The sequence below is a fragment of the Marmota flaviventris genome, chromosome 11 (assembly GCF_047511675.1).
Source record: "Marmota flaviventris isolate mMarFla1 chromosome 11, mMarFla1.hap1, whole genome shotgun sequence".
NCBI classification, from domain to species: Eukaryota; Metazoa; Chordata; class Mammalia; order Rodentia; family Sciuridae; genus Marmota; species Marmota flaviventris.
In genome coordinates, this window is record NC_092508.1 from 113,541,785 (window position 1) to 113,613,873 (window position 72,089).

A 72,089-nucleotide genomic window follows, 5' to 3' on the forward strand; every position below is an offset into this window, starting at 1 on the left:
TTTAGAGATAGTGATAATGTCAGGTTTAGGGTTACAGCTATGGATAGTTATATGGTTAGATTAATGGCTAGGTCTAATATTAGGTTTAGGGTAAGGGCCAGGTTAAGGGTAAGGTGTATTTTTAGGGTCAGGGACAGGATTCAGTTTTGTGTTAGGTTAATAATTAGGATTACACCTCAAATTAGCATTAGGGTTAAAATTAGCCATAGTAATGGATAGGTTTAGGTTTAGGATTTAGGTTAAGATAGGGTAATTTGTAGGGTTAGGGTTAGTGATAGGGTTAGGGTTAGGCCTAGGGTTTGCATTTGGGTTAGGGTTATATACTAATGTATGAACTAGGGTTTTGATTATTTAGGGTAATGAATAGCATTAGAGCTAGAGTTAGGCCTAGGGTTTTGGATAGAAATAGGGCTAGAGTTAGGGTTAGGGTTAGGGCTAGGGCTATGTTTAGGTTTAGGGTACAGGATATGTTTTGAAGTAGGGTTAGAGCTAGGGTGAGTGTTAGGTTTAGGATTATGTCTAGGGTTAGATTTATGGTTAAGTTTAGGGTTAGTGTTAGGGTTAGGGCTAAGGTTATCTTTAGAGTTAGGTTAATGGATAGGGTTAGATATCAGGTTAGGATTAGGCATAGTTTTAGGTTTAGGGTTAGTGTTATGGTTAGGGCTAAGATTATCATTAGAATTAGGGTAATGGATAAGTTAGATTTCAGGTTAGGGTTGGGGTAATTTTAGGTTTAGGGTTAGTGTTAGGGTTTGGGCTAGGGTTAGTGTCAGAGTAAGCATTAGCTTTTTATCTAGGGTTAAGGCTACAATGAGGGTTAGGTTTAGGGTTATGTGTAGTATTATTTTTAAAATTAGGATTAGAGCTAGGTTTATCATTAGGGTTAAGGTTCGGTTTAGGGTAATGGATAATTGTAGAATAGTATTAGGGCTAGTGTTAACATTATGATTAGGGCTAGGATTAGGTTTAGGTTTATGGAAAGGGCTAGGGTTATGTTTAGTGTTTGATTTTGGTTTTACCTAGTGTTAAGATTAAGGCGAGTTTTAAGGTTAGCATGAGGGTTAGGCTTAGGATAAGGAATAGGTTTAGGTTAGGATTAGGGTTACACTCTGGGCTAGATTTAGGCCTAGGATTAGGGCTAGGTTTTTTGTTAGGTTTAGAGCTAGTTTTCGTGCTATGGTAAAGTAATTGTTATGTTTACCAGTATGGCTAGACCTAATGGTAGGTTTAGGTTTCGGTTAGCGTCAGTTTTATAGCTAGGATTAGTGTTAGTGTCTGGGTCTGTCTTGGATAAGGGTTAGGGTTAGGGCAAGAGCCAGAATTAGGATTGGTTAGGTCTAGAGGCAAGGTTGGTGTTTTTCTTAGGTTAAGGGTTATCATTAGAGCTAGGGCTATGTTTTTGTTTTGGTCTTTGCTAAAGATATGTCTTTATTGAGGATTAGATTTAATCTAGGTCTAGTATTAGGGTTACATTTAGATATGTGGTTATGGGTAGGGCTAGTGTTAGGGTTTGGTTTAGATTGAGGGTCAGAATAAGGGTCAGGGATAGGGTTAGAATTTGGGTTATGGTTATAACAAGAATGAGTGCTAGGGTTAGGACTAGTAATAGGGTTAAATTTTGGGTTAGACTGAGGATTAGTTTTAGGACTAGGGTTAGCTTTAGGGTTGGGGTTTGGCTAGGGTAAAGATAAGGTTAGAGCTAAATTAGAGCTAGGGTTCGGGTTAGGTTTAGGGCTAGTGTTATGGTTAGGGTTTGGGTGAAAGCTAGGATTAGGTCTCAGATTTGGGCTAGGTTTTGGTTAGCATTAGTTTTAAGATTATCATTAGTGTATGATCTAGGGGTTTGATTAGAACTAATTTTAGAATTAGGGTCAGGACTAGGTCGCGTGTTAGAGTAATTTTTAGGTTTAGGGTGATGTTTAGAGGTAGGGTTAGTGTTAATGTCAGAGACAGGTTCAAAAGTAGTTTTAGGGTTAAGATTATGAGTAGAATTAGGGCTAGTCTTAGGGCTAGAGGTAAAGTTAGGCTTTGGTTTAGGTAAAAGTTTAGGGTTAGTGTTATTGTTCAGTTTTGTTTTAGGGCTAACCCTTTGATTAGGGCTAGTTTTAGGATTAGCGTTAGGGTAAGGACTAGTGTTAGGGTGAGGTTTAGGTGTAGAATTAGGGTTAGATTTAGTGTTAGGTTTAGGTCTAGGGTTAGGGCAATGTTTAGGGTCAGGGCTAGTGTTATTCTAGACTATGGCTAGGAATAAGGTTACAGTAAGTGATAGGGTTAGAATTAGGGCTAGAGCTAGGGCGGAGTAGTCTTGAAGCTAGGATTAGGATTAGGTTTAGAATTCGTGGGAGTGTTATTGTTGGGGTTAGTCCTAGAGTTAAGGTTAGGGCTAGCGTTAGTGTTAGGGTTAGGGTTTGGGTTAGGTTTACGGTAAGCAATGGGGTTATAACTAGGTTTAGGGATAGGGAATATGTTAGAATTAGGGTTAGGGTTAGGATTAAGGCTAGGTTTTGGTCTAGGATGAGAGCTAGTGTTCGTGTTAGGGTTAGGGCTACGATTAGGGCTAGGGCTAATGTCAGGTCTAGGGTTACAGATAGGAATATATTTTGAGTTATGTTTATGGTTAGGTCTAGTGTAAAGGTTAGATTTAGAGTAAGGGTCAAGTTTAGTGCTATGTGTATTATTAAGGTCAGTGTACAGCTTATTGTTTGGTTTAGGTTAAGGTTTAGGTTTATGATCCGAATTAGCATTAGTGTTAGTGTTAGGGTTAGGATAATGAATAGGCTTAGGTTTAGGGTTCAGGTTAGTTTTAGGGCAATGGACAGGTTTAGGGATTGTGATAGGCTTAGGGTTAAGCCTAGGCTTAATATTATGGTTAGGATTATAGTTAGGGTAATGGATAGAATTAGAACTAGGATTAGGGCTAGGGTTATGGTTAGGATTAGGGCTAGGGTTAGGGTAGTGGATATAATTAGAGCTATGGTTAGGTCTATGGTTAAGGTTAAGATTAGGGCTAGTGTTAGGTTAGGGTTTGGGATGGGACTTGGGTTATGTTAAGGGTAAAGTTTAGTCTTTGAGCTAGGGTTAGGTCTAAAGCAATGCTTAGGGTTAGGGTTAGGGTAGAGTTAGATTTAGGGTTATGCTTAGGGCTATGTTCAGGCCAAGGATTAGGGCTAGATTTTGTGCTAGTTTAGGCCTAGGGTTAGGGCTATGGGTACTGTAAGACATAGGGTTATGATTAGGGCTATTTTTAGGGTTAGGGTTATGGCTAGGTGTAGTTTAGGTCTAGGTTTTGGGTGAGTGTCAGGTTTAAAGCTAGGTTCAGTGTTAGAATCAGGGTCAGTTTTTGGGATACGGTTAGGGTTAGTGTTAGAGCCAGAATTAGCACTAGGTGTAGGTGTAGGAGTAGGGTAAGTATTCGTTTTATATTAAAAGTTATTGTAGGGCTAGTGCTAGGTTTTTGTTTAAGTCTAGGGCTAGAGTTAGGTTTAGCTTTGTGTCTAGTTCTTGTGTTAGACTTAGGTATAGGTATAGGGTTACCAGTAGGGCTAGTGTTATGATTTGGTTTAGGTTTACGGTCAGGTTTAGTCCTAGGGTTACTCTTAGGGTCAGATGAGGGTCAGGGTTAGGTTTATTGGTAGAATGAGGGCTAGGGTTAAGACTAGTAATATAGTTAGTGTTTAAGTTAGGCTAAGGATTAGGATTGGAACTCACATTAGCCTTTGGGTTAGGGTTTGGCTTAGTGTAAGTAATGGGGTTAGAGTTAGAGATAGGGCTAGTGTTAGGGTTAGAGTTAGGGCTAGTATTAGCGTTAAACCTAGGGTTAGGGCTCCGATTAGGGGTAGAATTTGTGTTAGGGTTAGGGCTATGGATAGGACAATGACTAATGTATGAACTAGGGTTTTGATTAAGGCTAGTTTTAGGATTAGGTTAAGTCTAGATGTAGTGTTATTAATGTTATTAATGTAAGGGTGATTTTAGAGCTAGGATTAGTGTTTTGGTCAGTGTCAGAGTCAGGGTGAGTTTTAGACTTAGTTTTAGGGCTATTTGTAGGGTTAGCGTTTGATTTAGGTTAAGGGTTAGGATTAGGGCTATGGCTTGGTTTTGGTTTATGGCTAGTGCTATGGATAGGGCCAGTTTTATGATTAGCATTATGGATATGGGTAGTGTTAGGGTTTGGTTTAGGCTTATTGTTAAAGTTAAATTTTAGAGTTATGTTTAGATTCAGAGTTAGGCTTAGATCTAGGGTTAGGAATAAGGCTAAGGTTAGAACTAGGACTATGGCTAGGGCAAGAGTTAGAGTTAGTCTTATGGCTAGGTTTAGCGTTAGGATAGGATTAAATAAAGGGTAGAATTAGCATTAGGCTTTGGGTTAGGCCTAGGTTTAGGGCAAGGGTTAGAGTTAGGTTCTGTGTTAGGGTTAGGACTAGGTTTAGGGCAATGGTTAATGTAAGAACTAGGGTTGCCATTAGTGAGAGTTTTTGTGTTAGGATATGTGTTAGATTTAGTTTTAGGGTTAGGTTTAAGGTTAGGGTGATATGATTAGCTAGGTTTTATATTAGGATAGGAGTCAAGGTCAGGTGGAGTGTTAGGGTTATTGTTAGGACTTGAATTAGGGCTAGGGTTACTTTTAGGGTTCAGTTTAAGGTGAGGGTGGTGTTTAGAGCTAGGGTGAGTGTTAGGATATGAGTCAAGGTCAGGGTTGGTGTTAAAGTTAGGGTTAGGACTCAAATTAGGGCTAGGGTTAGGTCTAGTTGTAGTGTTAGGGTTTGGTTTAAGTTATGATTAAGGGTTAAGGCTAAAACTTGGTTTTGTTTCAGTCCTAGGGTTAGATTAGGGCTAGTGTTAGTGTTAGGCTTAGGCTTAGTGATTGGGTTAGGGTTAAATTTGGATATAGAGTTAGATCTCGAGCTAGGGACAGAACTAAAGATAGGGCAAGTGTTATGGCTAGGTTTAGGGTTATGGTAAAGAATAGGGTTAGAACTAGTGATAGGGCTAGGGTGAGAGTTAGTCTTAGGTCTAGGGTTAGGTTTCGGTTTAGAGATAGGGCTCATTTAGGGCTAGGATTAGGGCTTGATTTAGTGTTTAGTTTAAGCCTAGGGTTAGGGTTAGGGTTAGGGTTTAGAGTTTAGGTTTAAAATTAGGCCAAATTTGGGGTAAGGGATGGCTTTTTAGATATGTTTAGAGGTAGGGTGAAGATTATAATTAGGATTAGGACTATGATTATTGTTAGCATTATGATAAAGGCTAGGTTTATGGCTAGGATGAGGGCTAGGATACTTTTTTTTAGGGTTAGGGCTACGATTAGTGCTAGGGCTAATTTCAGGTCCAGAATTATAGTTAATGATAGTTTTAGGGTTAGGATTATGAGTACGAATATTTGAAGGGTTAAGTTTAGGGTTAGTGTCAGGTTTAGAGCTAGGGGTATTATTAGGGTCAGGTTCTGAGTTAGGGTTTGGGATAGGTTAAGGTTTAAATTTAGGGCTCGAATTAGCATTAGGGTTTTGGTTATGGTTATGGTTATGGTAATGGATACAGTTAGAAATCAATTCAGGGCTAGGGTCATGGTTATGATTATGGCTAGGTTTGGGGTAATTTAGTGCTAGGGTTAGGGTTATGGCTAATGTAAGTACTAGGGTCATGATTATGGCTAATTTTAGTGTTTTAGGGCTAGGTTTAGTGTTAAGTTTATGGTTAGGATTAGGGTGATGTTTAGACCACGGGTTAGTGTTATAGTCAGAGTAAGGGTCAGGGTTAGCTAAAGGGTTTGGCTTAAAACTCGAATTAAGGAAGGGGTTAGGGCTAGGTGTAGGTTTAGGGTTTGGTCTAGGTTAAGGGTTAGGGTTAGAACTTTGGCTCAGTTTAGTTTTAGGGCTAGGGTTAGGGTTAGGGCCAATTTTAGGATTAGTATTAGGGTTAGGGCTAGTCTTAGAATTAGGCTTAGGCTTCGGTTTAGGGTTAAATTAAGAGTTAGGTTTTTATCTAAGGTTAGTGCTAGGGCTAAGGATTGGGCAAGGGTTAGGACTAGGATTTGGCATAGGGTTAGTTTTATGGGAAGGGAGAGGATTAGAATGAGTGATAGGGCCATTTTGAGAGTTAGAGTTATTCTTAGGGCTAGGATAAAGGTTAGGGTTAGGAATAGGGCTAAATTACGGCTAAGGTTATAGTTACGGCTAGGGTTAGAGCTAGTTTTAGAATTAGTATCAGTATTTGGGTTAGTTTTAGGCTTAGGCATCGAGTAAGGGTTAGATTTAAAGTTAGTTTTCAATCTAGTGTTAAAGCTAAAGGTAAGTATAGGGCAATTGTGACAACAAGGGTTAGGGTTAGGATTAAGGTTACGTTTAGGGTAAGGGATGTGATTTTGGCTCGGTTTAGGGCTAGGGCAAGGGTTAGTATTAGGGTTAGGGCAGAGTTAGTGTTAGGGTTATGATTAAGTCTAAGTTTATGGATAGGATAAGGTTTAGGCTTTGTGTTATCATTAGGGATATTATTAGGGCTAGAGCTATTGTCAGTTCTAGGGTTATAGTTAGGGCTAGATTTAGTGTTAGGTTTATGGCTTGGTCCAGTATAAGGTTTAGGTTTAGGGTAAGATTCAGGTTTATATCAAGGGTTATATTTAGGATCAGGGTCAGGTTTAGAGTTTGGGTTTTGTTAGGGTTTCATTTTAAGGTAATGGCAGGGTTAGTTTTAGGGTTTAGGTTTGGTTTAGTGTAATGGATAGGATTAAGATTAGGCCTAGGCTTACCTTAAGATTAGGGTTACTGATAGGGTAATGGATAGATTTAGACCTAAGTTTAGAGCTAGGGTTATGTATAGGATTAAGGCTAGTTTGGGGTTAGGCTTAGGTTTAAATTTAGTGTTAAAGCTAGGTTTAGGACTTGGATTAAGGCTAGGTTTTGGGTTAGGTTAGGGCTATTGTTAAGACTATGGCTAATCTATGAAGTAGGGTTATGATTAGCACTAGTTATATGGTTAGGGATAGGGCTAGGTGTAGTGTTAGGTTGAAGTTTACGGTGATGATGATGTTTAGAGCCAGGGTTAGTGTTAGGGTCAGGGTTATTTTTCGTGTTAGGGTTAGGACTAGAATTAGAATATGGTTAGGGCTAGGTGTAGGGTTAGAGTTTTGTTTAGGTTAAGGGTTAGGGTTATGGCTATGACTCAGTTTGTTTTAGGGCTAGAGCTAGGATTAGAGCTAGTTTTATGATTAGATTTAGCATTATTGCTAGTTTTAGGTTTAGGTTTAGGCATAGGGTTCAGGTTAGATTTAGAGTTAGGGTTAAATTTAGGATTATGACCAGGGCTATGGATAGGGCTAGGGTCACACCAAGGATTAGGGCTAGGATTATGGTTCTAATAAGTGATAGATATAGATTTAGAACTAGGGTTAGGTTTAGGGTGAGAATTAGAGTTAGTCTTTGGGCTAGAGTTAGGGTTAGGATTAGAGATAGGGCTAAATAAAGGCTAAGATTAGGGCTAGAGTTAGTGTTAGGTTTAGGCCTAGGGTGTTGGTTAGGGATAAAATTAAGGCTGTGTTCAGGATCAGATAAGGGTTAGGGTTTGTGTTATGGTTAGGGATAGGATTAAGGCTACGCTTAATATCCAGTCTAGGGTTAAGGTTAGGAATAGTATTAGAGTTAGGTTTATGGCTAGGTATAGTATAAGGGTTAGGTAGGGTAAGAGGTTTATAGCTAAGGGAATTATTAGGGTCACGCTCAGTTTTAGGGTTTGGTTTAGGTTTGAGGTTAGGTTAGGGCTCAAATTAGCATTAGGGTTATGATTACCATAATGATTGGGTTCGGTTTAGGGTTCAGAGTAGCTTTAGGGTAATTGCTAGTTTTGGGGAAAGCAATAGGTTTAGGGTTAAGCCTAGGGGTAGCATTATGGTAAGAGTTATTTTTATGGTAATGGATACAGTTAGAATTAAGGTTAGGGCTAGGGTTATGGTTAGGATTAGGTTTGTGTTAGGGTTAAGGTGACTGTCAGAACTAGGATTAGGTTTAGGATTATGTTTAGTGTAAGGGTTTGGTTCTGAGGTATGATTACTGCGAGGCTGAGAGTTAAGTTCAGAGTTAGGTCTAGGGATAGGAATATGGTAAGTTTTGGGTTAGGGTTGGTGTTAGGTTTAGACCTAGTTTTAGTGTTAGGGTCAGAATAAGTGTCAGGGTTAGGGTTAGTATTTGAGATATTGTTAGAGGTAAAATGAAGGCTAGGGTTAGGACTATTAATAGGGTTAGGATTTGGTTAGTCTGAGGACTATGGATAAGTCTAGGGTTACTCTTAGGTTTAGGATTTCACTTAGGGTAAGGAATTGATTTATTCTAGGATTAGGGCTAAGGTTAGGGTTAGAGTTAGAGTTAAAGCTAGGTTTAGGGCTCGGTTCAAGGCTAGATATGCATTAGGGTTAGGGCTAGGATTAGGGCAACCACTAATGAAAGAACTAGGGTTTCCATTAGGGTTAGTTTTAGGGTTAGGGTTAGGTGTAGTTTGAGTGTTAGTGTTAGGTTTAAGGTTAACGTGATATTTATAGCTACGGTTCTTGTTAGGATAGGAGTCAGGGTCAGGGTTAGTTTTAGGGTTAGCGTTAAGAGTCGAATTAGGGCTATTGTTAATGTCAGTGTTTGGTTTGAGTTTAGGGCAGTGTATATAACTAGGGTGAGTGGATCAAGATTATTTTTAAAGTGAGGCTTAATTCTCGAATTAGGGCTAGGTTTAGATCTAGGTGAAGTGTTAGTGTTTGGTTTAAGTTAATGTTTAGGATAAGGTCTATTGCTAGGTTTTGGTTTACTGCTAGGATTAGGGTTAGGGCTAGTTTTATGATTATCCTTATGGTTAGGGCGAGTGTTAGTGTTTGGCTTAGGCTCAGGTTTAATGTTAGATTTAGAATGAGGGTTAGGCTGGGACTAACTTGAGGGCAAGTATTGGGGCTAGTGTTAGGTTTATGGTAGCAGATAGGGATAGAACAAGGGATAGGGCTAGGGCTACGGCAAGAGTTAGAGTTACTCTTAGGGCTAGCGATAGGATAGGGTTATAGGTAGAGCTAAATTAGGGCTAGGATTAGGGCTAGGTTCTGTGTTTAAGCCTAGGGTTAGGGTTAGGGTTAGGTTAAATTTAGGGTAAGGGATGATGTTATTGGTAGATTTAGAGGTAGGGTGAGGCTTAGAATTAGGGTTAGGTGTAGGGCTAGAGTTAGGGTTATGATTAAGGATAGTTTTAGGACTAGGATGAGGGCTAGGTGTGTTTTTAGAATTAGGGCTAGGATTAGGGCTAGGGATAATTTTAGTTCCGGAATTATGGTTGAAGATAGTTTTAGGATGAGGTTTATGGCTACATCTAGGCTAAGGGTTAGGTGTTGGGTTACAGTCAAGTTTCGATCTAGGGGTATTATTAGGGTCAAGGTCTGGGTTAGGGTTTGGAATAGTTTAAGGTTTCAAGTTTGGGCTTGAATGAATTTTAGGATTAGGATTAGGGTAATGGTAGGGTTATATTTAGGATTCATGTTAGGTTAAGGATAATGAAATGGTTAGAATTCGAAATAGGGTTAGGTTTATGCCTAGGGCTAAATTTATGGTTAGAATTTGATCTAGGGTTAGGCTTAGGGTTATGGTTAGGGCTAGGGTTATTGTTAGGGTTATCATTAAGGTTAAAGGTAAGGTAGGGCTTGGATTAGGACTAGGTTTGTGATAGGTTAGGGCAATGGGTAATGTAAGAACTAGTGTATTGATTAAGACTAGTTTTATGGTGTAGTTTTAGGGTTATTTTTATTGTTAAAGTTAAGTTTATAACTAGGGTTAATGTTAGTGTCACTGACAGTGCTCGGGTAAGATAATGGTTACGGTTAAAGGCAGAATTAGGACCAGGGTTAGGTCTAGAGGTAGGGTTAGAGTTTGGTTTAAGTTAAGGGTCATTGTTAAGGCTAGGTCTATTTTGTCTTTAGGACTAAAGCTATAGTTATGGCTAGATTTAGGAGTAGGTTTAGGTCTATGGCTAGTGTTAGGGTTAGTTTAGATATAAGGTTACCATTAGGGCTAGTGTAAGGTTTTGGTTTAGTTTTAGGTTTAGATTTATACCTAAGATTAGTGTTAGGGTCAGAACAATGGTCAGGGATAGGGTTGGGGTGTGGGATTTGGTTACATCTAGGATGAAGGCTAGGGTTAGGACTAGTTATAGAGTTAGGCTTCAGTATGTCTATGGATTAGTGCTAAGATTACGGTATTAGAGTGAAATTTTGCTTAGGGTAAGAAATAGAGTTAAAGCTAGGGTTAGGACTAGAGTTAGGGTTAGGTTTAGGGTTAAAGCTTGTGTTAAGCCTTGGATTACGGCTAGTTTTGTATTAGGGTTAGGGCTAGTGTTATGGTTACAGCTATTGCAAGAATTAAGGTTACTATTAGGGTTAGTTTTAGGGTTAGGTTTAGGGCTAGGTCTAGTGTTAGGTTTAGGTTTAAGGTTAGGGTGATGTTTAGAGCTAGTTTTAGTGTTTGGATATGAGTCAGGGTGATGGTTATGTATAGATTTAGGATTAGGTGTCAAATTAGGGCTAGGGTTAGTGCTGGTGGAGTGTTAGGGTTTGTTCTAGGGTAAGGGTTAGTGTTAGGGGTATGGCTCCATTTTGTTTTAGGGCTTGGGCTAGGGTTAGGGCTATTTTAGAATTAGCATTAGGGTTAGAACTAGTTTCAGGGTTAGGCTGAGGCATCAGTTTAGTGTTGGTTTTAGACATAGGTTTCGATCTAGCGTTAGTCCTAGGGCTAAGAATAGTGCAAGTGTTACGACTAGGATTAGAGCTTGGGTTAGGGTTACAGTAAGTATAGGGTTAGAAGTAGGGATAGGTATTGTCTGAGAATTATAGTTAGACTTAATTCTAGGGTTTGGGTTAACGTTAGGAATAGGGCTAAATTAGGACTAGGATAAGGGCTAGGTTTAGTGTTAGGGCTAGGGCTAGAGTTAGCGTTATGGTTACGGATTGGGCTAGTGTTAGGTTTAGGGTAAGGGTTAGGGATTAAGCTATGGTTAGGGCTAGTGGAAGTGTTAGGTTTAGTGTTAGGTCTGGGTTAGGGTTATGATTATGGTTATGGTTAGGGTTGGGTTTAGGGCTAGGGTCTTCATTAAGGTTAGGGTTAGTTTTAGAGTAATGTATTGGATTAGATGTTAGATTAGGTTTAGGGTTAAGTTTAGGTTATGGTTAAATATAGTTTTAGGGATAGGATTAGTTTTGAATTATGGTAAGGTTTAGGGTTAAGTTTATGGCAAGGTTTAGGTTTAGGGTTAGGTTGAGGGTTAGGTTTATGATTAGGGTTAGGGATAGGGTTAGGTTTAGGGCTAGGGTTATCATTAGGGTTAGGGTTAGGGTAATGTTAGTGTTAGAACTAGTGTTAGTATTAGGTTTAAGGTTAGGATTAGGGCTAAGATTAGGTTTTAGTTTAGGAATAGGGCTTGGGTTATGTTTAGGATAAGGGTTAGGCTCTGAGCTAGAGTTATGTGTAAGGCGAGGGTTAGGGTTAGGGCTACATTTAGGATCATGGTTATGCTTAGGGTAGGTTAGGCCTCAGATTAGGGCTAGGTTTTGTGTTAGGTTGAGGCCCAGGGTTAAGGCTATGTGTTATGACTGATCTAGGGTTCTGATTAGAGCTAGTTTTAGGGTTAGAGTTATGGCTATGTCTAGTGTTATGTTAAGGTTTTCAGTTAGATTCAGGTTTAGAGCTAGGTTTAGTGTTAGTGTTAGGGTCAGTGTTCAGGCTCAAGTTAGTTTTAAGGTGAAAGCCAGAATTAGGACTAGAGTTAGGTCTAGGGATAGGTTTAGTGTTTGCTTTAGGTTAAGAATTATGTTAGGGCTAGGGCTCAGTTTTTTTTTTTTTTTTTTTTTTTTTTTTTTTTAGTTCTAGGTCTAGAGTTATGGCTACATTAAAGATTAGGCTTAGGTCTAGGGCTAGAGTTAGGGTTAGTTTACTGGTAGGGCTAGTTTTAGAATTTGGTTTATGGTGAAGAAGATTTAGACCAAGGGTTTGTGTTAGGGTAAGATTTGAGTTAGGGTTAGAGCTAGAATGAAGGTTAGATTTAGGACTAGTAAAGGATTAGGGTTTGGATTAGGCTATGGATTAGGATTAGGACTAAGGTTAGCATTATGGATAGTGTTTGGCTTAGGGTAAGTGATAGTGTTAGAGCTAGGGATAGGGCTAGGTTTAGGTTTACTTCTCTTGTTATGGCTCAGATTAGGGCTAGTTTTTCTGTTAGCGTTAGGGCTAGGGTTAGAGCTATGGCTAATATAAGAACTAAGATTATGATTAGAATTAGTATTTGGTCTAGATCTAGTGTTAGCGCTATCTTTAGGGTTAGTGTGATATTTAGAACTAACATTAGTGTTAGAATATAAGTCAGGGTCAGGGTTAATTTTAGGACAAGGACCTGAATTAGAGCTTGAATGTTATGACTAGGTTAAGGGTTAGGGTTTGGTTTAGGTTAACATTTAGGGTTAGGACAGTGTCTCAGTTTTATTTAAGGGATAAGGCTAAGTTTATGGCTGGTTTTAGGATTAGCAATCATGTTAGGTCTAGTTGTAGGTTTAGGATTAGGCTTAGGGTTAGTGTCAAATGTAGAGTTATGGTTAGATCTAGAGTAGGGTCTAGGGCTAGGGTTAGGGCTAAGGTTAGTTCTTGTGTTATGTTTATTGTAATGGATAGGGTTAGAACTAGAAATAGTGCTGGGGGAGAGTTAGAGTTAGCCTTAGGCCAAGGTTAGGGGTAGATGTATGGTTAGGGCTAAATTAGGGCTAGGATTAGGGCTATGGTTACTGTTAGGGTTATGCCTACGGTTAGGGCTAGAGATATGGATAGTGTTGGGGTTAGGTTTAGTGATATGGTTATGGGCAATGATTGGGTTATACCTAAGTTCAGGTCTAGGGTGAGGGTTAAAATTAGAAATAGGACAAGAGTTAGGGTTTGGGTAAGGATTAAGGCTAGTTATCTGCCTAAAATGAGGACTAGTGTTTGTGTTAGTGTTAGGGCTAGGATTAGGACTGGTGCTAATGTCAAGTCTGAGTTTATGGTTATGGTTAATTTTAGGGTTAGCTTATAGCTAGGTCTAGTGTAAGTGTTAAGTTTAGGTTAAGGGTCAGGTTTAAAGCTAGGTGTAATATTAAGGTCAGGGTTTGAGTAGGGTTTGGTTTAGGTTAAGATTTAGGGTTAAGGCTTGAATTAGCTTTAGGGATAGGGTTAGTGTGTGGGTTAGGGTAATTGATAGGGTTAGGTTAACAGTTCTGGTTAGGTTTAGAGTAAGGAATAGGGTTAGTGTTAGCAATAGTGTTAGTGTTAGTCCTAGGACTAGCATTTGTGTTAGGCTTATCTTTAGGGTAATGGATAGGGTTAGAAGTAAGGTTACAGCTAGGGTTAAGGTTAGAATTATTGATAGGGTTAGGTTTAGGCCTTGGGTTAGAGTCCGGATTAGTTTTTGGGTAAGTGTTAGCATTTGAACTAGGATCAGGGCTAGTGTGAGGGTTAGGTTTAAAGTGAGGTCTAATGTTAGGTTTAGTGTTAGGGTAATGTTTAGATTAAAGATAGAGTTTGAGTTAGAATTAGGGTTAGGGCGAGGGTTAGGTTTAGGGTTAGGTCTAGGCTCATGGTTAGGGTTACAATAGAGTTAGTCTTTACATTAAGTTTACGGCTAGGATAAGGGCAATGTTTTGTGTGAGGTTTATGGCCTCATTAGGGCTATGGGAAATGTAAGAGCTAAGGATATGGTTATGGCTAGTTTTAGGGTTAGGGTTATGGATAATTCCAGTGTCCTAGTTAGGTTTTGGGTTAGGATAAGATTTAGAGCTAGGGTTTGATTTGGGGTAACTGTCATTGTCGGGTTACGGTTAGGCTTAGGGTGAGGGCCAGATTTATGGCTAGCGTTTGGTCTAGGGATAGAGTTAGTCTTTACGTTAGGTTAATGGTTATTGTTAGGGCTAGTGCTAGGTTTTTATTTAGGGCTAAGTCTAGATTTATGACTCTATTTAGGGTTAGGTTTGGTCTAGTGCTAGTGTTACTGTTAGATTTAGGTATAGGTCTACCAGTAGAGGTAGGGGTAGTGTTTGCTTTGGGGTTAGTGTCAGGTTTAGACCTAAGCTTAGTGTTATGTTCAGAATAAGGGACATGGTTAGAGTTAGGGTTAGAGCTAGAATGAGGGCTAGGATTAGGACTAGTAATAGAGATATGGTTTGGGATAGGGTTAGTGAAATTTAGGCCTAGGTTTAGGGCTAGGGTTAGGGTTAGCATTAGGGTTAGTGTAAGGTATGATGTTACAGCTATGTTTGGTGCTAGGATAATGGATAAATTTAGGGTAAGGGCTAGGGTTAAAATTAGGGTTAGGATTAAGTCTAGGCTTAGAACTAGGATTAAAGATAGGGATAGGGCTAATGTCAGGTCTAGGTTTAGGTTAGGCTAGGGTTAGGGTTAGGGCCATGGTTTGAAAAACCAGCCTCTATCTCAGAGCAAAGCCTGTCCAAGCAAGGGACATGGCCTTTGTCCTTGGAAAGTCCCACAAAGCACTCCTTGGCCCATTCCCACCCTGCTAAATTGTTTATCTACAAATAACAGGAGAGATCTGCTGCACCAGGTGTCCCTGACTCAGTCAGGCTAGGTGGGGATCCATAGCAGCCCCCTAGCAGCCACCAATCAGCATTAGACAGGGAAATACCTGGGATGTCAGATAACCCTTCCAGGAGTTTATGTTGGTTAATAACAAGTTGGGAAACCATGTAGTTCAGCACGTACACCCCTCTTGGTTTAAACCAATCAGTTCAAATGAATACCCCTTTTGTACTGACCAATCATCCCTACCCAACTTGTTCCCACCAGTGAATGTGCTAATCATGTTTTAGAGTTGTTTAGGGTTAGAGTTAATGTTAGTGTTACCGTTAGGGTTAGGTTTAGGATTAGTGTTAAGGTTAGGGTTAGGTTTAGTGTTAGAGTTAGTTTTAGAGTTAGGGTTAAAGTTAGGTAAGGGTTAGGTTTAGGGTAAGGTTCGGGTTAGGGTTGTGATTTGGTTTAGGATTTGTATTAGGGTTAGAAATAGGGTTAGTGTTTGCGTTAGGTTTAGGGTTAAGGTGTTCGTTTGTGTTAGGGTTACTGTTAGGTTTATGGTTAGGGTTCATGTTAGGGTTAGGCTAGGTATAATGTTAGGGTTAGGTGTAAATTTTTGCTTATGGTTACAGTTAGTGTTACAGCTAGGGTTAGGTTTAGGGTTGGGATTAGTGTTTCACTTAGGGTTACAGTTAAGTTTAGGGTTTGTTTAAGGGTTATGGTTATAGTTAGTTTTAGTGTTAGGGTTAGGTTTAGGGTTAGTGTTAGAGTTAGTGTTAGTTTTAGGGTTAGGGTTAGGGTTACTGTTAGGGTTAGGTTTACTGTTAGACTTAAAGTTAGAGTTAGGTTTAGGGTTAGTGTTAGGGCCAGGCTTACAGTTAAGGTTAGGGTTAGGGTTGGAGATTGCTTTAGTGTTAATATTAGGGTTAGGGTTACGATTAGTGCTGGGGTTAGTTTTAGGGTTTGTGTTAGAGTTAGGTTTATGGTTATGGTTAGGATTAAGATAAGGTTTTGGGTTGTGGTTAGGATTAGTGTTAGTTTTAGGGTTAGGTTTAGGGTTAGTGATGTGGTTAGGGTTAGATTAGGGTTAGTGTTAGGGTTAACATTAGGTTTAGGGTTGGTTAGGGTTAATGTTAGTGTTACGGTTAGGTTAATTTTAGTGTTAATGTTAGGAATAGTGTTAGTGATAGAGTTAGGGTTAGAGTTAGGGTTAGTGTTAGGGTTAGGTTCATATTAGGGTTAAGGTTTGTTGTAGGGTTATGATTAGGTTTAACGTCAATGTTCGGGTTATGTTTAGGGTTAGGGTTAGTGTTAGGTTTAGGTTTAGGGTTAGGGTTAGTGTTAGTGTTTTGGTTATCTTAGATATAGGGTTAATGCTATGTTTTTGATTAGAGTTAGGGTTAGGGATAGTGTTACAGTTAGTGTTAGGGTTCATGTTAGGGTTAGGGTTAGTGTTAGGTTTAGTGTTATGTTTAGGGTTAGTGTTAGGTTATGGGTTAGGTTTAGGGTTAGGTAAGAGTTAGGGTTAGGGTTGTGGTTTGGGTTAGGGTTTGCGTTAAGTTTAAGGTTAGGGTTTGTGTTTAGTATTAGGTAAGAGTTAGGGTTATTGTTAGTGTACTGGTTAGGGTTAGGTTTAGGTTTAGTTTTAGAATTAGGGAGAGGATCAGGGTTAGGGATCGGGTTAGGGTTATGTTTAGGTTTAGTTTTAAAATTAGGATAAGGATCAGGGTTAGTGATAGGGTTACGGTAAGAGTTAGTTTAAGAGTTAGGATTAGGATTAATTTTAGGTTTAGTGTTAGGGTTAATGTTAGGGTTACAGTTATGGATCATGTTAGGTTGAGGGTTAGTGTTATTGTTTGGATTAGAGGTAGGGTTAGGGTTAGGGTTGGATTAGGGTTAGAGTTAGGGTTAGGATTAGTGTTAAAGTTAGGGCTAGTGTTAGGTTTAGGGTTAGGGTTATGGTTAGGGTAATGATAGGCTTGAGTTTAGGTTTAGGTTTAGTATTAGGTAAGAGATAGTGTTATTATTAGTGTATGGATTAGGGTTAAGTTTATGGTTAGTTTTAGAATTAAGGTGAGGATCAAGGTTAGGGACCAGGTTAGGGTTAGCGTTAGTTTACGAGTTAGGTTTAGGGTTAGGGTTAGTGTTAGTGTTAGGGTTAGGGTTACGGTTAGTGTTATGGTTTATGTTAGTTTAGGGTCAGGGTTAGGGTTTAGGTTAGTGTTAGGGTTAGTTTTAGGGTTAGGGTTAGGGTTAGGTTTCCTGTTAGGGTTAAGTTTAGGGTTAGGGTTAGGGTTATGGTTAAATAGAGAGTTAGTTTTAGGGTTAGGGTTAGTGTTAGGGTTAGGGTTAGTGTTATGTATAGTCTTAGGGTTAGTATTAGGGTTTGTGTAAGGGTGAGGGTTAGGGTTAGTGTTAGGGTTAGGGTTTGTGTTATGGTTAGTTTTAGGGTTAGGGTTAGGGATTATGTTAGGGTTAGGATTAGGTTTAGGGTTAGGTTTAGTGTGAGGATTAGGGCTCAAGTTAGCATTAGGGTTAATGTTCCATGTAGGATAATGATATTTTGGGGGTAGGGTTAAGGTTAGTTTTAGGGTAATTGAGAGGAAAGTTTTAGGGATATGGCTAGGGTCAGCCTGAGGATTAGCATTAGGTTTAGTGTTAGGTTTTGAGTAATGGATAGGGTAGAGCTAGGGTTAGGGCTAGGTTCATGGTTAGAGTCAGGGCTAGGGGTAGGGTTAGGTTTAGGTTTAGTGCAAGGATTAAAGTTAGGGTTAGGTTTAGGGTAAGGGTTAGGACTAGGTTTAGGATTCGATTAAGGGTTAAAGCTAGGGTTGGGTCTTGGATTAGGGCTAGGTTTTGGGTTATGTTAGGGCTCTCCTAGAAGGATACATCTAATGCAAGAACTAAGGTTATGATTAGGGCTAGTTTAGGGTTACATTTAAGAATAAGTTTAGTTATAGGATTAGGTTTAGGTGTAGATTGATGTTTTGAACTAGGGTTAGTGTTACGGTCAGAATCAGGGTAACGGATCGTTTTATGGTTAGGGATAGTACTCAAATTAGGGTTAGGCTTAGGGCTAGATGTAGGGTTAGGATTTGGTTTACGTTAAGATTTAGGGTTAGTTAAATGGCTCGGTTTTGTGTTTGGGCTAAAGCTGATGTTAAGTGTAGTTTTATGATTAGCATTAGTGTTATTGTTACTGATAGGGTGAGTTTAGGCTTAGGAGTAGATTTAGAGTTATGGTTAATTCTAGGGTAAGGACGATGGCTAGTGTTGGAGCTAAGATTAGGGCTAGTGTTTGGGTTATGGTAAAGGATAGGGTTAGAACTAGGAATAGGGCTATGGCAAGAGTTAGACTTAGTCTTATGGCTAGAGTTTGGGTTAGGGTTAGGGCTAAATTCGGGCTAGGAATAGGTCTAGGGTTAGTGTTAGCCTTAGTCCTAGGATTAGGGCTATGTTTATGGTTAGGTTTAGGGTTAGGTTTAGGGGAAGGGATGCCTGTTTGATTTCCACCTGCATTTCCATTTACCCATAGGTGTCAAAATGAAGTGAAACCTTAAAATACAAAGTGTGATAGTGAACCATTGAATTGAGAAGAACATACCTTGGGAGCATACTAAGGCTAGATAAAAGATGACTCCTGCCCTGTATCAAAGAAATTTGAGCAAAACTCTTACCCTAACATTACCTCTAACCCTAGCCCTAGACATAACCCTAAACCTAACATTAACCCTAACCTGATTAGAGAACCATTGATCCTAGACTTCCCGCACTTGGGGAGCCTTATGGGGCAAGCTAAGTGATGAATTCTACCCAACATCAAACAAAACTGACCAAATAATTATAGGAGGTATTTCAATACATGCATATTTTCCTGTTTTCTCCTAAAAGGCTCTCAGATTAAGTTGTTTTTGCATGCTTAACCATAGGCCTACTTTTACAAGGAACATACCAGAGTCCCTAGAGACAACTGATGGAGTGTGTGAAGTTTCAATAAGCTAGCACAAACCCTGTTTGATTTTTCAACTCCATTAAGTTTCCCATATAGGTCAAAATGAAGTGTAATTTTAATATACAAAATGTTTCTGACAGTAAACCTGTGAAAGGAGAAGGCCTGAATCCAGGGAACAGAGTAAATCTAGCTAAATGATAAATCCTGCCAAGTATCAAAGAATTTTGAATAAAAATAACTCTAACCCTAACACTAGCTCTAACCCTAGCTCTTCCCCTAACCCTAACATTTTTATGAAACTTTGACCGTAGAATTTCCAAACGTGGGCAGCCTAGTGGGGAAAGCTAAGGAATGAATGCTGTGCAGTATCAAAGAAATCTGTCCAAAAAGTTGTTGGAGTATATCAGTACATGCATATTTCCCTGTTTCCTAAAGGACTCTTGGATAAAGTTGTTTTTACATGCTTCAGCTTAGGGCTACTGTCACAAGAACAAACCAGAGTTTGCTCACAGAGAATTGATGAAGTGTGAAGTTTCAAGCAGCTAGCACCAATGCTGTTTGATTTTAAACTCCATTTCCATTGTCCTGCATAGGACAAAATGAACTAAAACTTTAAAATACAAACTGTTCCTTACAGTGAACCCTTGAACCTACGTGGCCCAAACAGGTGGGGTATAGTAAGAAAATAATGAATCCTGCCCAGTATCAAAGAAATTTTATTAAAAAGTACCTCAAATCCTAATACTAGCTTTAACATTAGCCCTAACACTATCCTTAACATAAACCCTAACCTGATTGAAAAAAATGATGATCCTAGAAATCCCAAACTTGGGAAGCCTAGTGGGCTAAGCTGTCAGATGAATCCTATTCAGTATTAAATAAATATGACCAAATAATTGAGGTGGTATTTCAGTTCATGCATACTTCTCTGTTTTCTGCTAAAGGGCTCTCAGATAAAGTTGTTTGGCCATCTTCCTCATAGGGCTACCTTCATGAAGATCCAGAGAGTTCCCACAGAGAACTGATTCAGTGTTTGAAGTTTCAAGCAGCTAGCACCAATTCGGTTTGATTTCAACCTCCATTTTCATTTACCTATATAGGTCAATATGAAGTAAAACCTTAAAATACAGAGATTCCCTGTTAGCAAACCATTGAAATGGGAAGGCCCAAACCTGAGGAACATATTAAGGCTAGGTAAATGATGACTCCTTCCAAGTATCAAAGTAATTTGTACAAAACTTACTCTCACCCTAACACTACATCTAAACCTAGCCCTAACGCTAAACCTAACAAAACCCCAACCTGATTAGAGAACCATTGATCCTAGAAGTCCCACACTTGGAGAGCTTTGTGGGGAAAGCTAAATAATGTATCCTACTCAGTATCAAACAAATCTGGCAAAATAATTATGGGAATAATTTCAGTGCATGCATATTCCCTGCTTTCTCCTAAAGGGCTCTTGGATAAAGTTGTCTTTGCATGCTTCACCTTAGGCCTACACTCACGAGGAACATACCAGAGTGTCCCCCACAAAGAATTGAGGGTGTGTGTGCAGTTTCAAGCAGCTATCATGAACTCTGTTTGATTTTAAGGTCCATTTACATTTACTCGTATAGGTCAAAATGAAGTAAAATGAAAACATTAACTGTTTCAGACACAATACAGTTGAATCAAAAGGCCTAAGTCTGGGAAACAGAGTAAGGTTATTTAAAGATGAGTACTAGATTTTATCAAAGAAATTTGAATTAAGTAACTCTAACCCTAATTCTTCCTCAAAACTGAGCCCTAATCCCAAATCTAAACATTAACATAGCCCTATCCCTAACCCTAAATTTAACCCGAATTTTAACAGTAATAATTGGCCAAAGCCTTGATCTAACTGTATCCATTAGTGTAACACTAACCCTAACCCTAAAGCTAAACGTATCCCTAACCCTATTATTTACCCTAGACCTGTTCTAACCATAACCCTCTCCCTGGCCCTAAATCTAGCTCCTACAATAACACTTACCCTATGCCTAACCCTAACCCTAGGCCTAAACATAACCCTAACTCGAACACTAGCCCTAATCTTAACCATAAACGTAGCCCTAAACCTAGCTGTAATCCTCTTTTACCCTAAACTTTAGACTAACCAAATGCTAACAATAGGACTAAACCTAACTGTATAGCTATCCCTACGGCTATTTAAAACCTTAAAACTATGCTGAACGCTAAACCTAACCATATCCATTACCCTGAAACTAATGCTAATTAAAGCCTGAACTCTAAACCCTAACCAAAACCAATCCCTAATCCTGACCCTGACCATAATAACACACCTACTTCTAAGCCTGACGTTTAACCTAAACCTAACCCTCACAGTAGACCTATTCATAACCAAACTCTACAACTACCCTTAACTGTAATGCTAGACCTGGCCTTAATCCAAGCCCTAGCCCTAACACAAACCCTCATGTGAGCCATAAACCTCGAATTAATGCTAACCCTCACCCTAACCCTAACCCAAGACCTAATCCTAACCATAACCCTAGACCTAACCTTAATATAACTGTATCCATTACCCTAAACATAACCCTTATCCTAATGCTAACCCTAAGACTAAACCTAACCCTATCACTATCCACAGAAATATCAATTACCCTAAACCTAACCTGAACCCTAAACCTAACCCTATCTTTACCCTAAACCTAACCCTAATCGAGCTGTAACACTAAACTCAAACCTAAAATAAGCCCTAACACTGATCCTGGTCCTAATAATTTCCCTGGCTCTAAAACTGACTCTTACCCTCTACCTAAACGTTACTATAGACCTGGCCATAAACCTTTCTGTAAAACTGTCCCTAACGGTAACCCTAGACTTGACATTAGCCGTAGCCATAACTCTAGCCTTAACCCTAACACAAACCCTCATCCAAGCTGTAAAACTAGCCTTAATCCTAACTCTCACCCTAACCCTAACCAAAGACTTAATCCTAACCATAATGCTAGCCCTAACCTTAACTGTATCCATTACCCTAAACATAACCCTTAGCCTAATGGTAATCCTAGGATTAAACCTAACCCTATCACTATCCCCAAAACTATCAATTTCCCTAAAACTAGCCCGGACCCTAAATCTAACCCTGTTTACCCTAACCTTAAACCTAACTCTAATTCCAGCTGTAACCATAAACTCAAACCTTAATCAAGCCCTAACATTGACCCTTGCCCTAATAAATCCCCTAGCTCAAAACCTGACTCTTACCATATACCTAACCAGTACAATAGACGTAGCCATAGTCATTTGCCTAAAACTATTGCTAACTGTAACCCTAGAACTGATATTAGCACTAGCCATAATTCTAGCACTAACCAAATTAGGCCTAGCCCTAATCCTAGTCCTAAACCTAAAACAAACTCTGGCCCTCATCCTACCCCTACGCCTAGCTTTAATCATGACCCTAACCCTAACCATACTCTTAACCCTAATTCTAACCCTCACCCTACCTCTATACCTAGCTATAATGCCATCTCTTACCCTAATCTTAAACTTAGGCTTATGGCTACATCTAGTGTAAGGGTTAGGTTTAGGGTAAGGGTCATTTTTAGAGCTCAGGGAATTATTAGGATTAGGATTTGACTTAGGTTAGGATTTAGGTTTATGGTTCAAATTAGCATTAGTGTTAGGGTTAGGGTATAGTTACGGTTTGTTTAAAGGTTCAGGTTTGGTTTAGGGTAATTGATACGGTTAGCGTTAGAGATAGGGCTAGGTTTAGGCTTAGGGTTAGCATTAGAGTAAGGGTTATGTTTAGGGTAATTGATAGGGTTAGAACAAGAGTTATGGTTAGGAATATGCCTTGAGTTAGTGTTAGAGTTAGTGTTAGAACTAGGTTTAGAGTTAGGATTAGAGTTATGTTTAGCATAAAGTTTAGGTTTTGAGCTAGGGTTAGGGCTAGGTTTACGGTTAAGTCTAGGGAAAGGATTACAGTAGGATTAGGTTTATGGTGGTGTTTTGAAGTAGATGAGTGTTAGGATATAAGTCAGATAAAGGGTTAATTTTAAGATTATGATTAGTACTTGAATTAGGGCTAGGGTTAGATCTAGGTGTAGTGCTAGGTTTTGGTTTAAGTTAAGGTTAGTTTTAGGCCTGTTGCTCGGTTTTGTTTTAGTGCTATGATTAGGGTTAGGGCTAGTTTTATGATTAGCTTTAGGGTTAGGGCTAGAGTTATAGTTAGGTTTAGGATTAAGGCTAGATTTAAGGCTAGGATTAGGGCTAGGTTTTGTGTTAGATTTAGGGCAACAATTAGGGCTAGGACTAATGATAGGTCTACGTTTTTAGTTAGTGATATTTTTAGGATTAGGTTTATGGCAAGGTCAAATTAAAGTGTTATGTTTAGGGAAAGGGTCAGATTAAGATCTGGGGTAATTTAGGGTCAGGGTCAGGCTTTGGGTTAGGTTAAGTTTTAGTTTTAAGGCTCAAATTAGCATTAAGTTTAGAAATAGTGTTAAGGTAATGGATAGTGTTAGGTTTAGGGTTAGGTTTGGTTTAAGGTAATGGATATGGTAAGGGTTTGTGGTAGGTTTAGGGTTAGGCCTAGGGTTAGCATTAGGGTTATAATTATTGTTAGGGAAATTTATAGGTTTACTCCTACGGTTAGGGCTATGATAAGGGTTAGGATTAGGGCTACAGTTAGCATTAGGCACAGGGTTAGGGCGAGAGTTACACTTAGGATTAAGTTTAGGGTACGGTTTAGGGTTTGAGCTAGGAATTTTGCTATGGCTAAGATTAATTTATGGTTTGGTGTAGGGTTATGGTCATGGTTAGTGTAATGGTTAGGGCTAGCGTAATAGGTTTAGATGTCAGGTTAAAGATAGTTTTAGGTTTAGGTTAGCATTAGGTTTAGGTTTATGATTGGGGTTAGCATTTGAGCTATCTTAGGTTTAGGGTTAGGGTTAGGTTAGTTTCACTGTTAGTTCTAGGGTTAGATTTATGTTTAGGGTTAGGGTAGGTTTTGCTTTAGGGCTAGTGTTATCATTCAGGTTAAGTTTAGGGTTAGAGTAATGGATAGGGTTCAAGCTAGGATTAGGGCTTGGGTTAAGGTTAGGATTAGGGCTTGGTTTAGGTTTAGGGTTTGACCTTGGGTTAGTGTTATGGTTAGATATATGTAAGGGTTAGGGTTTGAGCTAAGTTTATGGCTAGGGTATGGGTTAGCTTTACAGTCTGGGCTAGGGTAGATTTACGTTTAGGTTAAGGGCTAGGGTAGCATTAATTTTAGGGTTATTATTAGCATTATGGATAGAATTAGAGCTAGGTTTTGGGCTATGGTTAGAGTTAGGATTAGGGCTAGAATTCGGGTGAGGTTTAGGGTTTGGGCTAGGGTTATTTTATTGTAAGGTTTAGTGTTTGATCTAGGGTTAGGGCTAGAACGAGAGTTAGGGTTAGGGTTAGGGCTAAGTTTAGGTTTAGAGTTATGCTTCGGGTTAGGTTTAGGGCTGCAATTCAGGTTGGGTTTTGTGTGAGGTTAAGGGCTACTGTTAGGTGTATGGGTAATATAAGAGCTAGAGTAATGGTTATGGCTATATTTAGAGTTCATCTAGTGTTAGGGTTAGTTTTTGGCATAGAATAAGGTTTAGAGCTAGGGTTTTTGTTAGGGTAAATGTCAGGGTTCAGGTTAGGATTAGGTTTAGGCTAAGGTCCAGAATGAGGAATAGGGTTAGGTCTAGGAGTAGAGTTAGTGTTTGGTTTAAGTTAAGGGTTATTGTTAGGGCTAAGGCTAGGGTTATGGCTAAATTTAAGATTAGGTTTAGGTCTGGGGCTAGTGTTATTGTTAGGTTTAGGTTTAGGGTTAATGGTAGGGCTAGTGTTAGTTTTCAGTTAAGGGTTAGGGTCAAGTTTGAACCTAGGTTTAGTGTTAGGGTCAGAATAAGGGTCAGGGTTAGAGTTAGGGTTTGGGTTAAGTTTACAGCTAGAATGAGGTTTAGGATTAGGACTAATAATAGAGTTAGGGTTTGGGGTAGGCATAGAATTAGGGTTAGGACTAGGGTACAATAGGGTGAGGGTTTGACTAAATGTAAGGAATAGAGTTAGAAATAGGATTAGGACTAGGGATAGGGTTAGGTTTAGAGCCATGGTTAGGATTATGGTTAAAACTAGGGTTAGGCCTTGGATTAGGACTAGGTTTTGTGTTAGGTTTAGGACTATGGCTAATTTAAGAACTGGCATTAGGATTAGGGCTAGTTTTAGTGTTAGGTTTAGGGCGAGGTTTAGTGTGAAGATTAGGTTTAGGGATAGGGTGATGTGTAGAGCTAGGGTTAGTGTTAAGGTCAGAGTCAGGGTTAATATTATTTCTAGGGTTAGGGTTAGGACTCTAATTAGGGCTAGCTGTAGGGTTAGCGTTTGCTTTAGGTTAAGGGTTAGGGTCAGTGAAATGGCTCGGTTTTGTCTGATAGCTAGGGCTTGGGTTAAGGGCTAGTTTTCAAATTAGCGGTAAGGTTACAGCTAGTGTTAGTGTGTGGTTTAGGCTTAGGGTTAGTGTTATATTTAGAGTTAGAGTTAGATCTAGGTTTAGGGCTACAGCAAAGGATAGGGCTAGTGTTAAGGCTAGGATTTGAGTTATTATAAGGGATAGGGTTAGAACTAGAGATAGGGCTAGGGCGAGAGTTAGAGTTAGTGTAAGGATTAGATTTACGCTTAAAATTAGGGCTTACTTAGAGCTAGAATTAGAGCTTGGGTGAGTATTAAGGCTGAACCTAGGTTCATGGTTAGAGTTATGGTTATGGATATGGTTAGGTATGATGTTATAGCTAGCTTAGAAATAGAGCGAGGGTTAAAATTAGGTTTAGGTCTATGGTTAGGGTTAGGTTTAAGATTAAGGCTAAAATTAGAGCTAGGATTAGTGCTAGAGTTTGTTTCAGGTTTAGGACTTTATTAGGGCTACGGCTAACGTTAAGTCTAGGGTTATGGTTAGAGATAGTTTTAGGGGTAAGATCATTAGGGTTAGGATTAGGTTAATGGATATAATTAGGTTTAGGGTTCAGGTTAGGTTTAGGGCAATGTATAAGTTTAGGGGTAGAAATAGGTTTAGATTTATCCTAGGGTTAGCACGAGGTTTAGGATTAGGATTGTGGTAATGAATAGGGTTACATCTGGGGTTAGGTCTAGGTTTATGGTTAGGATGAAGGCTAGATTTAGGGTTAGGTTTTGGGTTATGTCAGGGGTTAGGGTTAGGGTTAGGTTTAGGGTAAGGTTTAGGGCTAGATTTAGGGTTATGTTTAGGGTTAAAGGTAGTGTTATGGCTCCAATTACGGATAGGTTATGGGTTAGGTTAGGGTAAGGTTTAGAACTAGAGCCAATGTAAGAAATAGTGTTATGATTAGAACTAGTTTTAGGGTTAGGGTTAGGGCTAGGTTTGGTTTAGGTTTAGGTTTTTAGTGATGTTTAGAGCTAGGGTTAGTGTTAGGGTCAGAGTCAGGGTCAGGGTTTGTTTTAGGGTTAGGCATAGGACTCGAATTAGAGCTAGGTTTAGGGCTAGGTTTAGGCTTAGGGTTTGGTTTATGTTAAAGTTTAGGGTTAGGACTATGGCTAGGTTGTTTTGTAGGGCTAGGGCTAGGTTAGGGCTAGTTTTCAGACTAGCATTAGTGTTACAGCTTGTGTTAGTGAGATGTTTAGCTTAGGGTTAGGGTTAGAGTTAGAGTTAGGGTTTGATATAGGATTAGGTCTAGAGCTAGGGTTAGGGCTAATGTAAAGGCAAGTGATAGGATTATGGTAAGGGATATGGTTAGAAGTAGAAATACGGCTAGGACAAGAGTTAGAGTTAGTTTTAGGGCTAGGGTTAGGTTAGGTTTAGGGCTAAATTAGGGCTAGGATTAGGTCTAGTGTTTGTACTATGGTTAGGCCTAGTTTAGGCGTAGGTTTAGATTTAGGGATAGGGTTAGGATAGGGGAAGGGATGGGGTTAAATTTAGTTTTAGAGCTAGGTCAAAGGTTAGAACTTTGGTTAGAACTAGAGTTATGAATTGATTTAGTAATAAGGCTAGGTTTAGGGCTAGATGAGGGCAAGGATTTGTTTTAGGTTTATGGCAAGAATTAGTGGTAGGGCTAATTTCAGGTCTAGGCTTACATTAGGCATAGATTGAGAGATTTTTGGCTAGGTCTAGTGTAAGTGTTCAGGTTAGGGTAAGGGTCAGGTTTAGAGCTAGGGTTATTATCAGGATTAGAATTAGGTTTCAGGTTTGGTTTAAGTTAGGGTTTACGTTTAGACTTGAATTAGCAATAGGGTTTTGATAGGGTAATGATAGGTTTGTGTTTAGGGTTCATGTTAGGTGGATGGTAATTGATAGGGTTAGAGTTAGCAAATGGGATAGGAGAGCCTAACACTAACACTAGCCCTAACTGTAACCATAGGACTAAAACAAAAAAAAAAATAGTGTTAGCCCTAACTCTAAACCTTAACTTAAACCAAACTCTTAAACTACAATTAGACCTAACCCTAGCCCTAGATCGAGTCCTAACCCAACCCTAATACCAATACTGATGCTGACTCATATCCTAACACTCACCCTAACTCTTAACATTGCCCTCACCTTAAACTAAACCCTAACACTAACCCTAGCCCTAATTCGAGTTTTAACTCTAACCCTAAAACTAAGCCTGACCCTGATTCCTATTCTAACATGAACCCTAGCTAAAAATATCACACTAACCTTAAACCTAACCCTAACACTAAAACTAACCCATACCCTAACACTAAAACTAACCCTAATTTTAACCCTAGTTCTTACATTAGCCATTGCTCTAACCCTAGCCCTAACCCTAACACAAAACCTACGCCTAATCCGAGTCCTATACCTAGTTTTAACCCTAACTCTAACCATAAAGTAGCTCTAAACCAATCCCTTACTTAAGCAAAACCTTAAACCTAAGGGTAACCCTAGAACTATCCCTCATCCTTAGGCTAACCAAAACACTAACCTTATTAATAGCACTTACCCTTGCCTTCATTCTAGATATTACCCTATCCAAAACCCTAACACTAACCCTGACCCTTCTACTGACCTTACCTTTAATCTTAGGTCTAACCCTAACCATAACCCTAAACCAAAACCTACTGTAATCCTATCCCTAGACCTTATCCTGAACCTAACACTGAGCCTAGCACTAACCATAGCTCAGAACCTAACCCTTACACTAAACATAACCTTAACCTAACCCTAGTTCTAACCCTCACCCTAACCCTAAATCAAGACCTAATTCTAACCATAACACTTGCCCTAAACTGAAATCTAACTGTATCATTAACCTGAACATAATCCTTACCCTAATGTTAACCCTAAGCCTAACCCTAAACATATCACTATCCCCAAACTTATCAATTACCCTAAACCTACCCTGAACCCTAGACCAAATGCAATCATTACCCTAACCCTAAATCTAATGATAATTCGAGCCCTAACCCTAAACTCAAACCTTAACCTAACCCTAACACTGACACTGACCCTAATAAATCTCCTAGCTCTAAACCTCACTCTTACCCTATACCTAACCCTTATACTAGACCTAGCCATAAAACTAACCCAAAAACAATCCCTAAGCATAATCCTAGGCATGATATTAGCCCCAGTCATGATACTAGCCCTATCCCTAACACAAACCCTAGCCCTTATCCTAGCCCTAAACATAGCCTTAATTATAATCCTAACCATAACCCTAAGCCTAACTCTAACACTACCCCTAGCCCTAAATTAGATCAAATTTAACCCTATCCCTAAACTTAACCCTAACCCTACCCCAAAGACTAACTCTATCACACTAGTCCTAATCATAGTTCTAACCCTATACTTTACTGGAACCATAATCCTAGCCTAAACCATAGGTCCAACTCCAGCCCTATTCATAGCCCTAGCAGCAACCCTAGATCTAACCCTAACTCTAAATCTAACCATAAACCTTAGCCTAAACCTAAACCTAACACTAGCCCTAACCCTAAGGCTAATCCTGAAACTAGCTCTAACCCTAGCCCTAAAACAAAACCAAGCCATAGACCTAACCCCAACCCTTAATAAAAACCAAGCCCCAACCCTACACTTAGCCATAACTCTATCCATAATTCGAGTTCTAAGCCAAACCCTAAAATGAACCCTGACCCTGACTCTGACCTTAACACTAACCCTAGCTCTAAACATCACCATTACCCTATGCCTAAACATAAAAATAGACCTAGCCATAACCCTAATGCTAAAATTAGCCCTAATCACAACCCAGGTATCAACGTTAGCTGTTACCCTAAACCTAGCCATAATTTAAACCAAAACCTAGCCTTATTTGGAGCACTATCCCTAGATTTACTCCTAACCCTAACCCTATCATTAATCATAAATATAACCCTAGCTGTAACCCTAGATTTAACCCTAACCCTAACTCTATCAATAATCGTAACAATAACCCTGGCTGTACCCCTATCTCTAACCCTATCAATTACCCTAACCATAACCCTATCCCTAATGCTAAACCTGAGCCTAAACCTAACTGTATCACTAATCCTAACCCTATCCATTACCCTAAACCTAACCTGAAACCTAAACCTAACACAATCGTTACCCTAATCCTAACTCTAATGCTAATTTGAGCCCTAATATTAAACCTTAACCTATCCAAAACACTAATAATGACCCTGACCCAAAGTGTACCCTTAGCTCTAAACATGAACCTCACCCTAAACCTAACTCTTACACTAGATGTAGCTATAAACCTAAACCTAAAACAATTTGTAACCATAACACTAGACCTGAAATTATCTCTACCCAAAATCTTAGCATAAAACCTAGGCTTAATCCTAGCCTGAACCATAACCCGAGCCCTAACCTTAGTTCTATTCCTCATCCTAGCCCGAAACCTACATATAACCTCATCCTATACCCCAAAACTAATCATAACCCTAAATCTAACCCTAACCCTCACCCTAAACCTAGGCCTAACACAAAGCCTAGTATTAATCCTAGCCTTTATTTAATCCTAACCTAACCCTAAACCTAGCCATAAGACTAACTCAAACTCTTTCCATAGCCCTAGCCCTAGTTCTATCCTTAGACTAATTCCTAATTCTATATCTAATCCTAAGTCTAAATCTAAACCTAACTCTAAATTTAACTTTAAAATAAGCCTAAACCAAACCCTAACACTACCCCTAACCATAATGCTAATCCTAAAATGTGCCCTATCCCTAGCCCTAGCCATAAACCAAAACCAAGCCATAGCCCTAATCTTAACCCTTCACTTAAATCAAACCCTAACCCTACAACTAACCCTAAAACTAACTCTAAATCTAACCCTGACCCTGAAAATGACCCTAACACTAATCCTAGCTCAAAACACCACCCTAACCTAAAATTAACCTTAACACTATATCTAGCCTTTATGTAACCCTGAAACTAGCCTTAATCACAACCCTAGTTCATACATTAGTCATTGTCCTAACCGTAGCCCTAACCCTAACACAAGTTCTACACCTAATCCAAGCCCAAACATTAGCTTTAACTATAATATTAGGCTTAACCCTAACCTTAACCCTAGCTCTAACCATAACTCTAACCCTATTCCTTACACTAAGCCAAGACCTAACCCAAATGCTAACCCTAAACTTAATTCTAATCCTTAGCCTAACTTAAACTCTAATCATAATACTAGTCTTAACCCTAGCCCTCATTCTACCTCTAAACCTATCCCTGACCCTCATATGATCCTAACAGTAACCCTAGGTCTAAACCTGACCCTAACCCTACACCAAACCCTAACACTAGCCATCCTGGTAACCCTATACCTGTATATACACCTAATACTAGACCTGGACCCAAAGTTAATTCTAAATATAGTTATAACTCTAGACATAGACCTAAACACAAAAACTAGCACTAGCACTAACAATAACCCTTAACCTAAACCGAACACTTATCTTACACCTAGACTTAAACCTAGTCCTAATTCTGGCTCTAATGCTAACCCTAACCCTATCCCCAAAACTGATCCTAATTCTAACACTGAACCTAGCTTTAAACATGAAACTAACTCACAACCTAGACATAACAGTAGACCTAGACATAACCTTAACCCTAAAACTAGCACTAAACATAACCCTAGCTCTATCTTACATTAACTATAATCCTAACCCTAGCCCTAAACATAACATAAAACCTAGCCCTAAACCTATGCCTAAACTTAGCTCTAAGCATAACCCTTAGCCTAAACCTAGCCCTAAACCTAGCCCTAAACTATGTGTTGCCTTAGACCTAACCCTAACCTTTACACTAAACATAACCCTAGCTCTATCCTAAACCCTAACCCTAACCCTAGCTGTAATCCTAACATTAAACCTAGTCTAAACTTTAGCTCTAAACATATACATTACCCTAACCCTAACCCTAATTAAAACCCCATCCCTAAACACTAAACCTAAATCTAAACATAAATGTAAACCTAGATATAAACCTAAACCTAACCCTCGCCCTAGCCCTAATTCTAGTTCAAACACTAACCCTTACCCTAACTTAACTATAACCCTAGACCTAAACTTAACACTTACCCTAACCCTAAAACTTACCATAAATCACACCCTAATTCTACTCCTAAACCTAGCCCTAATCCTAGAGTTGATCCAAACCATAACCTAGCCCTAACCCTAGCTCTACACCTCTCCATTACACTAAAAATAACCCTAACCCTAATGGTAACCCTAACCCAATTGCTAAACGTAACTCATCCTTTACCCTGAACCTTAACTGAAACCTAAACTAAACCTTATCCATTACCCTAATCCTAAAACTAACCCTAATGCTAATTTGAGCCTTATCCCTAAACCATTAGCTAAACCAAATGCTAACTCTGACACTATACCTGGCCCTAATAATAACCCTAGCCCTAAAGCTGACCTATAACCTAAACCTAACTCTTACAATAGACCTAATCATAACCTAACCCTAAAACTATTTTTAACATTAACGCTAGACCTGATATTAGCCCTAGACCTGGTCCTAGCCATAACCCTAACAGAAACCCTAGACCTTAACCTAGCCCTAAACGTAGACTTAATCCTAAACTGAAACATAACCTAGGCCTAATCCTAATTCTAAAGCTCACCCTATACCTAAAGCTAGCTATAACCCCACCCATTGCCCTAAACTTTACATTAACACCAATGCTAACCCTAACACTAGCCCAACCCCTTAGTCTAACCCTAACATTAAACCTAGCCTTAATACTAGCCCTAATGTAGCCTGACCCCAACACTAACCCTAGCCCTAATCCTAAAACCTAATTTAGCTCTAACCCTAAACCTAACCCTATCTCTAGCCCTAATCATAGTACTAACTCTAACACTAACCGTAGTCGTAATCCTAGCCCAAATTTAGCCCTAACCCTAGTCCTAACCCTAGCTCTCATCCTAGCCCTAATTTAGCCCTAACCCTAAACCTAACCCTATGACTACTACTATGACTAAATCTAATTCTCACCCTACCGAATCCCTAGTTCTAACCATATTCATTACCCTAACCCTCACCCTAACCCTAGCCCTAGCCCTACCCTAACCCTAGATCTAACACTAACTCTAAATGTAACCCTCAACATAAGCCTAAACCTCAAACTAACACTAGCCATAACACTGATGCTAATCCATATTCTAGCCATAACCATAGCCTGAGCCCTAAAACAAAACCAATGGATATCCCTAACTCTTAACTTAAACCAAACCCTAACCGTACAAATACTACTAACTTTAGCCATAATTCAAGTGCTAACACTAACCCCGAAAACTAACCCTGAATCTGGCACTAACCCTAACAATCACTCTTGCTCTAAACATCACCCTAACCCTAAACCTAACTGTAACACTAGACCAAGACCTAACCCTAACCCTAAAACTAGCACTAATTGCAACACTAGTTCATACATTATCATAGCCCTAATACTAGCCCTAACCAAACCCAAATCCAAGTCCTAATCTGAGCCTTAACCCTAGCTTTAAACCTAACCCTAAACCTAACCCTAACACTAGCCCTAGACCTAAACCTAATCGTGACTCTAGCCATATCTCTAGCCCTAGACCTAAACAAAAGCTAGCCCTAGCCTTAATGATAAAACTTAACCTAACACAAAAACTAATCCTACCCCTAGACCTAATTCTAGTGATAATTCTGGGATTAATCCTAACCATAACTATAACCCGAACACTGACTCTGACCCTAACACTAAACCTAGCTCTAAACATCACGAAAATGGTAACGCTAACCCTAACACTTGATCTAGCGTAACACCCAAAAAGTAGCCCTAATCATAACCCTGGTTTGTACATTAGTTTTAGGCCAAACACTAGCCCCAAACTAACCCAAAACATGGCCCCAAGCCGAGTGCTAACCCTAGTTTTAACCCTAACCCTAAAACTAGCCCTAATCCATACCCTAACCCTAGATCTAACCCTAGCTTTTACCCTATCCATCACCTTAAGCTAAACCCTAAATCTAATGCTAACCCTAGTCCTAACCCTAATTCTTAGCCTAAACCAAACCCTAACACTATTACTAGGCCTAACCCTAAAATTCGTTCCAGCTCTAACCCTAACCAAAACCCAAACCTCATCCCTGACACTTATTCTGACCCTAATACTAACAGCAGGTATAAATCTGACCCTAACCTGAAACCGAATCCTAACATTAGCCCTACCGGTAATCATATACTTAAACCTAAACCTATCACTAGCCCTAGACTTAAACCTAATCCTAAATCTAGCCATATCTCTAGCCCTAGACCTGAACAACAACCTAGCCCTAGCCTTAACAATAACCCTTAACCTAACCCAAACACTAACCCTACCCCTAGACTTAACCCTAGTCCTAATTCTGGCACTAAACCCAACACTAACTCTAACCTGAACACAGGCCCTGACCCTAACATAATCCTCGCTCCAAAGCTCACTCTAAACCAAACCTAATCCTAACACTAGACCTAGCCATAACCTTAACCCCAAAACTATCCCTAATCATAACCCTAGCTCTTACATTACCGATGGCCCTAACACTAGGCCTAAACTAGCCCAAAACCTAGCTGTAATTTTAGGCCTGAACATAGCCCAAAGTGTAACCCTAAACCTAACCCCAGCCCTAACCCTAACCCTAAGCCTCGCTTTAGACCTAAACCAAGCTCAAGCCTAACCTTTACCCTTAACATAACCCTAGCCATATCCCAAACCCAAACCTAACACTAGCTCTAATCCTAACATTAATCATACCCCTAAACATGGTTCTAATTATATCAACTACCCTAACCCTAACCCTAATCATAACCATAAGCCTAGCCCTAAACCTAGCTCTAATTCTATCCACTACGATAATCACAATCCTAACCCTAATGCTAATCCTAGGCTTAACACAAACCCTATCACAATCCCTAAACCTATCCATTGCCCTAAAACTAACCTGAACCCTAATCCTAAGCCTATTCATTACCCTAACCCTAATTGTAACCCTAATGATATTTCGAGCCCTAAACCTAAACATTAATCTAAACCAAACCTTAAGCCAAATACTGACCCTAATAATACACATAGCTTTAAACTTACCCTTACCCTAAATCTAACCCTTACACTAGACCTAACCATAAACATAAACCGAAACCTATCTCTAACTAAACCCTAAACCTGACAATAGCCCTAGCCCAAATCCTAGCCCTAACCCAAACACAATCACTAGCTCTTATTCTAGCCTAAAACTGACCTTTATTCATAACCCTAACCCTAATTGTAACCCTTTCCCTAGCCCTAAACCTAGTTATAACCACATTGCTTACCCTAAACCTAACCCAGACCTTAACATTAACATTAAACCTAGCACTTACCTTAACCCTAGGACTAATCCTAACACTAACCCTAGCCCTAATCCTAAATCTAACCCTAATACTAACTTTAAGATTAACTATAACTCTCGCCCAAGACCTAGGCCTGATTCTAACTCTATCACTTACCATAATCTTATTCCTAGCCATAGCCTAGAATAACCCTAGCCCTAACCTTACATTTTGCCCTAACCATAGATCTAAACCTAACTCTAAATCTAAAACTAATTCTAAAACTAAACTTCACCCTAAAACTAGCCCTAACCCTAATGCTAATCCTAAAACTAGCTCTAACCATAGGCTTAGACCTAAAACAAACTGAGCAATAACAATAACCCTAAACTTTTACCTAAACCAAACCCTAACCTTATATCTAGCCCTAAGCCTATCCCTAGTTTGAGTCCTAATTTTAACCCTAAATCTACCCGTAAACCTGTCTCTGACATTAACACTAACCCTACCTCTGAACATTACCCTAAACCTAAACTTTAACCTAACACTAGACCTGGCCCTAACCCTAATTCTAAAACTAGTTCTAATCATAAACCTAGATCATACATTAGCCGTAACCTTAAACCTAATACTAACGCAAACCTAGCCCAAATCTGACACCTAACCCTAGATTTCACCCTAACCCTAACCCTAACACTATCCCTAACCCTAACCTTACCCTAGCTCTTACCCTAGCTCTAACCTTATACTTTACCATAGCCAAACCCCAACCCTAATGCTAAAACTATTTTTAACCATAACACTAGACCTGTAATTAGGTTTAGTCATAATCCTAGCACTAAACCTAGGCTTAATCCTAGCCTGAACCCTAAACTGAGCCCTAACCCTAGTTCTATTCCTCATCCTAGCCGTAAACCTACATATAACCTCATCCTATACCCCAAAACTAACCATAACCCTAAATCTAACCCTAACCCTCTCCCTAAACCTAGGCCTAACACAAAGCCTAGTATTAATCCTAGCCTTTATTTAATCCTAACCTAACCCTAAACCTAGCCATAAGACTAACTCAAACTCTTTCCATAGCCCTAGCCCTAGTTCTATCCTTAGCCTTATTCCTAATTCTATATCTAAGCCTAAGTCTAAATCTAAACCTAAATCTAAATTTAACTTTAAAATAAGCCTAAACCAAACCCTAACACTACCCCTAACCATAATGCTAATACTAAAATGTGCCCTATCCCTAGCCCTAGCCATAAACCAAAACCAAGCCATAGCCCTAATCTTAACCCTTCACTTAAATCAAACCCTAACCCTACAACTAACCCTAAAACTAACTCTAAAACTAACCCTGACCCTGACACTGACCCTAACACTAATCCTAGCTCAAAACACCACCCTAACCTTAAATTAACCTTAACACTATATCTAGCCTTAACCTAACCCTGAAACTAGCCTTAATCACAATCCTAGTTCATACATTAGTCATTGTCCTAACCGTAGCCCTAACCCTAACACAAGTTCTACACCAAGCCCAAACATTAGCTTTAACTATAATACTAGGCCTTACCCTAACCTTAAGCTAGTTCTAACCATAACTCTCACCCTATTCCTTAGACTAAGCCAAGATCTAACCCAAATGCTAACCACAATCTTAATTCTAATCCTTACCCTAACTTAAACTCTAATCATAATACTAGTCTTAACCCTAGCCCTCATTTTGCCTCTAAAGCTATCCCTGACCCTCATATGACCCTAACAGTAACCCTAGGTCTAAACCTGACCCTAACCCTACACCAAACCCTAACACTAGCCCTACTGGTAACCCTATACTTATACGTAAGCCTAACACTAGACCTGGACCCAAAGTTAATCATAAATATAGTTATAACTCTAGACCTAGACCCAAACAAAAACCCAGCACTAGCACTAACAATAACCCTTAACCTAAACCGAATACTTACCTTACACCTAGACCTAAACCAAGTCCTAATTCTGGCTCTAATGCTAACCCTAACCCTATCGCAAAAACGGACCCTAATTCTAACACTGAACCTAGCTTTAAACATGACACTAACTCACAACCTAGACATAACACTAGACCTAGACATAACCCTAACATTAAAACTAGCCCTAAACATAACCCTAGCTCTTACATTAACTATAGTCCTAACCCTAGCCCTAAACATAACATAAAACCTAGCCCTAAACCTATGCCTAAACTTAGCTCTAAGCATAACCCTTAGCCTAACCCTAGCCCAAAATCCAGCCCTAAACTATGCCTCACCTTAGACCTAACCCTAACCTTTACACTAAACATAACCCTAGCTCTATCCTAAACCCTAACCCTAACACTAGCCGTAATCCTAACATTAAACCTAGTCTGAACTTTAGCTCTAAATATATCCATTACCCTAACCCTAACCCTAATTAAGACCCCATCCCTAAACACTAAACCTAAATCTAAACATAAATGTAAACCTAGACCTAAACCTAAACCTAACCCTCACCCTAGCCCTAATTCTAGTTCAAACACTAACCCTTACCCTAACTTAACTATAACCCTAGACCTAAACTTAACACTTACCCTAACCCTAAAACTTACCATAAATCACACCCTAATTCTACTCCTAAACCTAGCCCTAATCCTAGAGTTGATCCAAACCATAACCTAGCCCTAACCCTAGCTCTACACCTCTCCGTTACATTAAACATAACCCTAACACTAATGGTAAGCCTAACCCGATTGCTAAACATAACTCATCCTTTACCCTGAACCTTAACTGAAACCTAAACTAAACCTTATCCATTACCCTAATCCTAAACCTAACCCTAATGCTAATTCGAGCGTTATCCCTAAACCTTTAGCTAAACCAAATGCTAACTCTGACACTATTCCTGGCCCTAATAATAACCCTAGCACTAAAGCTGACCTATAACCTAAACCTAACTCTTACAATAGACCTAATCATAACCTAACCCTAAAACTATTTTTAACATTAACCCTAGACCTGATATTAGCCCTAGACCTGGTCCTAGCCATAACCCTAACAGAAACCCTAGACCTTAACCTAGCCTTAGACTTAATCCTAAACTGAAACATAACCCTAGGCCTCATCCTAATTCTAAAGCTCACCCTATACCTAAAGCTAGCAATAACCCCACCCATTTCCGTAAACTTTACCTTAACACCAATGCTAACCTTAACTCTAGCCCAACCCCTTAGTCTAACCCTAACACTAACCCTAGCCTTAATACTAGCCCTAATGTAGCCTGACCCCAACACTAACCCTAGCCCTAATCCTAAAACCTAATTTAGCTCTAACCCTAACCCTATCTCTAGCCCTAATCCTAGCCCTATGTCTAACACTAACCCTAGTCCTAATCCTAGCCCCAATTTAGCCCTAACCCTAGTCCTTACCCTAGATCTAAGTCTAGCCCTAATTTAGCCCTAACCCTAAATCTAACCCTAGGACTACTACTATGACTAACTCTAATCCTCAACCCACCGAATTCCTAGTTCTAACCATATTCATTACCATAACCCTCACCCTTACCCAAGCCCTAGCCCTACCCTAAACCTAGATCTAACACTAACGGTAAATGTAACCCTCAGCCTAAGCCTAAACCTCAAACTAACACTAGCCCTAACCCTGATGCTAATCCACAATCTAGCCATAACCATAGCCCTAGCCCTAAAACAAAACCAATGGTTATCCCTACCTCTTAACTTAAACCAAACCCTAACCGTACAACTACTACTAACTTTAGCCATAATTCGAGTTCTAACACTAACCCCGAAAACTAACCCTGAATCTGGTACTAACCCTAACAATAACCCTTGCTCTAAACATGACCCTAATCCTAAACCTAACCGTAACATTAGACCAAGCCCTAACCCTAACCCTAAAACTAGCACTAATTGCAACACTAGTTCATACATTACCATAGCCCTAATACCAGCCCTAACCAAACCCAAAACCAAGCCCTAATCTGAGCCTTAACCCTAGCTTTAAACCTAATCCTAAACCAAACCCTTACCCAGGACATAGTCCTAAACTTTACCCTAACACTAGCCAGAATTCTAACCATTACCCTAGCTTTATCACTAGCTCTAACCCTATCCATTACCCTAATCATAACCATAACCTAATCATAACCATAACTCATAACCATAACTAACCGTACCATTACCCTAACTCTAAACCTAATGTTAATTCAAGCCTTAACCCTAAACCTTAACCCAACCCAAACCCTAACTCTGCCCCTTCCCATGATAATATACCTAGCTATAACCCTGAACCTACCACTAAACCTAATTCTTATACCAGACCTAGCAAAAAACATAAACCTAAAACTATTGCAAGCCAAAATCCTAGACCTGACATTTGCTCTAGCCGTAATTCTAGCCCTAAACTTAACACAAAACACACCCATAACCCTAACACTTACCCTAGCCCTAATCCTATCCATAACCCTAGCCATAAATTTAGCCTAACCCTATCAATTATCCTAAACATAACCCTAATTATAATGCTAATCCTAGGCCTAAATCTAACCTTATCCCTAACCATAACCCTATCCATTATGCTAAATCTAACCTGAACCCTAAACCAAACACTATCATTACCCTAAACCAAAATCTAATGCTAATTTGAGCCCTAAACCTAAACCCAAACCTAAAGAAAACCCTAAACCTGAAGCTGACCCTAATAATACCCCTAGTTCTAAATTTGACCCCTACCTGAAACCTAACACACTAAACATAGCCATAATCCTAACCCTAATCTTTAGCCTAACCCAAACCATCACCCTATTACTAGTTCTAACCCTGGCCCTCAATGTAGTTCTAACCATAACCCAAACCCTAAACCTAACCCTGACACTTATTCTGACCCTAACAGTAAGTCTAAACCTGAACCCAACCATAAACCAAACCCTAACACTAGCACTAGCAATAAACCTGTACCTAAACCTGAACTTAATACTAGCCCTAGACCTAAACCTAATCCTGACTCTAGCCATATCTCTAGCCCTAGACCTAAACAAAAACCTAGCCCTAGCCTTAATGATAAAACTTAACCTAACACAAAAACTAATCCTACCCCTAGACCTAATTCTAGTGATAATTCTGGGTTTAAACCTAACCCTAACTATAACCCGAACACTAACTCTGACCCTAACACTAACCCTAGCTCTAAACATCACGAAAATGGTAACCCTAACCCTAACACTTGATCTAGCGTAACACCCAAAAAGTAGCCCTAATCATAACCCTGGTTTGTACATTAGTTTTAGGCCAAACACTAGCCCCAAACTAACCCAAAACATGGCCCCAAGCCGAGTGCTAACCCTAGTTTTAACCCTAACCCTAAAACTAGCCCTAATCCATACCCTAACCCTAGATCTAACCCTAGCTTTTACCCTATCCATCACCTTAAGCTAAACCCTAAATCTAATGCTAACCCTAGTCCTAACCCTAATTCTTAGCCTAAACCAAACCCTAACACTATTACTAGGCCTAACCCTAAAATTCGTTCCAGCTCTAACCCTAACCAAAACCCAAACCTCATCCCTGACACTTATTCTGACCCTAATACTAACAGCAGGTATAAATCTGACCCTAACCTGAAACCGAATCCTAACATTAGCCCTACCGGTAATCATATACTTAAACCTAAACCTATCACTAGCCCTAGACTTAAACCTAATCCTAAATCTAGCCATATCTCTAGCCCTAGACCTGAACAACAACCTAGCCCTAGCCTTAACAATAACCCTTAACCTAACCCAAACACTAACCCTACCCCTAGACTTAACCCTAGTCCTAATTCTGGCACTAAACCCAACACTAACTCTAACCTGAACACAGGCCCTGACCCTAACATAATCCTCGCTCCAAAGCTCACTCTAAACCAAACCTAATCCTAACACTAGACCTAGCCATAACCTTAACCCCAAAACTATCCCTAATCATAACCCTAGCTCTTACATTACCGATGGCCCTAACACTAGGCCTAAACTAGCCCAAAACCTAGCTGTAATTTTAGGCCTGAACATAGCCCAAAGTGTAACCCTAAACCTAACCCCAGCCCTAACCCTAACCCTAAGCCTCGCTTTAGACCTAAACCAAGCTCAAGCCTAACCTTTACCCTTAACATAACCCTAGCCATATCCCAAACCCAAACCTAACACTAGCTCTAATCCTAACATTAATCATACCCCTAAACATGGTTCTAATTATATCAACTACCCTAACCCTAACCCTAATCATAACCATAAGCCTAGCCCTAAACCTAGCTCTAATTCTATCCACTACGATAATCACAATCCTAACCCTAATGCTAATCCTAGGCTTAACACAAACCCTATCACAATCCCTAAACCTATCCATTGCCCTAAAACTAACCTGAACCCTAATCCTAAGCCTATTCATTACCCTAACCCTAATTGTAACCCTATTGATATTTCGAGCCCTAAACCTAAACATTAATCTAAACCAAACCTTAAGCCAAATACTGACCCTAATAATACACATAGCTTTAAACTTACCCTTACCCTAAATCTAACCCTTACACTAGACCTAACCATAAACATAAACCGAAACCTATCTCTAACTAAACCCTAAACCTGACAATAGCCCTAGCCCAAATCCTAGCCCTAACCCAAACACAATCACTAGCTCTTATTCTAGCCTAAAACTGACCTTTATTCATAACCCTAACCCTAATTGTAACCCTTTCCCTAGCCCTAAACCTAGTTATAACCACATTGCTTACCCTAAACCTAACCCAGACCTTAACATTAACATTAAACCTAGCACTTACCTTAACCCTAGGACTAATCCTAACACTAACCCTAGCCCTAATCCTAAATCTAACCCTAATACTAACTTTAAGATTAACTATAACTCTCGCCCAAGACCTAGGCCTGATTCTAACTCTATCACTTACCATAATCTTATTCCTAGCCATAGCCTAGAATAACCCTAGCCCTAACCTTACATTTTGCCCTAACCATAGATCTAAACCTAACTCTAAATCTAAAACTAATTCTAAAACTAAACTTCACCCTAAAACTAGCCCTAACCCTAATGCTAATCCTAAAACTAGCTCTAACCATAGGCTTAGACCTAAAACAAACTGAGCAATAACAATAACCCTAAACTTTTACCTAAACCAAACCCTAACCTTATATCTAGCCCTAAGCCTATCCCTAGTTTGAGTCCTAATTTTAACCCTAAATCTACCCGTAAACCTGTCTCTGACATTAACACTAACCCTACCTCTGAACATTACCCTAAACCTAAACTTTAACCTAACACTAGACCTGGCCCTAACCCTAATTCTAAAACTAGTTCTAATCATAAACCTAGATCATACATTAGCCGTAACCTTAAACCTAATACTAACGCAAACCTAGCCCAAATCTGACACCTAACCCTAGATTTCACCCTAACCCTAACCCTAACACTATCCCTAACCCTAACCTTACCCTAGCTCTTACCCTAGCTCTAACCTTATACTTTACCATAGCCAAACCCCAACCCTAATGCTAAAACTATTTTTAACCATAACACTAGACCTGTAATTAGGTTTAGTCATAATCCTAGCACTAAACCTAGGCTTAATCCTAGCCTGAACCCTAAACTGAGCCCTAACCCTAGTTCTATTCCTCATCCTAGCCGTAAACCTACATATAACCTCATCCTATACCCCAAAACTAACCATAACCCTAAATCTAACCCTAACCCTCTCCCTAAACCTAGGCCTAACACAAAGCCTAGTATTAATCCTAGCCTTTATTTAATCCTAACCTAACCCTAAACCTAGCCATAAGACTAACTCAAACTCTTTCCATAGCCCTAGCCCTAGTTCTATCCTTAGCCTTATTCCTAATTCTATATCTAAGCCTAAGTCTAAATCTAAACCTAAATCTAAATTTAACTTTAAAATAAGCCTAAACCAAACCCTAACACTACCCCTAACCATAATGCTAATACTAAAATGTGCCCTATCCCTAGCCCTAGCCATAAACCAAAACCAAGCCATAGCCCTAATCTTAACCCTTCACTTAAATCAAACCCTAACCCTACAACTAACCCTAAAACTAACTCTAAAACTAACCCTGACCCTGACACTGACCCTAACACTAATCCTAGCTCAAAACACCACCCTAACCTTAAATTAACCTTAACACTATATCTAGCCTTAACCTAACCCTGAAACTAGCCTTAATCACAATCCTAGTTCATACATTAGTCATTGTCCTAACCGTAGCCCTAACCCTAACACAAGTTCTACACCTAATCCAAGCCCAAACATTAGCTTTAACTATAATACTAGGCCTTACCCTAACCTTAAGCTAGTTCTAACCATAACTCTCACCCTATTCCTTAGACTAAGCCAAGATCTAACCCAAATGCTAACCACAATCTTAATTCTAATCCTTACCCTAACTTAAACTCTAATCATAATACTAGTCTTAACCCTAGCCCTCATTTTGCCTCTAAAGCTATCCCTGACCCTCATATGACCCTAACAGTAACCCTAGGTCTAAACCTGACCCTAACCCTACACCAAACCCTAACACTAGTCCTACTGGTAACCCTATACTTATACGTAAGCCTAACACTAGACCTGGACCCAAAGTTAATCATAAATATAGTTATAACTCTAGACCTAGACCCAAACAAAAACCCAGCACTAGCACTAACAATAACCCTTAACCTAAACCGAATACTTACCTTACACCTAGACCTAAATCAAGTCCTAATTCTGGCTCTAATGCTAACCCTAACCCTATCGCAAAAACGGACCCTAATTCTAACACTGAACCTAGCTTTAAACATGACACTAACTCACAACCTAGACATAACACTAGACCTAGACATAACCCTAACATTAAAACTAGCCCTAAACATAACCCTAGCTCTTACATTAACTATAGTCCTAACCCTAGCCCTAAACATAACATAAAACCTAGCCCTAAACCTATGCCTAAACTTAGCTCTAAGCATAACCCTTAGCCTAACCCTAGCCCAAAATCCAGCCCTAAACTATGCCTCACCTTAGACCTAACCCTAACCTTTACACTAAACATAACCCTAGCTCTATCCTAAACCCTAACCCTAACACTAGCCGTAATCCTAACATTAAACCTAGTCTGAACTTTAGCTCTAAATATATCCATTACCCTAACCCTAACCCTAATTAAAACCCCATCCCTAAACACTAAACCTAAATCTAAACATAAATGTAAACCTAGACCTAAACCTAAACCTAACCCTCACCCTAGCCCTAATTCTAGTTCAAACACTAACCCTTACCCTAACTTAACTATAACCCTAGACCTAAACTTAACACTTACCCTAACCCTAAAACTTACCATAAATCACACCCTAATTCTACTCCTAAACCTAGCCCTAATCCTAGAGTTGATCCAAACCATAACCTAGCCCTAACCCTAGCTCTACACCTCTCCGTTACATTAAACATAACCCTAACACTAATGGTAAGCCTAACCCGATTGCTAAACATAACTCATCCTTTACCCTGAACCTTAACTGAAACCTAAACTAAACCTTATCCATTACCCTAATCCTAAACCTAACCCTAATGCTAATTCGAGCGTTATCCCTAAACCTTTAGCTAAACCAAATGCTAACTCTGACACTATTCCTGGCCCTAATAATAACCCTAGCACTAAAGCTGACCTATAACCTAAACCTAACTCTTACAATAGACCTAATCATAACCTAACCCTAAAACTATTTTTAACATTAACCCTAGACCTGATATTAGCCCTAGACCTGGTCCTAGCCATAACCCTAACAGAAACCCTAGACCTTAACCTAGCCTTAGACTTAATCCTAAACTGAAACATAACCCTAGGCCTCATCCTAATTCTAAAGCTCACCCTATACCTAAAGCTAGCAATAACCCCACCCATTTCCGTAAACTTTACCTTAACACCAATGCTAACCTTAACTCTAGCCCAACCCCTTAGTCTAACCCTAACACTAACCCTAGCCTTAATACTAGCCCTAATGTAGCCTGACCCCAACACTAACCCTAGCCCTAATCCTAAAACCTAATTTAGCTCTAACCCTAACCCTATCTCTAGCCCTAATCCTAGCCCTATGTCTAACACTAACCCTAGTCCTAATCCTAGCCCCAATTTAGCCCTAACCCTAGTCTTACCCTAGATCTAAGTCTAGCCCTAATTTAGCCCTAACCCTAAATCTAACCCTAGGACTACTACTATGACTAACTCTAATCCTCAACCCACCGAATTCCTAGTTCTAACCATATTCATTACCATAACCCTCACCCTTACCCAAGCCCTAGCCCTACCCTAAACCTAGATCTAACACTAACGCTAAATGTAACCCTCAGCCTAAGCCTAAACCTCAAACTAACACTAGCCCTAACCCTGATGCTAATCCACAATCTAGCCATAACCATAGCCCTAGCCCTAAAACAAAACCAATGGTTATCCCTACCTCTTAACTTAAACCAAACCCTAACCGTACAACTACTACTAACTTTAGCCATAATTCGAGTTCTAACACTAACCCCGAAAACTAACCCTGAATCTGGTACTAACCCTAACAATAACCCTTGCTCTAAACATGACCCTAATACTAAACCTAACCGTAACATTAGACCAAGCCCTAACCCTAACCCTAAAACTAGCACTAATTGCAACACTAGTTCATACATTACCATAGCCCTAATACCAGCCCTAACCAAACCCAAAACCAAGCCCTAATCTGAGCCTTAACCCTAGCTTTAAACCTAATCCTAAACCAAACCCTTACCCAGGACATAGTCCTAAACTTTACCCTAACACTAGCCAGAATTCTAACCATTACCCTAGCTTTATCACTAGCTCTAACCCTATCCATTACCCTAATCATAACCATAACCTAATCATAACCATAACTCATAACCATAACTAACCGTACCATTACCCTAACTCTAAACCTAATGTTAATTCAAGCCTTAACCCTAAACCTTAACCCAACCCAAACCCTAACTCTGCCCCTTCCCATGATAATATACCTAGCTATAACCCTGAACCTACCACTAAACCTAATTCTTATACCAGACCTAGCAAAAAACATAAACCTAAAACTATTGCAAGCCAAAATCCTAGACCTGACATTTGCTCTAGCCGTAATTCTAGCCCTAAACTTAACACAAAACACACCCATAACCCTAACACTTACCCTAGCCCTAATCCTATCCATAACCCTAGCCATAAATTTAGCCTAACCCTATCAATTATCCTAAACATAACCCTAATTATAATGCTAATCCTAGGCCTAAATCTAACCTTATCCCTAACCATAACCCTATCCATTATGCTAAATCTAACCTGAACCCTAAACCAAACACTATCATTACCCTAAACCAAAATCTAATGCTAATTTGAGCCCTAAACCTAAACCCAAACCTAAAGAAAACCCTAAACCTGAAGCTGACCCTAATAATACCCCTAGTTCTAAATTTGACCCCTACCTGAAACCTAACACACTAAACATAGCCATAATCCTAACCCTAATCTTTAGCCTAACCCAAACCATCACCCTATTACTAGTTCTAACCCTGGCCCTCAATGTAGTTCTAACCATAACCCAAACCCTAAACCTAACCCTGACACTTATTCTGACCCTAACAGTAAGTCTAAACCTGAACCCAACCATAAACCAAACCCTAACACTAGCACTAGCAATAAACCTGTACCTAAACCTGAACTTAATACTAGCCCTAGACCTAAACCTAATCCTGACTCTAGCCATATCTCTAGCCCTAGACCTAAACAAAAACCTAGCCCTAGCCTTAATGATAAAACTTAACCTAACACAAAAACTAATCCTACCCCTAGACCTAATTCTAGTGATAATTCTGGGTTTAAACCTAACCCTAACTATAACCCGAACACTAACTCTGACCCTAACACTAACCCTAGCTCTAAACATCACGAAAATGGTAACCCTAACCCTAACACTTGATCTAGCGTAACACCCAAAAAGTAGCCCTAATCATAACCCTGGTTTATACATTAGTTTTAGGCCAAACACTAGCCCCAACCTAACCCAAAACATGGCCCCAAGCCAAGTGCTAACCCTAGTTTTAACCCTAACCCTAAAACTATCCCTAATCCATACCCTAACCCTAGATCTAACCCTAGCTTTTACCCTATCCATCACCTTAAGCTAAAACCCAAATCTAATGCTAACCCTAGTCCTAACCCTAATTCTTAGAATAACCCAAACACTAACCCTATTACTAGGCCTAACCCTAACCTTCGTTCCAGCTCTAACCGTAACCAAAACCCAAACCTTATCCCTGACACTTATTGTGACCCTAATACTAACAGCAGGTATAAATCTGACCCTAACCTGAAACCGAATCCTAACATTAGCCCTACTGGTAATCATATACTTAAACCTAAACCTATAACTAGCCCTAGACTTAAACCTAATCCTAAATCTAGCCATATCTCTAGCCCTAGACCTGAACAACAACCTAGCCCTAGCCTTAACAATAACCCTTAATCTAACCCAATACTAACCCTACCCCTAGACCTAACCCTAGTCCTAATTCTGGCACTAAACCCAACACTAACTCTAACCTGAACACAGGCCCTGATCCTAACACAATCCTCGCTCCAAAGCTCACTCTAAACCAAACCTAATCCTAACACTAGACCTAGCCATAACCTTAACCCCAAAACTATCCCTAATCATAACCCTAGCTCTTACATTACCGATGGCCCTAACCCTAGGCCTAAACTAGCCCAAAACCTAGCTGTAATTTTAGGCCTGAACATAGCCCTAAGTGTAAACCTAAACGTAACCCTAGCCCTAACCCTAACCCTAAGCCTCGCTTTAGACCTAAACCAAGCTCAAGCCTAACCTTTACCCTTAACATAACTCTAGCCATATTCCAAACCCAAACCTAACACTAGCTCTAATCCTAACATTAAACCTAGCCCTAAACATAGCTCTAATAATATCAACTACCCTAACCCTAACCCTAATCATAACTATAAGCCTAGCCCTAAACCTAGCTCTAATTCTATCCACTATGATAATCACAATCTTGACCCTAATGCTAATCCTAGGCTTAACACAAACCCTATCACAATCCCTAAACCTATCCATTGCCCTAAAACTAACCTGAAACCTAATCCTAAGCCTATTCATTACCCTAACCCTAACTGTAACCCTAATGCTAATTAGAGCCCTAAACCTAAACATTAACCTAAACCAAACCTTAAGCCAAATACTGACCCTAATAATACACATAGCTTTAAACTTACCCTTACCCTAAATCTAATCCTTACACTAGACCTAACCATAAACATAAGCTGATACCTATCTCTAATTAAACGCTAAACCTGACAATAGCCCTAGCCCAAATCCTAGCCCTAACCCAAACACAAACACTAGCTCTTATTCTAGCCTAAAACTGACCTTTAATCATAACCCTAACCCTAATTCTAACGCTTTCCCTAGCCCTAAAGCTAGTTATAACCACATTGCTTACCCAAAACCTAACCCAGACCTTAACATTAACATTAAACCTAGCCCTAACATTAACCCTAGGACTAATCCTAACACTAACCCTAGCCCTAATCCTAAACCTAACCCTAATACTAGCTTTAAGATTAACTATAAGTCTCGCCCTAAACCTAGCCCTAATTCTAACTCTATCACTTACAATAATCTTTTTCCTTGCCATAGCCTAGAATAACCCTAGCCCTAACCTTACATTTTGCCCTAACAGTAGATCTAAATCTAACTCTAAATCAAACCCTAATTCTAAAATTAAATCTAACCCTAACACTAGCCCTAACCCTAACGCTAATCCTAAAACTAGCTCTAACCATAGGCTTAGACCTAAAACAAACTGAGCAATAAAAATAACATTAACTTTTACCTAAACCAACCCCTCACCTTATATCTAGCCCTAAGCCTAGCCCTAATTTGAGTCCTAATTTTAACCCTAAATCTACCCCTATACCTGTCTCTGACATTAACACTAACCCTACCTCTAAACATTACCCTAAACCTAAAACTTAACCTAACACTAGACCTGGTCCTAACCCTAATTCTAAAACTAGTTCTAATCATAAACCTAGATCATACATTAGTCGTAACCTTAAACCTAATACTAACCCAAAGCTAGCCCAAATCTGACACCTAACCCTAGCTTTCACCCTAACCCTAACCCTAACACTATCCCTAACCCTAACCCGAACAATAGGTGTAACCCTAGCTCTAACCTTATACTTTACCGTAGCCAAACCCCAACCCTAATGCTAACCCTAGTCCTAAAACTAATCCTTAGTCTATCCCAAACCCTAACCCTATTACTAGTCCTAACCCTAGCTCTCATTCTTGTTATAATCATAACCCAAATTCTAACCCTAACCCTGACCCTTATTCTGACCCTGAACCTAAACCAAACCCTAACACTAGCCCTACCCATAAACCTATATCTAAACATAACCCTAATATTAGCCCTACATTAAACCTAATCATAAATCTAGCCATATCATTAACCAAGACCTTAACAAAAAACTAGCCTTGCTCTAATGATAACCCTTAACCTAAGCCAAACACTAATCTTACCTCTAGACCTAACCAATCCTAATTCTGGCTCTAGCCCTAACCCTAACCCTAATCCAAACACAGACCCTGACACTAACACTAACCCTAGCTATAAAACTGACCCTAACCGAAACCGAAACCTAACATTAGACCTTGCCATAACCGTAAACATATCCCTTACATTACCATAGCACTAAAACTAGCTCTAATCCTATCACAACACCTAGCCATAATCCTAGGTCTAAATCTAGCCAAAGCGTAACACTAACCCTAACCTAACATTATCCCTTACTGTAAGCCTAACCCTCATGCTAACCCTAACCCTTGTCTTAGACCAAACTCTAGATAAAACCCAAAACTGAACCCTCCACATAACCCTAGCCCTATCCCTAAATCTAATCCTAATCTTGGCCCTAATCATAATGTTAACACTAGCCCTAATACTATCTCTAAATTTATCCATTACCATAAACAGAACCTTAACCCTAATGATAACACTAGCTCTAATTCTAATTGTAAACCTAATCCTAGACCTAACCCTAAACCTAACCCTCATTGTAGCCTTAACCCTAGATAAAACCATAACCCTTATTCTAACACTAAACCTAGCCCAAACCCTAACACTTACCCTAAACGTAAAACTACCCCTTACCCTAACCTGACATCTAACACTATCCATTACCCTAACTCAAATGATAATCTTAGCTCTAACCTTAACACTAACCCTAAAGCTATAACTACCCCTAAACCTAACCCAACATCTAATGCTATCCATTAATCTAACTCTAAAGATAACCTTTGCCCTAAACCTAAAATTGACCCTAACCTTAAACATAAATCTAACCCTAGACATAATCCTAAACCTAACCCTCATCCTAGCACTATCCCTAGCTCAAAACCTAACCTGTATCCTAAACCTAACTCTAACCCTAACCCTAACCATAACCCTAACTCTAGCCCTAATCCTATCCAAAACTCTATCCCTAACCCTAGATCTAATGCTGTTAATTATCCTAACGATAACCCTAACCCAAATGCTAACCCTAGGCCTAACCCTAACCCTGTCACTAACACTAACCCTACCAATTACCCTAATCTTATCCTGAATCCTAAACCTAAACCTATCCATAAACCTAACCTTTATTCTAACCCTAACGCTAATTTGAGCCCTACCCCTAATAATTAACCTAACACAAACCCGAAACCTGACCCTTACTCTAAAAATACACCTTACACTTTACCTGGGCCTTACCCTAAACCTAACATTAGACCTAGCCATGAACCTAACCTAATAACTATCCCTAGCCATAACCCTAACCTTGACATTATCCCTATCCCTAAAACTTGCCCTAACCCTAACTCAAACCCTAGCGCTCATCCTAACCCAAAATCTAGCCTTAAGTCTAACACAAACCTAACCTTAGACCTAAACCTAATTCTAATCATCACCCCAGGCATAAACCTAGATGTAACACTAAACCTAAAAATGGCCCTAATTGTAAGCCTAATTCTTACATTATCCGTAGCCTTAAAGCTAACACAAAACCTAGCCTAGACCTAATCCAAGCTCTAACCCTAGCTTTAACCCTATCCTAAATCTAACCCTAGCCATAACCCAAACCCTAACACTAGCACTAACCCTATCCCTTACCCAAGGTCAAACTATAAACCTAAAGGTACCCTTTTCCTAAACTTAATTCTATAGCCAAACCCAAAACCTAACTCTATTACTAGTCCTAACCCTAATCCTCAATCTAGCTCTATCACTATCCTAAACCCTAACACTAACCCTGACCCTTATTCTGACCCTAACACAAACCATAGGTCTAAACCTGACCCTAACCCTAATCAGACCCCTAACATTGGCACTGCCTGTATCCATATAACTAAACCTTACACTAACACTAGACCTAGATCTACACTTAATCTATTATCTAGTGATAACTCTAGGCCTAGCCCTAAACAAAACTTAGTCCTAGCCCTAATAATAACCCTTAACCTAACCCAAACACTAACCCTACCCCTAGAACAAAGCCTAGTCACTAACCACAAACCTAGCCCTAAACCTAACAAGGACCCTTACCTTAACACAAACCCTACCTCTAAACCTTATCCTAACAAAACACATAACCCTAACACTAGACTTAGCCATATCACTAACCCTGAGACTGGACATCACCATAGGCCAAAACCTATCTCTAACTCTATTCATTACCCTACCGTATGCATAAGGCTAATGCTAACCCTAGCCCTAACCCTCACACTGACTCTAACACTAATGTTCGTTCTAGTCCAAAACCGAGCTCAATCTCTAACCCTTAGACTTAACCTAACGCTTACCCTAGTGCTAACCATAGCTCAAACTCTAAATCATACCCTAATCCTAAACCTAACCATAACCCTAGGTCTAAACCTAACTCTAGGCCTAATAATAACCATAACCATAGACCTAACCCTATCCCTTACCCTAAGCACAACCATAACCCTAAGGCTAACACTAGGCCTAACGCTATCCCGTTTGCTAACTCTAACTATATCAATTACCGTATACCTAACATGAACCCTAAACACAAACCTATCATTACCCTATCTAAACCCTAATGCTAATTCAAGTCTAAACCTAAACCCTAACCTAAACCAAACCTGAAACCTAATTCTAACCATAATAATAACCCTAGCTCTAAACCTGATCCTAACCCTAACCTGAACACTTACACTAGACCTAGCCAAAAATCTAACTCTCAATCTATGCCTAATGTAAGCCTAGACCTGACATTAGCCCTACCCCTAATTCTTGCCATAACCCTAAAACAAATCCTAGCCCTCATCCTAGCCCTAAACCTAGCCTTATTACTAAATCAATCCATAACTCTAGTTCTAACCGAATTCTAACCTTTTACTTAGCTCTAAAACTAATTTTAACCCCATCCCTTCCCCTAATCCTAATCCAATTCCTAAATCTAAACCTACGCCTAAACTAGGCCTAACCATAGTACAAACACTAGACCTAATCCTAGCCCTAATTTAGCCCTAAACCTAACCTAACCCTAGCCCTAAGACTAACTCTAACTCTTGTCCTAGCCATATTTCTACGTCTAACGTATCCCTTACCATAATCCTATCACTTGCCTTTACATTAGCCCTAACCCAAGCTCTAGCCCTAATCCTATATGAAACCCTAACTCTAAATCTAACCAAACCCTAAGCTAAATATCTCACTAACACAAGCTGTAACACTATTGCTAGTCTGAAAACTAGCACTAACCTTGCCCTAGCCCTACAAAACAACCTAGCCATAGTCCTAACCCTAAACTTTAACATAAACCAAACCCTAAGCCTACACCTAGCCCTAAACCTAGCTCTAATTCGAGTCCTATGCCTAACCCTAAAACAAACCCTGACCCTGACTCTGACCCTAACAATAACGCTAGCTCTAAACTTCACTCAAAACCTAAATCTAAACCTAACATACCCCTAACCCTAACCCTAAAACTAGTTCTAATCATAACCTTAGTTCTTACATTGGCTCTAGTTCTAAACCTTACCCTAACCTAACCCAAAACCTATCTGTAATTGGAGCCGTAACACTACTTTAACCCTAAACATAACCCTAAATCTAGCCCTAAACCTTACCCTAAACCTAACCCTAAACCTAACCCCTGACATAACCTAAATCCTAACCCTAAACCTAGCCTTAATCCTAACCATAAACTTAGACCTAACCCCAATTGTAACCCTATTCATTACCCCAATCCTAATCCTAAACCTAGTGCTAACCCTAGGATAAACCTAAACCTATTTCTACCCCTAAACTTATACATTGCCCTAAACCTAACCTGAACCCTAAACCTAATTATATCCATTAACCTAATCCTAACCCTAATGATCTTACCCCTAAAACTATCTCTAACCATAACCCTAGACTTAACATTAGTCATAGCCCTAATAAAGTCCTAAACCTGAAACAAACTCTAGCCCTAATCCTAGCTCTAATCTTAGCCTCAATCCTAAACCTAACCCTAACCATAGACCTATACCTAATTTTAACCCTCGCTCTAGTTCTAAGCTGGCTATAACATCATACCTAACCATATCCATAACCATAACCCTAACCATGAACCTAGGCTCAGCATTAATACTCACCCTAGCAATAATTCTAGCTGTAATTAAGCCCCAATTTAAAGCATAAATCTAATCCTTACAATAACTCTAACTCTCGCACTAGCCCTATCCCTAGTTCTAACCCTAGTCCTTATAATAAATCAAATCCTAGCCTTAACAATAGCCCTATCCTTTGATGTAGCCCTAAACCTAGATCTAACTCTAACTCTAAATATAACCCTAACCCTAAGCCTAAACCACACACTAACACAGGCTGTAACCCTAATGCTAATTTGAAAACTAGCCCTTAACCCAAGAACTAGCTATCAAACAAAACCGAGCCATTTCACTGACCCTAACCCTTAACCTAAAGCAAATGCTAACCCTACAGCTAGCCCTAATTAGAGTCCTAACCCTAACCCTAGAAATAATATTAACCCTGACTCTGACCTTAACACTAACCCTAGCTCTACACATCACCCTATCCCTAAACCTAATCTTCACACTAAACCTCGCCCTAAACCTAACACTAAAACTAGCCCTAATCCTAATGCCAGTTCTTAAATTAGCCATAGTCCTAAACCTAACACAAAACCTAGTCCTAATCCAAGGCCTAACCCTAGTTTTAACCATAATCCTAACCATGGCTCTAAACCTAACCCTATCCCTAGTCCTAATCCTATTTCTAACTCTATTTCTTACATTTAGTCAAACCCTCACCCTATTGTACCCTAGTCCTAACCCTAATTCTATGCCTACCTCAAACCCTAACTCTATTATTAGTCCTAATCCTAAACCTCATTCTAGCTGTAAACTTAACCCAAACCCTAACTCTAACCCTGACCCTTATTCTGACCCTAACACTAAACCTAGGTTCAAACCTGACCCTAACCCTTAACTGAAAACTAACACTAGCCCTACCATTAACCCTAAACCTAAACCTAACAATAACACTAGCCCCAGACCTAAACCTAATCTTAAATTTAGCCATAACCCTAGACTTAGCCCTAACAATAACCCTTAACTTAAACCAAACACTAACACTACTCCTAGACCTAACCCTAGTCCTCATTCTGGACCTTAGCCTAAACCTAATCCTAACCTGAACCCTGACATTTACCCTAACAAAAATCCTAGCTCTAAACCTTATTCTATGCCAAAAACTAACCCTAACACTAGATGAACTCTAAATATAGCCATAAACATTACTCTAGCTCTTACATTACCCATACACCTAACAGTAGCCCTTAACCTCACACAAAACCCAGCCTGAATTATAGCCATAAACCTAACCTGAAGCATAACTCTAAACCTAAACTTAGCCCTAACCCTAACCCTAACCCTCGTTCTAGCCCTAACCCTAGCTTAAACACTAAACCTTACCATAAAATAACCCTAGCCCAAACCCTAAACCTCACCCTAATTCTAGACCTAATCCTAACTCTAACCATAGACCAAACCCTAGCTCTAATTCTATCCATTATGCTAATAATAACCCTAAAATTAATGCTACCCTAGCCCTTAACCTAACCATAAATCTACCCTAGCCCAAACTGTAAAGCTAACCCATACCCTAGCCATAAACTTAGCTCAATCCCTAACACTTACACTTAATCTAACCATAACACTAACCCAAGGTCAAAACTTAAACCTAAACCCAGCCCTAATCCTAACCTTAACCCAAGCCCTAACCCTAGCTTGAACCCTATCCATTACTCTAACCCTGAACTTAACCCAAATGATAGCACTAGACCAAAAGCTAAACATACCCTAACCCTAAATATAAACCTAACCCTAGAACTAACAGTGAAACACTACTTTTAACCCTAAACATAACCCTAAATCTAGAACTAACAGTGAAACTAACCTAACTCTAACCCATAAACCTAAGATAGCTCAAATGCTAACCCTAATCTTAAACCTAAACCTAACGCTAACCTAAACCTAAAACTATCTTTAACCTGACATCTAAATCTGTTACCCTAGCCCTAACCATTTCACTAACCATGACCATAACCCTAGACCAAACCATAAAATTAATCTTACCCATAGCAAAATTCCTAGCTCAAACCCTAAACCGTACACTAAACTTAATCCTAAGTGTAACCCTCGCCCTAACCCTGACCCTAAAGCTAATTCTAGCCCTAAACCTAACCCTTATCCTAGCCCTAACTGTAGGTCTAAACGTATAAATTACCCTAACAATAATTATAACCCTAATTCTAACCCTAGGCCTAACCATAAACCTACCACAAACACTAACCATATCCATTACCTTAAACCAAACCTAACCCTAAACCTAACACTATCCATTACCTTAACCCTAATTCTAACCTTAATGCTAATTTGAGCCTTAACACTAAAACTTAACCTAACCCAAACCCAAAGCCTGACCCTGACCCTAAATTACCCCAAATCTTAATCTGACCCTTTCCCTAAACGTAACACTTTAATTTGACCTTGCCATAAACCTACTCCTAAAAATATCACTAACTATAAACGTAGACCTGACATTAGTCCTAGCCCTAATTGTTGCCCTAAACCTAACACAAAACCTAGCCCTAATCCCAGCCTTAAATCTAGCCTTAATCTTAAATCTAACCATAACCCTAGCCCTAACCCTAATCATAGCACTAAAATAAAACTGAGCAACAGGCCTAACACTAACCTTAACTTAAACAAAACCTTAGCACTACACCTAGATTTAATCCTAGCACAAATTCAAGTCCTAATCATATTCTTAAATTTAACCCTTTATCTGACTTATATCCTAACTCTCCTCTAGTTCAAAACACCACCATAAACCTAATCCTACCGTAATCCTATCCCTAGACTTAACCATAAACCTAGCCCTAACCCTAGCTCAAAACCTAACCTTTATCCTAAACATAACTCTAATCCTAACTCTAATCCTAGTTCTAACACTAACTGTAACACTAACTCAAGGCATATTCCTAACCATTACTCTATTTCTAACCCTATCAATTACCCTAACTATAACCCTTATTCTAATGCTAACCCTAAGCCTAACCCTAGCCCTATCTCTAACACTAACCGTATCAATTACCCTAAACCAAACCTGAACCTTTAAACAAACCCTAACTATACCCTAACACTAACACTAATGCTAATTTGAACCGTAAACCTAAATCCTTACCTAAGCCGAATCCTAATCCTAATAATTCCCTGAGCTCCAAACCTGACCCTTACCCTAAACCTAACACTTACACTAGATGTAGCCATAAGCCTAAGTTTAAGATTAGGGTAAGAGATGGCATTACAGCTAGGTATAGAGGTAGGGTGAGGGTTAGAATTAGGGTTAAAAGTATGGTTAGGGTTAGGGTCATGATTAAAGCTAGGCATAGGGCTAGGATGAGGGCTAGGGTTTGTTTTAGGTTTAGGACTAGGATTAGGGCTAGGCCTAATTTCAGGTCCAGAATTACGGTTAAAGATAGTTTTAGGGTTAGGATTATGGCTACATTTAAAGTAAAGTTTAGGTGTAGGGTTATGTTCAAGTTTAGAGCTAGGGGTTTTATTAGGGTCAATGTCAGGGATAGGGTTTGGGATAGGTTAAGGTTTAAAGTTAGGGCTTGAATTAGTGTGTTAGGGTTAGGGTAATGATAGGTTAAGTTTAGGTTCAGTTTAGGTTCAGGGTAATAGATTGAGTTAAGATTAGGGATAGGTTTAGGTTCATGCCTAGGGTTAGCATTAGGGTAATGGTTTTCATTATGATAATGGATACATTTAGATATCAGTTTAGGGCTAGGTTTTTGGTTATGAATAGGACTATGGTTAAAGCTAGGATTAGAGCTATGTTTTGGATTACATTAGGGATAGGGCTATGGAGAGGGCTAATGTAAGTTCTAGGGTGAAGTTTAGGGCTAGTTTTAGGGTTTTAGGGCTAGAGTTATTGTTAGGGTTAGGTTTAGGGTTAGGGTGATGTTTAGATCTAGTAGTGTTAGGGTCAGTGTCAGGTTCAGGGTTAGTTTAAGGGTTTGGCTTATAACTCATATTAGGGTTAGTGTTAGGGCTAGGTTTAAGGTTAGGGTTTGGTTTAGGTTAAGGGTGTTAGTATTATAGCTATAGCTCAGCTTTGTTTTAGGGCTAGGGGTAGTGTTAGGGCTAGTTTTAGGATTAGTGTTATGGTTTGGGATAGTGTTAGGGTATGGGTAGTCTTCGGGTTAAGGCTCAATTTACAGTTAGGTTTTGTCTAAAGTTAGTGCTAGGGCAAAGGATAGGGCAAGGGTTAGGGCTAGGGTTAGGGCTAGGGTTAGGGTTACGGTAAGGCTTAGAACAAGTGAAAGATCTCATGTTAGAGTTAGAGTTAGTCTTAGGACTAGATTTAGGGATAGGGCTAAAGAATGGCTATGATTAGGGCTAGGGTGTCAGGGTTATGCCTAGAGTTTGGGATAGGGTTGTAATTAAGGATATGGTTAGGGCTAGGATAAGGTCTAGGTTTGTGTTATGGTTAGTGCTAGAATTATGGCTAGGGCTAATGTCAGGTCTAGGGTTACAGTTAGCAATAGTTTTAGGCAAATGTTTATGGCTAGGTCTATTGTACTGGTTAGGTATATGGTAAGAGTCAGGTTTTGAGCTATAGATTTATTAGGGCCAGGGTCAATGTTAGGGCTTGATTAAGGTTTGAGTTGGTTACAGCTGGAATTAGAGTTAGGTTTAGGGTTAGGGTAAAAATAGGGTTAGATTTAGGGTTCAGGTTAGTTTTAGGGAAATTGATAGTTTTGGGGATAGTGATAGGGTTAGGTTTAGTCCTAGGATTACCATTAGGCTAAGGGTTATGTTTAGGGTAATGGATATAGTTAACGTTAGGGCTAGCATTATGGTTAGGATTAAGTCTTTGGTTAGGGTTACGGTGAGAGTTAGGATTAAGGCTAGATTTACAGCTCGTATGATGGTTTCTGTTAGGGTTAGGGCTAGAATTATGGCTACGGCTAATGTCAAGTCTAGGGTTACCGTTAAGGACAGTTTTACAGAAAGGTTTATGGCCAGGTCTATAGTAAGATTTAGGTAGAGGGTAAGAGTCAGTTTTAGAGCCAGGGGATTTATTAGGACTAGGATCAGTTTTAGGGCTTATTTTAGGTTTGAGTTTAGGGTTACAGCTCGATTAGGGTTAGGTTTAGGGTAAAGATAGGGTTAGGTTTAGGGTTCAGGTTAGGTTTAGGGTAATTGATATTTCTGTGGATAGTGATAGGGTTAGGTTTAGTCTTAGGGTTAGCATTAGGATAAGGGTTATGTTTAGGGTAATGGATACAGCTATATTAAGGTTAGGTCTAGGGTTATGGTTAGGATGAGGTCTTGGGTTAGGGTTAGGGTGAGGGTTAGCATTAATACGAGGTTTATGGCTCAGATGAGGGTTTGTGTTAGGGCTAGGGCTTGGATTAAGGCTAGGTCTAGCATTACAGTTAAGGGTAGTTGTAGGGTTTGGTTATGAACAGGTCTACTGTGAGGGTTAGGTTTAGGGTAAAAGTCAGGCTTAGAGGTAGGTGTGTTATTATGGTCAGGGTCAGGATTAGGGATTGGTTTTGGTTAGGGTTTAGAGTTCAGGCTTTAATCAGCATTAGTTTCAGGGTAATTGATATGGTTCAGTTTAGCATTCAGGGCAGTTTTAAGGTTTTAAATAGCCGTAGAGATAGCTATACAGTTAGGTTTAGTCCTATTGTTAGCATTTGGTTAGGCTTAATTTTAGGGTAAAAGAGGATTACAGCTAGGTTTAGGGCTACGTTTATGGTTAAGATTAGGGCTAGTGTTAGGGTTAGGGTTATGTTTAGGCCTAGGGTTAGGGTTAGGTTTAGGGTAAGTGTTACTGTCGGAGCTATATTTAGGGCTACGGAGAGGGTCAGGGTTAGAGCAGGTCTAGGGTAAATAATAGGGTTAGGGATACGTTTAGCATTAGGGTTAGGGTTAGGGTTACGGTAATGGATACAGTTAGATCAAGGCTTTGGCCAATGGTTACAGTTAAAATTCGGGTTAAATTTAGGGTTAGGGATAGGGCTATGTTAATGTTTAGGGTTAGGATTAGGGATCAGTTTTGAGGAAGAATTAGGGTTAGAGTTACTTAATTCAAATTTCTTTGATACCATCTAGGACTCATCTTTAAATAACCTTACTCTGTTTCCCAGATTTAGGGCTTTTGGTTCAACTGTATTGTGTCTGAAACAGTTAATGTTTTCATTTTACTTCATTTTGACCTATACGAGTAAATGTAAATGGACCTTGAAATCAAACAGAGTTCATGATAGCTGCTTGAAACTGCACACACACACCCTCAATTCTTTGTGAGGGACACAGGGAATGCAGGGAATATGCATGCACTGAAATTATTCCCATAATTATTTTGCCAGATTGGTTTGATACTGAGTAGGATTCATTATTTAGCTTTCCCCACAAAGCTCTCCAAGTGTGGGACTTCTAGGATCAATGGTTCTCTAATCAGGTTGGGGTTTTGTTAGGTTTAGCGTTAGGGCTAGGTTTAGATGTAGTGTTAGGGTGAGAGTAAGTTTTGTACAAATTACTTTGATACTTGGAAGGAGTCATCATTTACCTAGCCTTAATATGTTCCTCAGGTTTGGGCGTTCTCATTTCAATGGTTTGCTAACAGGGACACTCTGTATTTTAAGGTTTTACTTCATATTGACCTATATAGGTAAATGAAAATGGAGGTTGAAATCAAACCGAGTTGGTGCTAGCTGCTTGAAACTTCAAACACTGAATCAGTTCTCTGTGGGAACTCTCTGGATCTTCATGAAGGTAGCCCTATGATGAAGATGGCAAAACAACTATATCTGAGAGCCCTTTAGCAGAAAACAGAGAAATATGCATGAACTGAAATACCACCTCAATTATTTGGTCATATTTTTTTGATACTGCATAGGATTCATCTGACAGCTTAGCCCACTAGGCTTCCCAAGTTTGGGATTTCTAGGATCATCATTTTTTCAATCAGGTTAGGGTTTACTGTAATGAACAGTTTGTATTTTAAAGTTTTAGTTCATTTTGTCCTATGCAGGTAAATGGAAATGGAGCTTAAAATCAAACAGCATTGGTGCTAGGGGCTTGAAACTTCACACTCCCTCAATTCTCTGTGAGCAAACTCTGGTTTGTTCTTGTGACAGTAGGCCTAAGCTGAAGCATGTATAAACAACTTTATCCAAGAGTCCTTTAGGAAACAGGGAAATATGCATGTACTGATATACTCCATCAAATTTTTGGACAGATTTCTTTGATACTGCACAGCATTCATCCCTTAGCTTTCCCCACTAGGCTGCTCACGTTTGAAAATTTTACGGTCAAAGTTTCATAAAAATGTTAGGGTTAGGGGAAGAGCTAGGGTTAGGGCTAGTGTTACGGTTAGAGTTAATTTTATTCAAAATTCTTTGATACTTGTCAGGATTTATCTTTTAGCTAGATTTACTCTGTTCCCTAGATTCAGGCCTTCTCCTTTCACAGGTTCACTGTCAGAAACATTTTGTATTTTAAGATTACACTTCATTTTGACCTATATGGGAAACTTAATGGAGTTGAAAAATCAAACAGGGTTTGTGCTAACTTATTGAAACTTCACACACTCCATCAGTTCCCTCTAGGGACTCTGGTATGTTCCTTGTTAAAGTAGGCCTATGGTTAAGCATGCAAAAACAACTTAATCTGAGAGCCTTTTAGGAGAAAACAGGAAAATATGCATGTATTGAAATACCTCCTATAATTATTTGGTCAGTTTTGTTTGATGTTGGATAGAATTCATCACTTAGCTTGCCCCATAAGGCTCCCCAAGTGCGGGAAGTCTAGGATCAATGGTTCTCTAATCAGGTTAGGGTTAATGTTAGGTTTAGGGTTATGTCTAGGGCTAGGGTTAGAGGTAATGTTAGGGTGAGAGTTAGTTTTGTTCAAATTTCTTTGATACAGGGCAGGAGTCATCTTTTATCTAGCCTTAGTATGCTCCCAAGGTATGTTCTTCTCAATTCAATGGTTCACTATCACACTTTGTATTTTAAGGTTTCACTTCATTTTGACACCTATGGGTAAATGGAAATGCAGGTGGAAATCAAACAGGCATCCCTTCCCCTAAACCTAACCCTAAACCTAACCATAAACATAGCCCTAATCCTAGGACTAAGGCTAACACTAACCCTAGACCTATTCCTAGAACAAATTTAGCCCTAACCCTAACCCAAACTCTAGCCATAAGACTAAGTTTAACTCTTGCCATAGCCCTATTCCTAGTTCTAACCCTATCCTTTACCATAACCGAAACACTAGCCCTAATCTTAGCTTTAACACTAGCCATCGTCCTAACCCTAGAATTACCCATAACTCTAAATCTACTCCTAAGCCTAAACTCACCCTATCAGTAGCAATAACACTAATGCTAATCATAAAACTACACTTAACTTCAGCTTTAGCCCTAAAACAAAACCTAGCCATAATCCAAGACCCAACCCTAGCTTTAACCCTTACTCGAATCCTAAACCTAGTCCTAACACTTACCCTAAACCTATCCCTAACTTTAATCCTTGCACTTAATCTAAACCTAACCCTACCCCTATCCCTGACTCTAACCATAAACCTAGGCCTAAACCTAGCTCTACCCTATCCATTACTCAAACCCTAACAGTAAACCTAATGCTAATCCTCAGGCTGACCCTAGCCATATCCCTAAATTTAACCTGTCAATTACCCTAAAACTAACCTTAACCCTACCCCCAAAATATCATTATCCTATATGGAACTTTAACCCTAATGCTAACTCGAGCCCTAATCCTAACACTAAACCTAAATCTAATTCTACAAAACCCTAACCCTAAGACTAACTCTAACACTCACCCTAGCCCTATCCCTAGATCTAACCTTATCCCTTATGATAACCCAAACCCTAGACCAAACCCTAGGCATAACCTAGATTTAACCTAACTCTAAATCTAACCATAACCATAAGCCTAAACCATACCCTTTGACTAGCTTTATCCTTAACACTAATTTGAAAACAAGCCCCAACCCTAGCCCTAGCACTCAAGCAAAGCCGAGCCATAGCACTGACACTAACACTTAACATAAACCATAGCCTAAGCCTACACCTAACCCTAACACCAGCCCTAAATCAAGTCTTAACCCTAACCTTAGATCTAATTCTAATCCTGACTCTGACCCTAACACTGACCCTAGCTCTATACATCACCCTATCCCTAAAACTAATCCTAACACTACACCTCACCCTAAAACTAACCCTAACACTACACCTCACCCTAAACCTAACCCAAAACTAGCCCTAATTGTAGTGCCAGTTCTTACATTAACCATACCCCTAAAGCTAACACAAAAACTAGCCCTAATGCAAGGCTTAACCCTAGATTTAACCTTAACCCTAGCCCTAATCCTAACCCTAGCTGTAGTCTTAACCCTAGCTCTAACTCTATCCCTTACCCTAAGACAAACCCTCACTCTATTGCTACCCTAGTCCTAACACTTATCTTAAGCCTACTCCAAACCGTAACTTTATTACTAGTCCGAACCATAGCCCTTATTCTAGCTCTAAACTTAACTCAAACCCTAACCCTAATTCTGACCCTTATTCTGACACTAACACAAAACCTAGGTTTAAAACTGACCCTAACCCTTATACAAAACCTAACACTAGCCCTACCAGTAATCCTATACCTAAACTTAACACTAACGCTAGCCCTAGACCTAAACCTAATTCTAAATATAGCCTTAACCCTAGCCTTAGCCCTAACAATAACCCTTAATCTAAACCAAACACTTACCCTACACCTAGACCTAACCCTAGTCCACATTCTGGACCTAAGCCTAATCCTAACCTGAACCCTGACACTTACCCTAAGAAAAACCCTAGCTCTAAACCTTATCCTAACCCCAAAACTAAACCTAACACTGGAAAAATCCTAAATCTAGCCATAATCATAACTCTAGCTATTAAAATACTAATACACCTAACACTAGCCCTAAACCCCACACAAAACCTAGCCCTAATTGTAGCCCTAAAACTAACCCTAAGCATAACTGTAACCCTAAACCTAGCCGTAAACCTAACCCTAACCCTCGTCGTAGCTCTAACCCTAGCTCAAACCCTTAACCTTACCATAAACATAACCCTAGCCCAAACCCAAAACCTCACCCAAACCGTAGACCTAATCCTAACCATAACCATAGCAAAAATCCTAGCTCAAACTCTATCCACTACCTTAAACATAACACTAAACCTAATGCTAACCCTAGCCTTAACCTTAATCCTAACACTACCCTTGCTCTGACTGTAACCCTAACCCTCACTCCAGCCCTAACCCTATATCAATCCCTAACCATTAAACTTAAGCTAACCCTAACTCTAACCGAAGGCCTAACACTAAACTAACCCTAGCCCTAATCCTAACCTGAATCCTAGACATTACCCTAGCTTGAAACCAACCCATTACCCTCACCCTAAACTTTACCCTAATGATAACATTAGACCTAAAGCTAAACATACCCTAAACATAAACATAAACCTAACCCTAGAACTTGCAGTGAACCTACCCTAAACCTAACCTAAGCTATCTCAAATCCTAACCCTAAACCTAACCCCTAGTTCTAAACCTTATTCTAACAGAAAACTTAATCCAAACTCTCTCTCTCTCTCTCTCTCTCTCTCGCTATATATATATATATATATATATATATATATATATATATATATCCCTAACACAAAAAAACTAGCCATAACCATTACCCTAGCTCTTACATTCTCCATAGCCATAACACTAGCTTTAAACCTCACACAAAAGGTAGCCCTAATACAAGCCCCAAAACTGGACCTAAGCATAACCTTAACCCTAACTGTAGCACAAACTCTAAACCTAATGCTTGCCCTAGATCAAATCCTAGCTCAAACTCTAACCTTACTCTAAACATAACCCTAGCTCTAACCCTAACCCCAAAACTATCCCTCATCCTAACTGATACCATAGCCCATATCCTAGCTCTAACTTTATCCATTACCTTAGACATAACCTTAAACCTAATGCTAAACCTAGCCATAACCCTAACCCTAACCCTAACTGTAGCCCTGACTCTAACCATAACCCTCGCCCTAGCCCTAACCCTACCTCAAACCCTAACACTTACATTAAAACTAACCCTAACACTAGCCCAAGTTGTAACCCAAACCCTAGCCCTAATCCTAACCTTAACTTATGCCCTAACACTAGCACTAAATATATTCATTATTCTAAATATAAGCCTAAACCAAATACTAACCCTAGGCCTAACCTGAACCCTATCCCTAACACTAACCCTATATATTACTCTAAACCTAAACTAAAATGTAAACCGAACTTTATCAATTACTCTAACCCTAACCCTAACCCTAATGCTAATTTGAGCCCTAACCTTAAACCTTAACCAAAACCAATCCTTAACACATACTCTGACTGTAATAATAACCTAGCTCTATACCAAACCCCTATGCTAAACCTAACTCTTACACTAGACCTAGCCATAAACCTATCCCTAACCCTTTCCCTAACCATAACCCTAGACCTGATATTAGCCGTAGCCCTTATCCTAGCCCTAACACTAACACAAACACTAGACCTGATCCTAACCATAAACCTAGACTAAATCCTAAAAAAAACTCTCACCTAGCCCTATCTCTAAATATAACCCTCGCCCTAGCACTGAAACTAGCTATATAACCCCAACCCTTTCCCTAAAACTAACCCTAACATTAGCCCTAACCATACGCCTAACCCTAACACTAATCATAGCACTAATCCTAGCCCTATTTGAACCCTAACCTTAACCCTACCCCTAAACCTAGCCATTGTTCTAAACCTAAATCTTAACCAAAACCAAACCCTAACCCATAACTAGCCATAACCCGAGCTCTAATTCGAGTCTAGGCCTAAAACTAACCCTCACACTGACTCATATCCAAACACAAACCCTAGCTCTAAATATCACCCTAAACCTAAAACTAATGCTAACACTAGACCTAGCTGTAACCCTAACCCTAAAACAAATCCTAATCATAACCCTAGTTCTTTCATTGGACGTAGCCAAAACCTAGAACTAACTCTAACACAAAAATAGTCCTTAGCCATGCCCTAAAACTAGATTTAACCCTAACCCTAACCCTAAAACTAGCCCTAAACTTAGCCCTAATCCTAGCCCTAACCCTAGCTGTAATCCTATCCATTACCCCAAAACAAACCTTATTCATAAAGCTAACTCTAGTCCTAATCCTAATCCTTAGCCAATCCCAAACAATAACCCTATTACTAGTCCTAACACTAGACTCATTCTAGATCTAACCCTTACCTAAAACCTCACCCTAACCTTCACCCTTATTCTGACCCTAACACTAATAATAGGTCTAAATTTGATGCTAAACCAAAAATGAAACATGAAACTAGCCCTATCTAGAAAAATTATACCTAAACCTAACACTAACACTAGCCCTAGACCTAAACCTAATCCTAAATCTAGCTATTACTCTAGCCCTTGACCTAACCAAAAACATAGTTCTAGCCGTAACCATAAACCTTAACCTCAACCAAACACTAACACTACCACTAGACCTAACCCTAGTCCTATTCTGGCTTTCACCCTAACCCTAACTTTAACCTGAACACTGGCGCTGACACTAAAATTAAACCTAGCTATAAACCTGACCCTAACCCAAAACCTAAACCTAACACTAGACCTAGTGTTAATCCTAACCCTAAAACTATCTCTAATCAGAACCATAGATCTTACATTACACATAGCACTAACCCTAGGCCTAAATATAACACAAAACTTAAATAACCCTAACTCTAATCGAGGCCTAAACCTACCCTAAGCATAACCCTCACCCTAACACTAACACCAGTCCTAACCCTAACCCTAATCCTCACCTTAGTCCTAACCTTAGCACAAAGACTAACCCTTAGCCCAAACATGACCCTAGCACTATTCCTAAACATAAACCTAACCATAGCCCTAATCCTAACCTTAAATCTAAACCTAACACTAGCAATAACCCTAGGCATTAGCCTAAATCTAACCCTACCCCTAATAATAAGCCTGTCCCTAACCCTAACCGAAAACTGAACCCAAACCATAATCTGACCCCTAGACCTATCGCTAAACCTACAACTTGTGATAGCCTTAACCCTAACTCAAAACCTAAATTTTACCTTAAAACCAACAGTAAACCTAGCCTTAAACCTAAACTTAAATCTAAACCTAACCTTAGCCATAAAGCTAACCTTACATCTAACCCAATCTTTTACCCTAAACCTAATGCTAACCCTAATGAAAACCCTAGCCCTAACCCTAACCCTATCCTAAGCTAGGGTTACTAGCCCTAACTCAAAACCTAACCTATCTCTAGCCTTAATCCTAACCTAACCATAGCCCTAACCATAGCTCTAACCCTATATATTATCCTTATGATAACCCTAATCCTAATGCTAACCCTAGGCAAAACCCTAAGCCTTTTGCTAGCCCTAAAGCTCTCCAAGCCCTAAACCTACCCTGAAACCTAAACCTAACCCAATCAATTACCATAACCCTAACACTAACCCTAATGCTCATTTTAGCCCTATCCCTAAACTTTACCCTAAAACAAACCCTAAACCTGATCCTGACCCTAAAAATACACCTAGCTCTAAACCTGAACCTTACCCTAAGCCTAAAACTTACACTAGACCTAGACACAAACCTAACCCTAAATCTACCCCAAACTGTAACACTAGACCTGACATAAGCCCTAGCCCTAATTCTAGACCTAACACTACAACTAACCCTAGGATTCATCCTAGCCCTAAACTTAGCATTAATCATAACCCTAACCCTAACCCTATTCCTAAAAAAAAACTCTAACCCTCACTCTACCTCTAAACCTAGCTATAACAACATACCTTACCCTAAAATTAACTGTAACACTAGCCCTAACACTAGGCCTAAGCTGAACACTAGCCCTAGACCTAATCCGAGTCCTAACTTAGCCCTATCCCTAAAACTAACCAAAACCCTAGGCCTAAGACTAACTCTAAATCTAGCCCTAATCCTAGCCCTAACTTAGCCATATCCATAAAACTAACCAAAACCCTAGGGCTAAGATTAAGTGTAACTCTCACCCTAATCCTAGACCTAGTTCTATCCCTATCTGTTAATGTAACCATAACCCTAGCCCTGACCCTTGCCCTATAGTTAGACCTAGCCCTAATCCTAGATCTAACACTATATCTAAATCTAACCCTAACCCAAAGCCTAAGCCTAACACTAACACTAGCCCTAACCCTAATGCTAATCTTATAACTAGCACAAACCGTAGACCTAGGAAAAAAAAAAACAAAAAACAAAAACAAAAACAAAAACAAAACAAACAAACAAACAAAAAAACTGAGCCACAGCCCTAACCCTAAACATTAAATTAAACCAAACCCTAACACTACACCTAGACATAACCCTAGCCCTAACTCGAGTCCTAACCCTAACCTTTAAACTTACCCTGACCCTGATGCATAACCTAACACTGAACCTAGCTCTAAAAACCATGCTAAACTTAAACCAAACCCTAACAGTAACCCTAGCCCTAATTATAGTCATAACCCTCACCTTAAATCAGACCCTGACCTGACTGATATCCTAAAAGTCACCCTAGCTCTAAACACAGCCCTCACCATAAACCGAACACTAAGAGTAGCCCTAGCACTTATCTAAACCTAACACTAGATCTAGCCATAACCCTAACCCTACAGCTAGTCCTCAACATACCCCTAGCTCTTATATTAGCCATAGCCCTAACCCTAGCCCTAAACCTAACACAAAAGCTAGAGCTAGTCCTAGGCCTAAACCAAGCCTTAAGCATAACCCTAAGACTAAACTTAGCTCTAACCCAAACCTAACTCTTGCTTTAGTCCTAATCCTAGCTCAAAGACTAAACATTTCGTTAAACATAAACCTACACCTATCCCTCAATCTAACCCTTACCCTAGCCCTAATTCTAACCTTAACCCTTGGCCTAAACCTAGTTCTAAACCTACCCATTACTCTAAACCTAAACCTAACCTTATTGATAATCCTAGGCTTAATGCTAAACCTAAACCTAATTGGAAAACTAACCCTAGACCTAACCTTAAACCTCACAGATAGACCTAACCCTAGCTCAAACCCTAACACTTACTATAAACCTAAACATAACCATAGCCCTAACTCTAAGCCTAAACCTCAGTCTAATTTTAAACATAGCACTAAATCTACATCTAAACCTATACATTACCCTAACCATAACCCTATCCCTAATGATGTCCCTAGCCCTAATACTAACCCTAACCCTATGAGTACTATAATCTTATCCCTAGAAGTAATCCTAAACCTAACCCTCACCCTAGCCCTAACCGTAGATCAAAACTGAACCCTTATGGTAAACATAAACCTAAGCCTAACCCTAGTTTTAACCCTAATCCTAACCCTAATTGAAGACCTATTCTTATCCATAAACCTAGCCCTAAACTTAGCTCTAATCCTATCCATTATACTAACCATAACCCTTACCTTAATGTGAACCCTAGGCCTAACCGTAACCCTATTGCTAACCCTAACCCTATCAATTAACCTAAAACTAATCTTAATTCTAAACACAACCCTATCATTTCCCTAACCCACACCCTAGTGCTAATTCTAGCCCAAACCCTAAAACCTAACCTCAAATAAGCTCTAACATCACCCTGACCCTAATAAATCTCTTAGCTCTATTGATGAATTTTACACTAAACCTAACCCTTACACTAGACCTAGCCATAACACTAATCCTAAAATTATCCCCAACCATAAGCTTAGACCTGACATTAGCCATAGCCCTAATCCCAGCCCTAAACCTAACACAAACCCCACCCCTTATCCTAACCCTAAACCTAGCCTTAATCCTAACCCTAAACTTAACTTTAGGCCTAAACCAGGAACTAACCCTAGCCCTAATCTTAGCACTAATGTAGTTCTATTCATAACCCTAGCTCAAACCCTAGCCCTAGGACTAACTCTAACTCTCATCCTAGCCCCATCCCTAGTTCTAACCCTATCCATTTCTGGAACTCTAATTCTAGCCTTAAACCCAACCCTAACCCTAGCCCTATCATTAGCTCTAGCCCTAAGCTAGATCAAATTTTAACTCTAAATCAAACCCTAACCCTAAGCCTAAGCCTAACCATAACTCTAAATATAACTTTGCCCCAGCTCTAAAACAAAACCGAATCATAGCCCTAACTCTAACCCTTAATCTAAACCAACCCTTAACCCTAACCCTAACCTTATCTCTAATTCTAGTTTTAGCAGAAAGCTAGAACTAACACTGACCCTGACTCTGACCATAATACTAACCCTAGTCTAAACATCACCCTAACCGTAACCCTAAACCTAACACACGACCTACCACTAACCCTAACCCTAAATTTAACCCTAATTGTAACCATAATACTTACATTCGCCTTACCCCTAACCCTAGCACTAACTTCACTTAAAACCTAGCCCTAATCCAAGCCCTAACCCGAGCTTTAACACTACACCTAATCCTAAACCAAACCCTAATAAAAACCATGACCCTAGCCCTAAACATATCTCTAAACCTATCTATTGCAATAACCATAACTCTATGCCTAAACCTAACCCTATCCCTAATCCTATACCTATGCATTATTCTAAACCAAACCTAAACCCTAAACCTCATATTATAATTACACTAACACTAACCATAATGCTAATTCGAGCCCTAACTTTAAACCTTAACCTATCCCAAACTTCTAACCCAGACTTGACCCTAGCTCTAAACCTGACCCTAACCCTAAACCTAACCCTTACATTATATGTAGGCATAAACCTAATCCTAAAACTATCTTTAACCATAAACCTAGATCTGATATTACCCTAGCCCTAATCCTAGCAGTAACACTAAAATAAAGCATAGCTGTAATCCTAGCCCCAAACCTAGCCTTAATGATTACCCTAACCCTAACCATAGCCCTAACCCTAATTCTAACATTCTCCTTATATCTAAACCTAGCTATAATGCCATTCCTTACCCTAAACTTAAACCTAACCCTAACCCTAACTCTAGGCCTTAGGTGAACACTAATCCTAGCCCTAATCCTAGCCCTAATTTAACCCTATCCCTAACGCTAACCCTAACCCTAGCCCTAGACTAACTCTAACTCTCACAGTAGCCCTATCCCTTCTTCTAACCCCATCCATTAACATAATCCTAAACCTAGCCCTAAACCTAGCCATAACCATTGCCAAATCCTTATTCCTAGTCCTAACGTAGATCTAAACTTAACTCAAAATCTAACCCTAACACTAAGCCTAAGCCTAACATTAACACGAGCCCTAGCCCTAATGCTAATCATAAAACTAGCCCTAACACTAACCCTTGCAGTAAAACAAAACTGAGCAAGAGCCCTAACCCTAAACCTTAACTTAAACCAAACCTTAACACTAAACCTAGACCTTACCCTAGCCCTAATTCGAGTCCTAATCTTAACCTTAATACTATCCCTTACTCTGACTCATATCCTAACACTCACCATAGCTCTAAACACCACCCTAACCTTAAACTGAACCCTTACAGTAATCCTATCCTTAATTTGAGTCCTAACCCTAACCCTAAAACTAAACCTGACCCTGACAATTAACCTAACACTTACACAAACTCTATATTTCCACCTAACCTTAAACCTAATCCTAACAATATAGTTTTAACCCCTAACCATCACCCTAAAACTAACCCTAAAAACCATAGTTCTTACATTAGCCATTGCTCTAACTCTAGCCATAACCCTAACACAAAACTAGCCCTAATCTGAGCCTTAAACCTAGCTTTAACCCTAAATCCAGCCCTAACCCTAGCTTTAACCCTATCCCTTACCCTATGCCAAACCATAAACTTAATGCTAATAATAATTCTAATAACAATTCTATTCCTCAAACTAACCCAAACCCTAACCCTATTAGTTGTCCTAACCCTAGCGCTCATTCTAGCTGTAACCATAACCCAAACCCTAACCCTGATCCTTATTCTGACCTAACACTAATCATAGGTCTAAACCTGAACCTAAACCTAAACCGAACCCTAACATTAGCCCTATTGGTAACCTTATACCTAAACCTAACCCTAACAATAGCCCTAGACCTAACCTAATCCTAATCTTTCCATAACTCTAGACCTAGATCTAAATAAGAGCTTAGCTCTAGCCCTAATAATTTCCCTTAGCCTAAAGCCAAAAACTAATCCTTCCACTACTCATAACCCTAGACCTAATTCTGGCTTTTCCATTAAATATAACCCTAAACTGAATGTTGACCCTGACACTAACACTAACCCTATCTCTAAGCATCACCCTAACCCTAAACCTAACCCTAAAACTATACTTAGCTCTAACTGTAACGCTAAAACTAGCCCTAATCATAACAAAGTTCTTACATTTGCCATAGCCCTAACATATTACAAAACCTAGCCCTAAACCAAGCCCTAACGTAGCTTTAACCCTAAATCAAAATATAACCCTAACATTAGCCCTAACCCTAAACCTGGGACTAACCCTAGTATACACCTAACCTAACACTAAATCTATCCCTAACTGTAACCCTAGATCTGACATTAGCCCTAGCCCACATACTAGCCCTAACCCTAACACAAATATTAGCCATCATCCTGGCCCTAAACCTAGCTTTAATCATAACCCTAAAACTAACCCTAGCCCTGACCATAATACTAAACCTTGCCCTAGCCCTCAAACTAGCTATAAACCAATACCTTACCCTAAATGTAATCCTAACTCCAACCCTAACCGAAGGCCTAAGCCTAACACTAACATTAGCCCTAATTGAGCCCTGTCCCTAAACCTAACCCTAACCCTAACCCTAATCCTAGCTCTAAGACTAACTCTAACTCTCATACTAGCCCTATCACTAGTTCTAACACTATCAATTACCATAATACTAAACCTAACCCAAACGTTAGTCCGAATCCTTGCCTTATCCTTAGCACTAGCCCTAAAAATAGA